Source organism: Haliotis rubra, unplaced genomic scaffold, assembly GCF_003918875.1.
Source record: "Haliotis rubra isolate DU_JTF1 unplaced genomic scaffold, ASM391887v1 Scf974, whole genome shotgun sequence".
NCBI classification, from domain to species: domain Eukaryota; kingdom Metazoa; phylum Mollusca; class Gastropoda; order Lepetellida; family Haliotidae; genus Haliotis; species Haliotis rubra.
In genome coordinates, this window is record NW_025767717.1 from 83,676 (window position 1) to 155,764 (window position 72,089).

Genomic DNA, 72,089 nt, shown 5'->3' on the forward strand with positions numbered 1-72,089 from the left:
AATTAGAAGCAAATGTAGTCACTATTCATTTGAAGGATATGAGATCACTCGCGGATTTTAATATCTACAATAATGACTTGAGTGATGACTACATCTCTCTTTTGAATGTGTCAGATAATGATAAAGTATTGTGTGGTGATGTTAGTAGTCATAGTGTAGTGCTGTTAAAGTAAAGCCATTGAGACACTCCTTGATGAAAACTTGATGAAATATTTTCCTTCCGAATAATGGTTCTATGTCCCGGTATGACTTTCAACCTTGGATTTGACCATTGTCAGTCCACACCTAGGTCCACACTGTGATTGGGTAGTGCATATTCAGGATCCTTGGGCAGTGATCATTATCCTGTGCTTACCAGCCTTTAACTTGACCCGATAGCTAAATTAAGTGAAATAGCTCAGCTGTGAACTTTTCTAAAGCTGACTGGTCTGCATTTACTGCTTTGTGCTAAGACACTATCACACCTGCTATAAATTCGATTGACATTGAGCAGTTTCATAACTACTTTGTTTCTAACATTATTAATGCAGTTAATAGATCCATTGGCAAAGGTTCAGGTAAACGTCCTCTTAAAGCGCCGATGGACGGTGAGTGAGTGAGTGAGCTAAAGTTTATAGTTACAGTGGCAGTACGTGACTAAAAATAGTTACAAATTCATTATAAATACATAAATTTTAAAACCCTGTCGACAATGGAAAGTCAAACCAGCTAGAATATCACAGTATCAAATATTAAAACTGGCATCTATTTCTAAAGTTGGATTTCAAATTAGGACAATACAATATAAAAACGGGCTGTGTATCGCTACTTGAATAAGATGACCAAACTAGGGACCAGAGGGACTTACAGTACTCTTTCTACCTGCATGGACCCTTGCTGGATTTACACCATACCTTTAGTTGCTGGCAATATTTGGGAATTCTAGCCAAAATTAAAATGACAACTATTACCCGTTTAAAACCTGTGGTAGATAGAATATACCTTCAATGATATGGACTTACTGTACATCAGAGGGAAAGTATTCACAGTACTTCAACCCCCTTCAAGGGTAGGGCCACGAACAATCTCAGGTATCGCTTTTTTACCAATTTATAAAATCTGCTATTAAATACAAAACATATCAATCAAAATTTGTGCAATGAATCAATTTCTTTAAAAAAGTCAATAGTTGAAAACGAACTTACATGAAAAATATCTTTCATTGAAATAGAAAAATCAGTACAGTCAAGCAGGACATGATTGACTATTATTCTTTCATCACAAGGGATACAAAATGGGGAATCTTCTTTTAATAGATATTCATGAGTGTATCTGCTATGACCAATACGGCATCGTCTCAAAATGGCCTCTTCACTCTTCAAATATGGACTGAAAACCCAAGTAGGTGTAACTGATAGTTGGTTTTATTTCATGTAATTTATTGATACCTACTTACGTGTCCCGCTTCCTCTGCATTAGATGTTGGTGGACAGATGCATGTCAATCAGCACATAATGCTAGAAAGAGGACAAACAAAACGGTTGAAAAATCATCTTTGCCATCTGTCTTAAAAGAGTTTCGGCGCGCTTCCGCTTTCCTCAAACGAACTGTTACTGAAGCTAAACGTTTGTCTTGGTCTAAGTATACACGTTCTATAAATAAAAATACACTTCTTTCTCATGTATGGAGGAAAGTGAAAAGGAATTGTGGTAGTTCATGTTCCAAACGTACTATTCCATCTATTTTAACAAAGCAACAACAAATACTGACAGGAGTAATGCCCTGGCACAGTCATTTCAAAAAGTATCCAGTACACATAAGTTTACTCCAGACTCCCTACACTTCATTTAGTTTTAAGGGATTAAGGAACGCCATTTCCTCCCCAGACCATTTATGGCCCATTGAACATCTTTGGGATCATCTTGGACGACAGTTGAGTCGTCGAAAGCAACAGCCACAGACAAGACAGCAACTGGAACAGGCACTTCATGAGGAGTGGAGACGGATTCCCGCTAACGTCATCCGACGCCTTACGTTCTCCGTGAGACCTCGTGTTATGGCCTGTATCAACGCCAATGGAGGTGTGTAAAGTTTCTTTTGTTTCTTTCTTATGCTAAAATTGAAACACCCTACATCAGCTTTGTTGGGCGATTGTGTTGAGTATTTTCTAGATCCTTAGAAAGATGATAATATTAAGGGGCCTTATGGGATGAATTCTCAGATAACTGTGTTCAATTATACTGTACGTGATGTTGCCATAGATGATATTACTGTTCTGTCTAAGAAGCCATCATAGTTGCTGGAACTTCCATCAGTATATCTTGATATACCGGAACAGGTAAATATATCTGCGCTAGCACCCCGTGTTAAAGCCATAGCGGAGGAACATATCCGAAGTTTACAGTGGATAAATGCAAAGATCTTTTAGATCTTGAATTTTCATGGATACCCATTCATGTTGAACTACTTGGCAATGAGAAAGATAATAACTTGTCATAAGCTCCATTAGAATTTGGTGAATCAGAACAGGATGAGGCAATATTGCCCTCTTCTGCAGAATTATGCACCGTCAGTAAGATCCATGCTCAAACGAAATGGCAACAAAAATGGACCTCGTCCTTAAAAGGACGCCATCTCTATGGCATAGAGTCCTTTGTGACCAAATCAAAACTTTCTTGAAACAATCGTAGGTAAGAGGTTCTTTTAACCAGACTTCGTCTTGGGGGTTGTGGTCTTTCTGCAAATTGCACAGTGTGTAATCAGCTAGATAATAAGACTCATTATTTACTGCACTGCCAAAAATATGTAAACCGATGGTGGAATCTCTTACAGCTCTCAACATTGACATCTCATTGGCAGGACTATTATGCTCAAGGACTATTGATCACCATGAAGTTCGGAATGCCATTCTTGATTATATTAAAGGGTGTGGCAGCTTTACTACTTTTTGAAAGTTTAGAATATTAGCAAACCTTTTTGATGGGCAAGGTGTAAATGGGCCTAGTTGCCCGGACATCTATCAAACTTTTAATAATCAATCATCATTCAATCACAATGATGACGTTTTGTAAAGAAATAGTATTGTTTTTGCCGCAGCTACATGAATCCAATATTCTCAAAATCACCTGTACATTTCATTTTTAAAGAGTGTAGTACTTATGTTAGGTTGGTTCTAATATTGCTTGTTGAATAAGCGTGAACGACCATGAAAAGCCTCCAAATAGAGAGCCCAAGTCTGTATCATTAATTTGAACATCTGTATGGATTTTTTTTTTCTTAAGCCGCGTTTTGCCGGTGATATCACATTTGTCAGACTCACTGAGGGTGAAGGCTCAACCCTACAGTAATAATGGATCAGTCCGATCAAACTCTGGTGGTAAACTCCCTAAACCCCTACAGCCTATAACCCTTACAGCTAAAAACAACAAAGTCTAGTGCACTGCTAATCTCCTGTCTGTTACCTGTTTCATACAATGAACCAGCCCAAACACTTAGAAATTAAGAGATTGGTTTTAATGAGTGGTATGGGTTATGGGCTGGTGGTATTTTTGGAGACAAACTTTCTGGTCACCACTCCCCTAATTAGATGCTCCCATGTTCTTTAGAATCAAGTAACTAGCGTAACACAGTGTTTGCTTTGAATAATAAGGACATAATCCTTTTAAATGATCTACTCGAATATAAACCTATTTGTACTGAGTGTGTATGATTTACCCTTTCTAATAAGTAAACCATACGTCTGTATAATTGCTCCTTTTTTAAAAGATTCTTGTCAATGACTTCTCAACTGACATTGCGGATGTTTGAACTAAGCAATGTATATGTATGTATGTTTCACAATGGTAGGAAACATGACAATTTATGGCAGGTTTGCAGAAAGTAGATTGTATCACATCACAAAGAGGAACAACACAGGTGCTTTTTCAGATTTTGTCAGAGACTCCAGTGAACATAATCATCCGCCACCAGACGAAACACGACTCGGTTTCATCAGCTCCCTTCGTAAACGAGCGCGAGAAGAACCTCCAATGTCTGTGCCATCACTCTACCAGAAGAGGGGAGTGGAGCTGGGTTTTTCAGGGCATTATCATTTGCGGAAGCCCTAGGTCTTCAGTTAACTGGCCGACGAAGGATAATGCCCAGAAAAACAGGGCTACCCCTTTTATTGCTAAAATGGATGGAACTTGTGTTAAATAAAGACAAAACAGTGTCGTAAATGTATTTGTAAGTTTACTTGAAACAACTCGCAACGGGCTGTTGACCCAACAGTGTCAGGTCATGGAACAAATTTATGACGTCAATATTGACAACAGCCGCCCTCGCTCGCACCCGCTATGGCGTCATTTGACAACAGAAGTCATAATGGCCCGTCTAATTGGGGGGGGGGACAACGTTTTGCCGACGTGTCATTTATATTATTTGAAACAAACAATGTCGGTTTACACAATGATTCATTAAAGGGGATATGTTAAATGTAAACTTCTTAACATATGTTAGATGGATAAACAAAGCATACTTAATTACACTCAAGAAAAATGCAATTGTTTACTGTGCATTCATCTACATAACAATGGAGTTATTTTTTAGTTATTCCCGGTGTGTGGTAGACACGAGATGGTATATTGTAAGTTAAATACCAGCCACGAAGATTTATCAGTAAAGAACATGTTACAACAAATGTTTATACGGCAGTAATAACTGAACCAATCATCACTAGACACACTTGGCAACATACAATAATTCATACATAACATCCTTTTGTATAGGAAACAAAGTTAGTCTTAGTTCTAGGCTAATTGTTTTGCGTTAAGACATCACAAGTGTAGGAGTATGTAATTATGTATATATTTGCAAGTGTATTTTAATTTGTATTTTAATCACTAAATCTAGCCCAAGCTTAACCACTCAATCTAACCTGCTTCACTTTCACAATAGCACGGTCACCCAAAGCTATCTTTTCAGCTTTGACCTATATTAAACAGCAGAATCATTCCAAAAACTTCATCGTTTTCACAGATTAATTATCTTGCCTTCAAGCACTTCAAAATGTTACTTCAAGTCACCCACTCATTCTGGACATTTTAGGACTTTACAACGACCTCTCTACTAGCCAATGTGACATCGTCATCTGCTGGTTGTCGGGTTACGTCGGCATAGCAGGTTACACAAAAGCCGATGCTGCAGCAAAAGCAGCTCTTGACAAGCCCTTATCTCCACTGCTGATCCCGTACAGTGATTTCAAACCCACTATCAAAAGCTATACTCGGGACCTCATGCAAAAACGATGGGACACTCAAGTAGGAAGAAATAAACTGTATGAATTGAAACCGACAATTGGTTATACCTACTTGGGTTGTCAGTCAAGACGTGATGAGGTAATTTTACGACGATGTCGTATTGGCCACAGTCGATTTACTCATGACTATCTGCTGAAAACGGATGGGGATGGACACCCCATGTGTGTCTCTTGCGATGAGGTTTTCACCATCAAGCATATTCTACTTGAATGCGTGGACTTATCGTCTGCAAGGGACTCACATTATGATGCAACAAACCTAAAAGATCTGTTCTCCCGCGTGAGCGCTTATCTGATAGTGAACTACCTGAGGGAAGTTGACCTGTATCATAAATTGTAACTGTGAAATGTGACTATCATAAATTGTAACTGTGAAATGTGACTAACAAATTGCCTGCCTTTAAATTTGATGCTATGACCTCTTCTGCTTTTAAATGCGATGTAATGAATATATGTTTTTGAAATAAAACTCATTCCGAGTATGTACTTACAATGTTTATTGATGCAAACTTGTTCTCGCCGCTGTAAATATAAACCAAATTAACTATTTGTAATATGTAGCATAACTAGGTCTTAGCAATACTTTACATGTATGAATGTATGTATGTATGATGAGATAAGTTATTGGAACAGATATTTTATGTTTAGTAGAGTGATAATATGCAGATGTAGAACGTTACATAGTATTGATTTTATATATGTTTATGTTCAGGTGTGGCAAACATATTTCCGGACGTTTGTGACGTCAAAGGGGCACAGTGCCATACACTCGGTGAGGGTTCTTTCGTATTATAGTGTCAATGATTATGTTATGTACTTCATTCGATTATTTTGAAATATAAACATTATATATATATATATACAAACATGTCTACTCTGTGACCTGATTAATCAGTAATGATTGTATTGCTTATATATGATCGTAGTACTTATTGCTAAGCCTCACATGTATTGGCCCATGAAGTATTGTAGCGTATTTTGATGCAATGTATTTATTTTTTACAGGACCTTCTTCAGTTATTATTGCCATTAAACTGACATCTACAGAAACTATTTGCCTTTGTGGTATATACCAAATCACTCCGGTTACATTGGCGTCGTTGGCAGGATGTAGATGTTCAGAAGTAACAGTGAAGCAACCAGTGACAAGGGACAATGATGGACATCAACTTTCCATAGATGGAAGGGAACCGTAATGACCAAGTAATGTAACACTACGGTACACAACCAGACAGTCTGTTACGCATGAGTTTCGGCCTTGATCTTCCTACTCGGCGTGTAGATATTTGAGACTCTTGTATTGTGCAAGTGATATTGACTCTGATTGAAGCACATTCCACATTCTGTGTATCCCAGTGTGTGTTTTGTGAATGATATATGAAGAGAAGAGGATAACTCTGCTGTGAACAAGCCAACCAAAATTTATTTTGGATTATGTTCTTGTATGCAATGCAATAATTCAGAATTGCCTGTGATGTATTTGCTTTCTGGTCTTTTTGCATAGTGTACTTCGTTTATAGTGTTGATCATACCGGCCGGTCATTAGTCACATCATGTTAGTTTTGTCAGTATATAGTCATTAGTTAGATTATTTATTAGTCTTGTCAGTTGATAGTGATAAATTAGGCACAGGCGGATCAGCCAATTAACGTGTCAGAACTTTGCTGAAGAGACGCGTCCTCAGGCACTCCAGTGGTCGTCGGTTTTAATCACTGTGCGTTCCGCTGATGTTTCTATATTTGTCAGCAAGTTAACTATGCTCGTGGTTTGCACTGAGTAGTAAAAGTCTGAGACCTGCATCACTTAGGGTTTCCCTCACACATCAAGCTGACATGCCGTGATATAACTGAAATAGTGTTCACAGCGGCAGTACACCCAGCTCACCCAGTCATTACTGGTTAAATTAGCTTGTGAATTAGTTATTTTGAGATTAGTTATTTTGTGATATTGTAAGTATTCTATTAGTACGTTTTATTTAGTTGATATTCCACATCTGTTTGTCGGAATAATACATTTGTCTGTGTGTGAAAGATGTATGCCCGATTAGCACCTACTTATCACTCAAATACCTTGAATAAACAATTAAAATATAATGTAGTTCCACAATAAAGCACTTACATCAGATTATATTCAATCCATAAATAGGTAAGTATTATTTGAGTTTGCTGGTCATATAATTCAGTTGGTCATACAGTGTGTGTGTTTTTTTTGTCTCTTCAGGGTTTAGTTCTTGGTCTCTCATCTTGGATATATTGTCCTTTTCGTCCTTTTGTGCGTGTGTTTATCTGCAGCGGTCGCAAAGCTTACACCTGCACATCATGACTAACCATTGCACACGTATTGTATACTTAGTACTTTGTTGAAGGTTATGTTTTAATTCTGGGTAGGGCATCACTATGCACATTTCGCTGCGCTGTGGTGATCCACTGCATTCACATTTCTTCTGTGCTAACTGTGCCATACTTTACAGTTAGTGTTTTTTCCCCTCCCCAACATTTCGCTCATTGCTCGCTGTTAGTACCACTAACAGGTATGTCAGAACATATGCCAGAGAGGAAGTTGCTCAGCTTTTGGCAACATTCAAGCAGCTTAAAGTAAAGCCTAAGGCTGATTCCCCAGAAAGTTTGTTAAAATGGATGGCTGATTATTCAGCCGGCTCTGTGAAAACAGAAGGTGTTTCACATGCCTCTGAAACTCAGTATCCTGGTCACCCATCAGCAGCTCAGGTGGTTACTGTATCTCACCCTCCAAGTTTACCTTGCTTTTCCGGAGATGAAACTAAAAGTAACGTGTCTTATGATCTGTGGAGATATGAAGTGGATTGCATATTGAAGGATAAAGCACATACAAGGACGACAATCGAACATTCGATTAGGAAGTTTTTTGAGAGGAGAGGCAGCTAGGGTTGCCATGCGACTAGGTTCCACCGCTTCTCTTCTGCCCTCTTGGATAAACTGAAGTGTGTTTTGGCACAAGTGATAGTCCTGTGAACGTACTGGTGGCCTTCTACACAGCACGACAGCGGGAAGATGAAGATGTTAACACTTGGTGTTGTCGTCTAGAAGATTTATTGAGTAAAGCAGTAGAAGCTAGCGAGGTTAGCCCTCTAGACACCAACAAGCTTCTCCATTCTATGCTTTGGACGGGACTTAAGCCATCAATCAAGGATGTCAGCGGACACAAGTTTGATCTATTCTCGGATTTTGATGTTTTGCGACGAGAACTTCGACAGACTGAGCGGGAGCACACTCAATGTAGAGGGGGATGGTAGAACTAAACGGAAACTGACTGCCACAACTATGTCTGCTGTTTCTAAAACACCCACTCAAACAGAGGTGAAGGAACTTCGAGGAATGATCAAGAGCATTACTTCTGAGGTCGCATCTCTGAAGAAACAACAGCAGCAGCCTCCTCTGCATCACTATCAACAGCCTAACAGAGAACAAGATAACGTTCAATCCAGGACTTAAAATCAAACTGACAAGGGCATCATTGGATATTATTCTTAACCTTCTTTCCAGAGACATTAGTATGATCATCCATCATACAGAGGAAGATCTAGCGGACGACCTATTGAGAGAGATGTGCAGTGTTTTCGTTGTGGACAGTTTGGGCATATAGCCTCAGGATGTAGAGTCAGGATGGATCACAGTCGCCAGCATTTAAACGGGAGACGGCCTATGCGAAGGGGTGGACCATAGGTCTCAACAGACGACAGATGGTTACTCTGAGATATGAAACAACAGCACTTGTAGGAAATGCCAATGAAGTTCATGTCTGTATTCAAGGAATCAAGACAAGGGTTATATTGGACACAGGAGCTACAGTCTCTACTGTGAGTCAGGCATTTTATGATCAGTATCTTTTAGGTATTCCTATCACCCCAATCACAAATGTGTTGGATATTGAGTGTGCTGATGGACAGCCCCTGCCATACTCTGGTTACATTCAGGTGGACTTAGAGGTTAATGGGATTGATGCTGAACGCCAGCCATGTCTTCTGCTTGTTGTTCCTACAAGCAACTATAATCACAAGGTACCGGTTTTACTTGGGACCAATATGTTATCGGTTTACTTAGGAACCTGTAGACAACAGCATGGGGAGAAGTTTCTGCAAGATGCCAACCTTCATACACCTTGGTATTTAGCTTTTAGGTGTATGGTACTGCAGGAACAGTATCTTGTTCGACGAGAATTGAAGCTCGGACTAGTCAAGTGTGCAGGAATGAAGAAGGTTGTCATCCCATGCAATTCAGAAGTCACTATCACTGGCTGCATTGACAAGGCACTTTCTTATCGCAATACATGTGCTATATTGCAAAGTACTAGCCGTTCAGCTATTCCTGAAGACCTTGACATCTCACCCAGCTTGATAACATACAGAGAGAAAGGATTTGTAGATGTCAATATTTCAAACATTACCACAAGATCAGTAGTCATTCAACCCTGTGCCCGTCTGTGTGAGATACAGCCTGTTGTTGTTGAAGAACAGCCTTCTATGGCAGATGTGTCACAGGACAAGGATTCACTCTTTAATAGGATGGATATAGAAACTTCACAGATCTCAGGCACTCAATGTGAAGAGGGATTAAGGGTTATCTCGGACTACTTGGACATATTCTCTCATGGTGATCTTGACCTTGGACACACTAGTGCAGTGAAACACAAAATAGATCTCATGGATGAACGGCCCTTTAAACAGCGACATAGGAGAATTCCACCATCTATGCATGCTGAAGTAAGAGATCATCTGCCGCAACTAGTGGAGTCATCCGTCGATCACGATCACCTTGGTCTTCCAATGTGGTATTAGTACGCAAGAGAAATGGGACTCTAAGGATGTGCTTTGATTTTAGTCAGTTAAATCAAAGGACTATTAAGGACTCCTACGCACTCCCCAGGATTGAGGACATGTTTGATACACTTAGAGGATCAAATTTCTACTCCACAATGGACATGAGGAGCGGATACCACCATGTTGAATTAGAAGAACATCACAAGGAGAGAACTGCTTTCTCCATGGGACCTTTTGTTTGTCCAACAGTCCCGCCACGTATCAACGCCATATGAATGACTGTTTTGAAGATATGCACTTAAAGATATGCCTTATCTACATGGATGATGTCATTGTCTTTGCTGATACCTTTGAAGAACATCTGGACAGACTAAAGAAGGTGTTTAAGAGGCTCAGAGACTGTGGATTCAAGCTCGCTCCAGATAAGTGCAGCTTCTTCAAAGACAAGATCAAGTTCTTAGGACATATTGTATCAGGACAAGGCATTGAACCAGATCTGGCTAAAGTTGAAAAGATAAAGACATGGCCCCAACCAAAGAACCCAGCAGAGGTTAGACAGTGTCTTGGATTTGCAAGGTATTACCGGAGATTTGTGAAGAACTTTGCTGCAGTCACCAAGCCCCTGTCAAGTCTTATGCCTCCACCAACACAGACAAAGAGAACACGGAAGAAAGTTGTCCAACAGCCGTGGATATGGGGATCTGAACAAGAGAAGGCATTCCATCACTTAAAACAGCTTCTGGTTTCGCCTCCTATTCTAGCCTACGCAGACTACAGCCTACCATTTGAGCTCCATACAGATGCTAGTACACATGGACTGGGCGCTGTTCTCTAACAAGAGCATGATGGAAAGAAGCGAGTTATTGCGTATGCCAGTGGAGAACTAAACAAAGCTGAGAAGAACTATTCAGCACATCGTCTTGAGTTCCTGGCTTTGAAGTGGGCAATTACTGAAAGAGTTTATACAGATAACAATCCGTTGACCTATATTAGGACATAGATGGTTAGCAGACTTGGCAGAATCAACAATGCGGATGCAGATAGTATGTCACGTCTACCAGAACTGGAGACAAGTGGAGGGCATGAGTATATGCCAGGCGAGTCAGTAAAGGATGTGTGCAATGTCATTCATACCCAACCTTATGTTGAGAGTTTATGTATGCAGGCTGACATTACTCTGGAAGAGAACCTAGACACTATTGGTGTCCCTTTATCCAGGATGTCAAAACGGGACTGGAGAAAGGCACAGTACCAGGACCCTATCTTGAAACAATGGACAAGATGTTTACAGTCAGGAGACAAGATTTCTGTGATTCCCCTACTCATTCGGCATTGCTCAAGATCTCCAGGAATCTTCATCTTGAACAGGGAATTATGTATAGAGAAGTGTTAATTAATGGACAAACTAGACTGCAGTTAGTTTTACCAGTTGATTATATCAAAGATGCATTAGGAGGCCTTCATGACAATATGGGTCATCCAGGACGAGAACGAACTTTGTCTCTCTTGAGAGACAGATTCTTCTGACCAGTTGATGAATGGATTACAAATTGCAGGAGATGCATCTGCTAGAAGACTCGAACCAACCACAGAGCTCCACTCATAAGAATTGAAACAACTCAGCCACTAGAGTTAGTATCTATGGATTTCTTGGACCTTGAACCATGCAAAGGCGGGAAACACTGTGTGTTAGTTGTCACGGATCACTTCACCAGATATGCACAGGCATATGTCACCAACAACATCACAGCCAAAGCCACAGCTAAAGCTTTCTGTGACAACTTCATTGTGCATTATGGGACTCATCAGCGCATACACTCTCACCAAGGTGCCAATTTTGATGGAAATCTTATAAAGGAATTGCGTTTATTAACCAGCATGAAGAAATCCAGAACACCATATCATCCCATGGGTAACGGCATGTGCGAGAGGTTTAATCGCACATCATGCGACATGTTAGGCACTTTGTCCCCTGACAAGAAAAGCGATTGGAAATCTCACATTGGGCCTCTTGTACATGCTTATAATTGCACACGGCATGATTCAACTGGACGTATTTCTTAATGTTTGGTAGAGAACCACGTCTCCCTCTCGATCTTGCCTTTGGGTTAGAACTTGGCATGACACAGACGTCACTCACTGAGTATACCAGATCACTCAGAAAACGATTGAAGGACTCATATGAACTAGCTTTGGCTTCAGCTAAAACATCTCGTGACAGGCAGAAGAAAGGTTATGACATAAGGTTAGGGGAGCCACACTGCAGACTGAAGATCGCGTGCTAGTAAAGATACTGATAGTGTTAATACTCTAGGTCAACACGTGCGAGGCAACCCCCTAGATGGGTGCGTTCAGGACAGTATGCACTTAGCCATATCACAGCAGAACCAGATTGGATGGCTAGGGTTCTGTACCTAGAGCATTTAACCAACGCTGGAACATTAGAAGAGAGTGCACCGGACATGACATAGGCTTTTCTAAACATTCTCACTCGCCAGAACACAGAATGACAGAGTCGTCATGTTCCTGGGGAGGGAAGAATGTATGATTATGTAATTATGTATGTATTTGCAAGTGCATTTTAATTTGTATTTTAATCACTAAGTCTAGCCCAAGCTTAACCACTCAATTTAACCTGCTTCACTTTCACAATAGCACGGCCACCCTTGCGCTTACGTTGTCTATTGTCTGTATTGTCTTGCCCCAGCCCCAGGCCCCTTATATTCAATAGCAGGGTGTTTTGTGGGTCAGCTTCCATTTTCACTTCAGTCTGTCTGGTCACTGGTCATAGCCCACACCAGCTTATAACAGGTTAGTTTATATTTGGATTGTAAATTTTATGTCTACATGTTTAGTGTGTATGTATTATTTCTTAGCTTCCTTTAAAGCATGTATCATGTTATGTGTGGTAAATGTAAACCAAATTAACTATTTGTAATATGTAGCATAACTAGGTCTTAGCAATACTTTACATATGTAACTTTATTGCTGGTAATCCTAAATAACATTTCCCACGAGGATGTTACCTAACTTAGAAATTATTGTGTAGGTAAACATAATGTGTACATCTACTTCTATAAACTAATGCATCAAACTTTGCATGTATGATTGGATGTAAGTATGATGAGATAAGTTATTGGAACAGATATTTTATGTTTAGTAGGGTGATAATATACAGATGTAGAACGTTACATAGTATTGATTTTATATATGTTTATGTTCAGGTGTGGCAAACATATTTCCGGACGTTTGTGACGTCAAAGGGGCACAGTGCCATACACTCGGTGAGGGTTCTTTCGTAATATAGTGTAAATGAGTGTTATTATATACATATATACAAACATGTCTACTCTGTGACCTGATTTATCAGTAATGAGTGTATTGATTATATATGATCGTAGTACTTATTGCTAAGCCTCACATGTATTGGCCCATGAAGTATTGTAGCGTATTTTGATGCAATGTATTTATTTTTTACAGGGTCTTCCTCAGTTATTATTGCCATTAAACTGACATCTACAGAAACTATTTGCCTTTGTGGTATATACCAAGTCACTCCGGTTACACAAGCAATATAATTTACGCCTTGCACAATTCACACAAGAATAACTGTCTTGCGAAAAACAAAGATAATTATCGTCATTTTTTTAAAGAGACGAGTGGGTAGCGTCTAATATTATTATGTTTATACTTTAATGCTCCTGTAACTACTATTAACTGGAATGTGTGTATGCTTATATAAGAAATATATAAATATATGCTTAATCACTTTCTATGTAGGCATAGGTACACACACACACACCCCACAGTCACACGTTAAACCTAAATACACGTGTGAAGGAAACTCCAGGGGTGGATACAGCTTTTTGAGAAAGAGGGTGGACATCTGCGTTAGGTAGCCTAGTAGTTACAGCGTTAGCTCGTCATGCCGTACACCCGGGTTCGATTATCCACATGGGTACACTGTCTCAGGCCCATTTCTTGTGTCCCCCCACCATGATATTGCTGGAATATTACTAAAAGCGGCGTAAAACCATACTCACTCACTCATTCTAGACGCTGCATATATGTAACAAAATACACGTGGTCTATTGCCTTTATTTGCAAGAAATGATTTGTACATGTAACATTATGTTTTACAGATTATGTAAACGGCACATCGTATTATCAATCTCCACTCCTCGGGATCATACAATGTAAATAAAGAGCATTAACGCTAGTGAATAACCAATCTCGATTAATTGTAGTATATTACATTACATCGATATTTGTCTGTTTTGTACTTCATTTTGCAGCAATGGATTGAGGACTTTGTGAACTAGACAAATGAAATATATTTAGAGTGCAAGAAACAATAAAAATGTTAAGTGTGCCACGGGACTGTAGTTCACCTAGATATTTAGGCAGTTTAAAATGTCCACAGAGAGAATGTCACAAGTTGCTATCAGCATTGCTATTAAAATGTTTCCAGCAGAAGTGCTCAGTAAAACAGTATAACCAATTATGACACTAAACAATATTACCAAATCTTGCAGAAAAAATTATTTTTAACATTTTTCAATGCAGAAGAGTTAAGTACCTTTCTCTCAAAGTTTCTCTTCCTAGGAGAATACTAATTTCAGTTTCAAAAATATTTTAAAAAACCATGATTTCACCATAAGAAGATATATGTAGGCCAAAGTTCAGCATTCTCAGTTTCAGAGGAAATTATGTCAACAACGTCAAACATGCAGTTTGAGAGCAGTACAGTACAATTGGTTTTCAATACAGCTGCAAGGTGGCTAAACATAAAAACAGGAATATATAAATCCCGAGCCCCACTACACGCTACCGAATATGTTTTTACACTTGAAACAATTGCTATTAAGTATCAGCAAAGGTCAAAATAATAAGTATCGCAAACTAATTATATTATATGCAATATATTATCTTTATACAAAGCCAGACGACGGAGGATGCTCGTTCCAAGCTCATTGGCCTTTTTAGGCCAGGTGAGGTAAAATGTCAATATGGATGAAGATGTATAAAAGTTATACATCAATCATTCAATCATTCATCAATCAAAACAATCATTCAGTCATTTTCATTGTTGATAGAATAATGTTATACCTAAAATGTTCCTAATCTCTTTTTTGAGTGTAGAACAGTATGTTCTGTTTGATATCTCCTCTACATTGATGATTATTACATTTTATTAGTTTAGTAATCAGAAACAAAATACTCAAATCCGACTTGAGCATCGCAATCGGCACTAGAGAACTATAAATGAAATACCCCCTGCAAGAAACCACAATCTATTCATCTCATCATCTTAGCGAAGCAAAAATAATAATGAGGATAACATTGTTACGTCACACAATGATATATCTGAATAAATAGTTTACAAGTCACAACTTACAACTTTACAAGTCACATCAAAATAAATGTACCCATTCCAGGTATAGGTTGCTTGGTGTTCATAGAAATCAATCGGGGTTGGGGCTTTATCTTCCCTTAAGTGAGCTCTCACCAATGTTCACATTAATTATGGGTTTTCTAGAGGACGTCTTAACCTTCAAACCCATCATCATAACCTTGATACATCATCTCCTGCTATTATATTGTACTGACCCGACGGAAGATGTCTAATCCTTTTCTACACACGTGTGTAAGTCATTCTTGTTATTTATATAGTTGTGTATATAGACGCAAGGAGATCTTCACATGATATAAATTCTATTAAGAACCGATGAGAAAAGGGTTATGATTTTGAACAATGTTTTAAACAATTTATGAAAACGCTCAACGATAACAGAAATCTGCATAATATATAACGCTGCAACGATCCTTGCTTATGCACAAATGTCATTCCGGTAGCGTATGCCATTCAAATGTAATGACACCCCATACCATTACACAGCTATCCGACATCGACGACATTAAGAAAAGTTCCCCTGACGTCTGGAGATCTTTGCTCGACCATCAGCTGTCTATTTGAGATCTGGACTCACTACACTGTAGTGTCCTAGTTTTGTCTTCTGGACCTCAGATACAGTCTGTACAAAGTTAGGGGTCCTGACGGTGACCGTGAAGCAACATTAGGCGTATTGCTGGACGTTGAGACCGGGGGTTGTACTCATACACCTAAGGTTCTGCCACATATTGGTTTCAACCAAGGATTTATCTGAGCAGTTACTGTGGCAGTTTGATATCCATACCGTAGATGCATCAACTGAATGTGGTCGTCTTTTTGACGTGACGTAACGATGGCAGAACACAGCTGAGAGGCTACTCCCAAAAGCCAGAAAATTAAAGTAGTTAAATCTACTTCCAATTATGACAAAAGGTTAAAAGTTGCTGCAAAAATACAAAGCAAGATACTTTAACAGGCACTTTACCTAGAAGATTACACCGGCCACCGAGAAATCTCCAACCAAGAAGTCAACATAATTCTATGTTCCTGCATCGGAAACTGCTACTTTTGGAGATACTTGTTTTGCTATCTTGAGCGGCTTCATTACTGTGGATTTGCCTATAAATTCCAAATTAAAATCCTCCTGTTCACCAAGGCATGCATGTTGACTCCTTATTTCTGGTCTCATGTAATCTCCGAAAACGCTTTTGAGCAGCTGAATTCAGGTGGAATAGTGCTCTACAAATACAATAATAATACCAGTAATAATATGTACCGTTTGCTGTTAAGATATATCTTTGTTGTCAGTGCAACTGAGCATCACATTCATCAAATACATAATTTAGACCAAGACATGAACTCCAGAAGCTTAAGCATATTAATTTGTTGTTTCAGCTTGTTGTGAACTAGCTGGATGGCGTGCTTCTGTGGCCTTTCCTGGTGACTCCGTCGGTCCAACTAGGGACAAGACAACTGGAAGAAGAAACACTGCATGCAGCATACCCAACAACATAACCGTGAGCATGATGTTGAAGAAGGATTTGAAGATGTAGGACTCGGATAAAACCAGGATTATGACGCCAAGGAAAGAGGAGATGGCGCCATTTAGTACGGGACCTGAAGCATGAACAATAGCATATTTGACTTTTTTCACGACGAGTGCTGCCTTTCTCCGAGCAAGAAGGCTGAGCAGACGTGGACGCTGAAGTCAACAGAGAAACCCACAGACATGATGAGATGGATCATAGTGACTGAGCTGAGACTAAGATCCCAGAAATACAGGAAGCCGAATATTCCGACTAGTATGGACACAATGTTGAAAACAACTAGTGTTATCATGAGTGGATGTGGCATGAAGATACACGTGACCACAGTCATCACGACAAGGGCTACCCCAACAGTCTGGAGAGTGCTGGGTAGAATAGCGACGTACTGCTCAAAGAAGATGAAGGCAGGGTAATAAGTGTAAACTGATAGGGGAGAGCCATCTGCCAGTTCTCGCATCCGAGTCATCACCCGAGCCTGCTTATTAGAATCCTTGATGTCATCAGAGAACAGGTAACAGCGACTAGCAATAATATGCTCACCAATACCGTTAAAAGCCACGTCGTTTTTGAATGCTGGCGTTTCATTTAGAAAGTATTGCGCTCCTGATACAAATGTTGTCCCACTCGTGTCATCAAAATAGGAAGAATTCATGTAATTCGTCAACCAACACACTGAAGACTGTGAATTTACTTCACTGTCTGATTGTGCGTCTGCAAGCAGTTTGTTAATTTGTGTTATTGTGTCTTTGTTCAAATAGTTGGTTGTGTCTTCAAATATGAAAGGAATTGGGAAAGTATTGGGAAAGTAGGTGTCTTTGATATCTGTGTATGAGTAGAAATGAGAGGATGGTGAAACCAGGTTCTTTAGATCAAGACCTTGCTTAAGGTTGACAAGACCATATATGGATACACCCAGGTATGATAAATACACAACTACGACTGTTATTTTACCAGCAACATGAAGGAGTATGACAGGGAGTATTTTTCTTGGACCAGTCTCGCATATACGTTCATCTTGCTCTCTTTCTTTAGGACGTGTTCCTCCACAACTGTACACGTAGAGACAATGTTTGTTCTCTTCTCTGTAGTCCAACCGACTTTTCACTCTAAGGCAGGTCAGGCAGTGTCGGCGAGCGTCTACACGGCTGCCGTGAAGACTCAGACAAGGTGCAAAGAAGAAGCACTGGTACAGGTAGCAGAAGATGACGGCCACCCCTAGGGAAACAGATGTTGGAACAATATATGAAATTACATAACCGAACACGAATCATCTTGTTAATAAAAAGTGGAATGCATGGATTCGTCTTTCATGTTAACATGTAATGTCATATGTGGCACGATGAGAATAAAGACAGCTCTCTTGCTATGAATGAAGATTTCCTCCCCATCGACTTAGAACGATTATATATTTATAAGGGGTAATTCGAATCAGTTTAAGATTACATTCGATTAAGGTGTGACCGTCTTTGGCAGCTTGACTCCTGAGAGTTTCTAGGACTTTAGTCCTGCCCCACAAGGAAGCACTCCCGATGGGATAAGTCGTGTTATTATTAACCTTCTAGCGCCTCACAGGCGGCTTGGGTTATCCGGGGCAATAATAATCAGATTATATGTGTTAGTGCTATGAGCATTCACCTAGTGAATGCACTTATCATTATTATTATTACATTCATGAGAATCCACACCTGTATATACACAGAAGTTCCTGACGCTGATGAAGACGGAGGATGTTCCAATTATGAAGGCAAGAAGGTCTGTCAGTGATGTTATGGTGATACCAATGCCAGCTGACGCAAACGTCATCCCAATCCTGTTTGCCACAGACATGTCGTGATGAGGGTAGGTGTCCGCCCAGCTTGACATCAACAGGAACATGTCGTCCACACCAATACCTGTTATAAAATATAGGCTTTAAAACGTCACTTAACAACACTTTCATGATAAAAGAGGTCTGTTATTATATTTAACTTTATGAACGTAAGAAGAGTTCTGCGTGTATTTGAAATATGCAGATACCTAGGACAAGAAATGGCATCGTCCCAACAATGTTGACAAACTTCATTCCACACAGGCTAACAAGTCCAAGGGAAGATGCTATCCCCATTCCAGCCGCTAGAACACCTGCCCAGGAAACCCACGTCCTCGATGACACCATGTCACCACCAACGATTATTGTTGCATAAGTGATCATCAGCGTGAACGTTATTGAGAAGTAAGTGATGTCCCCTCCGGTGTTGGCATCCAGTTCCTTGTTCAGAGACTGCGATGCAGCATAGCTCATGGTAACGTTTTCAGGTTTCAAGGTTGACATTACTTTGATGAACTCATCTTCCCAGGCAATCGCTGCAGCACGAAGGATGACCGAGTCCTGCCTCAGGTGGAAGGTTACTTCCAGGTACCCTGCTGAAACTAATTTACCGTCCTTTGCGTTGACATTTCCTAAGACTGAAGACAAATCTACATTGTTGAATACCGGATAAGTTACACCACCAGTAATAGAACCATTGAACGTATCACCAGATCTGTAGCAGCTTCCGTCTCTTCTAGCACATACATCAGAGTAGGAATACTGAATATTGTTGAGCGTAACAGTTATATTCTTGATATGATCAATATAGAATCGTATTGCTGACAGTGAGTCCTCATCAACAACATTTACATCTGAAAATATGACATCCCCGTATAGGTCGGACTTTGTCAATGAGCGAGGGAAGAAGTTGCTGCCTGAGTCGTCTTCAAATACCGCCTGAATCTTCTCTCTGTCCTTGGAGGCCTGACTACCCACTGGAGTATACAGAGTTTCTGTGTCCGACTCCGACGTCAGTTTAAACATCCCACAGCTCAGACCAGCAGTCACGATTAATGACAACGCGATGAGCTTGATAGGATGGGAACCAATCAGGATTCCAAGATTTCTGAATCGATCCGTGAACCATTTCGGGACCCGCACATAGCAAGCCATGTTTTCATTGGAACCACCCTCTTGTTCGCCTGTAATTGAAAGTAAAATATGCCTTTACCATAAATAAATAATAATAATAAATACTGAATAAAATCAGGGTGTATTTCAACGCTTTTGAATACCTTTTGGCGAACACCTGGTGTCATATCTGATTTTTAGTGATCCATTATATCTTTCACCGCTAGTCCATCTTTTACACCAAATAACGACTGTTTCTGCAGATACTCGAGAGTGGTTATTCTTTTGCAATGGAATTGTTATTTGAGTTATTTCAGGTTTTGAATCGTTCAAGTTGTATTTATAGAATAAAGTGAGTTAAGGGTTTATCTGTCAGCTATATATCGAAGAGAAAGTGAGATATGGTGTGTTTTTCTTCTTTTTAAAAAAAAAGTCAACAAGAATGTAACAGGGTCTTGACACATAAGAGATGATATTTTGGATTGTTTACGTACACTCATCAAGAACACTTCGTTATTTCAAATCCCAAACTATGCAAACCATGGACCATGTTTAGAGACAGCTTCACTTACCCATATCACCGCCCTGTCTTGAAGAGGTTGATAGATTATGTCCCCTTCAATGAAAGTATATTGAGGAATTCTGAAGAAAGATATGATAAAAAGCCAATCAACATTTAACAGCCCTATCACATGATACTTATCACTCGTGAACTGAATAGTTCACTTCAATGTGAAATTGCCATTATTATATTATGGCTTTTATGCCGTTTCTATTCATCATCTGCTAGTGTAACAATGCAGTAGGTAGTCATATATCAACTGCAGGGAAACATATATTTGTCAACCACATACATATTTTAATTTTGCCTTTCCATGTCAGATAACAGGATTATCATATCGAGCAAACCTGACAGTGTGTCCTTGTCACAGGAAAATAAAAACACTATTTTCTATTATAAAGAGCCAAGTGTTCTGTTCGTCATTCCTTTTCTTACTGATCTTGGTCAGAATAACAATTCCGGCATACAATGATATTTTATAGCGAAACGCCACGTGTACATACAAGAAGTCATATTGTGTCACACAATATTAGTTTTAATCTGATGGATCTCGTTGTAATTCATTCATAATGCGTCACATTTCACACCGCCAAATCAGTCAGGGTCATGTTATTGAACAAGCATATTGTAACACTAGTTAGGGAAATGTCTTTCGACAATTCCGACATGACCATCAAATGGTTTAGTCTGCCCTTGACGTTTTAAGGACAAGGAACTGTTAATATATACGCTATTGTCACTTCCTTATACCCTGTCAAATGCCCCTTTAGAATCAACAGCACAACAATCTTTACAGACAATTTAACCTGCCAGGATCAACATGAGCAACACAGGTGGTTATGTGGTTATGCACATCGTATCATACAAGGTGTATACCCAGGCGAAGTACACATAAACTGATAAGGAACTGATGGATTATATACCATCAATAAGAATAAGACAGCCAGATCTATCTCAGGAAGAGCCATTTGTGGATGGAATTAAGAGACAATCTAAACACTTATATTACACGACATAATATATACATATTAGTTTCCTCTCAAAACCGTAGAATCCATTTCATGACCCAAACTAAAGAAAATTCTGTTACACAGGAACATGTAACGTGAAACATACATTGACGCCGATATTTGTCTTTTGGGGGGTTAATTTATACAATTCAGTTGTAATGAATACTCTAGTAAGAAAACAACGCATATACATTCAAATAAAGTAATTGATCAAATTTCTATAAAACTTACCAGTATTACATCAGACTGAGAAGTAAGTATTACAATTTGAAGTACGATATCGGCTTTGACTTGCCTGTCAGTACGTCCAAGGATAAGTCGGCAATACCCATTGGCCAATACCTTGCCTGCATTGCAAATGTGATCAAACACTGGTGATTTATGGCCTTAAGTGTTGAGCAGCCCATGGAAGTTAAACACACTTCCATGTAGATGTCGACTCATTTGTGGGTGTCTTAGGGGAAATGCCTATATATTCCTTCAGACCTCTAGAATATTTTCATTCTCCGTTAACAATCGATTTTAGATCGACTTAAACCCTAGTAGCTAATGTATCGGCAAGCTGTGAAGTGTTCTTGCTATGCGACAGATAACACTGACGGGGAAAAACCCAAACATTATGCTTTGTCGCAAGAGAGATAATCCTTACATGGGTAGTTCGTTCAACTTCTCTTTTCAATCTAATTGATCATACACCAGTGTCAGACGGTAGAGGTTAAGTTAATATCCAACGTTTTGAAAAAGCTGTGGGAAATTCAAACCATTCAGTTCATGCTATCATATCCTGACAGTTACATAAAATATGTTTAGACAAAAATGGATATATATGGTTTTCTGTAATTTATCAATCGGCATTATATCTAAACTTAAAGTAACCTGTGTGAGATACCTTAAGTATTAAAAATGTTCACTGCAAATTTACAGACAGTATATCTAAAAAAGGCCTGCACAATATTACATAGACAAGTAGTGTAATGCTTAAATTTTAGCCATATTCATAGTAAATTGCTAAACACAAATATTTGTCTTTAGCAAACCAAATAACTACTTATTGCTCTTCTTTGAGGGTTGGTAGAATATATTTGAACATTATGTGGTTGCATGGCCGCAGCTAACTTATTAACAGTCTTCAGTTTGTTCGAATGAATTGATAAAAACACGTTCTTTATGCAGCGATATAGTCATGTTCAGCTGCTTTCGAACACATGTTTCGGTAACATGTGACACCGGCTTGATCACCTTTTCATGCAAATCTTGAATCATCACTATTTGATACTGATTCATTAAAACATGCGCATGATTTAGTTAGCGCATTCTGACAAACACATGGTACCTGTAATAAATTCATGCATGGGTAAAAAAATTACACAAGATAAATTATGTAACTACTGTGTCGTTTTTGTAACAGATGCGTCAAATTCGGAAATGTCCGCATTATGTCTGCCATTGAACACCCCACTGAGGCATTGAATGGTGCAACATTATCAAGTGTTTGAAACGTTCCTGAAAAACGCATGCTAGGTTGTATGTCTGTTGATGCATCCTCAGTTAGAAATTACCATTTGTCAGAAACCTTGACTTATGACCTATCTCTCCTCTCCTGGCGTTTATAATTAATCCCGACAATGCAACCTACAAGACATCCAGTCACACAAACAATATTGCCAAATCTAGTTTGTTTATAATATAAACCACTTGATCACCTCAGTGTTATTTTGTCCAAAGACATGATGTGCTCTTCCCATATTAACCGTACATGTATATGGAATTCTGTAGGGCTGCAACGAGTCACCCATACCTCAATTCGATAAAATTTTCGATATTGGACACTCGATTCGATCATTTTCGATTCGATTCTTCATACAAGTAAAAACATCAGATTTCAGTTAACTCTCCGAGTTCCAGTGAGTCGGCCTTTTTGCGTGAAATCCATCGTCAACTTGGCGATGTCTACTAACGACAATGCTCATTAGACAATTAGCCCGGCATCAACCAATCACGTTTCGCCTTATTTCAGGGCTCGAAACTGCTCGAGATGGATTACAAATTACCTTCTCGCTGTGTGGAAACAATTGAATTAGATATTCAAATATCGAATCGAAATTGTGATTATAGTTATCGAAACTAAGATGTCAGATTCGATTTTCGATGAATTGAATCGAATCGTTACAGCCCTAGAAATCTGCATCAAAAATTATATTTTCAAGCCAAGTCAAGTTATACATACTATTCCAATTCCCCGTTTAATTTGTTATCACATTTGTGAACTGAGGAACAGTTTTCATTTCGCCAATGCTCGCCATAGGTTTTTACATAAATTTCTTAATAGTTTTTCATTGTTTGAATATAAAACTGTTTATAACTTATAAATATTTGAGGTATGTACAGCTGGTGTTATTTCAATTTTAAATTGGTGTAAAGGAACAAGCAAAAATGACATACATCTTCTGGCTCAAATTTACATAAAAAACTAAACCACGTGAGAAAAGCACTTTAGGAAAATTTGTTGAGTATGTTTTATTGCCACAGTTATCAAGCACATTTGCGGTTTATAAATTTTACAGGTATATCATGTTCATGCATTTCAACAAGTTATAACCAATTCAGTAATGCCTTGTAAATGGTGTTTATATGGAGGGGTAAACAACTTAAAAGAACAATAACATTAGGTGTTTGGGGAATTAACGTTCAAGAAATGAAACTTATAGGAAATTCAATATTATCATGTATATGCATATCCCATACTTTAGCTCCATATAACAAAATCGGCAATATCCGAAAACAACACACGAGGCTGCAAAGTCAATACTTGCTAGATTAGTAATTACCTCCATTAATGATTATATTTTCGCTATATTTTCTGTTTTCATACGACCTGTTCGCAAATGCGCGTCTAAAGTCTGGGATAATCCGCACCTTGAAAAGATACAAATAGAAGCAGCGAAAAGGGTTATTGTATTAATGGTATAACGCATTTCCAGTTAGATTATGTTATGACACAGGATGGGAGACACTCTCAAGCAGAAGAAAAGCTGGAAAACTTTCTACTTTATTTATAAGTATTAACTCGTTATTTCCAGCTCACTTGAATGACATGTTGGAATCTTGTTAACTACTCATGCTATTATTGCTATGAAAGCGTAGTACTTTGTATGCACGGGATTTTTTCATTTCAATAATACATTTGTCCGCTGTCTTTATTAATGTTTAACGTAATGTGAACTCATTCAACAGGAGAGCAACATAATGGCATCCCCAAATAAAACTTGCAATAGTTATTTACCAAGTAGGATTTACGTATAATTTGAATTGTGTATGGAATGCATTAATCCTCAGCTTTCTAAACACATAATCTTTAAGAATACCGAGTGCTTTATGCAGATTGTCTAATACATTTTCAAAATCCTGGAATAGAACTGTTGTTAATATTTTTAACCATTTAGATGTCCCGTGGTGGACCTGTCTAATATGTGTAAAATGGAATTTTATAATGTTTCACAGTGTATACGATCTTTAGATTGTCAGAATTGAAATAAAGAACTTTGGAACGGCCGAGGGGAACCTAACGGGAATAAACTCCGCACTGATAGAAAGTTTAAAAATTATTAACAGCGGAGCAATATGTTATTGAAATTCTGCCTTGATCCTATCGCAGTATACTTAGTAAGTTACGATGCGGTACCCTACCCTTGGAAATAGAGGTCAGTAGATTTACTCTCGCCCTAAAACAACTTTACATGATAGAATTTGTAAATGTTGTGATGGCAGTGCGATTGAGGACGAAGTTCATTTTATGGTCAGCTGTCCACTGTATTCGGATTTACGATATGACTTGTGGGAAAATGTATTAAATATGAACCCTTTTTTCTCCCTTGTGGCCTTATGACCAGGCCGCATTTATACTTTGTAATGTGAAATTAATATAACCACTTAGCTGCACTGGTTACTAAAATGTTTAGACCGCCTCCGTGGTGTAGTGGTTAGAGCGTCCGCCCGGAGAGCGGAAGGTCGCGGATTTGATCCCCGACCGCGTCATACCAAAAGACGTTAAAATATGGTACTTGTTGGTCCCTGCCTGGCGCTCGGCATTAGTGGGTACAACATGGACTGGTCGGCTCGGAGTCTGAGTGGGGTATTCATGCTTCACTGCGGCATGATATCTCAGTGGGCTAGCACTATAAAACCAGCTTAAGTCTGGGCTAGTACAAGCAGCCGCACATACACATACACACGCATGCACGTCGTCATATGAGTGAAATATTCTCAAGCACGATGTAAAGCCCAATTTCACGTCCCCTCACCTCACTAAAATGTTTAATAGGCGTAAACGCACTTTGTAGTACTTTAATCAAATATACCACACTACTCCGTTGCTTATAAAGCTGTGATATTTTATTCACTACTATTTGTTTTAGGTATAATGTAGTGTCTTGTGTTTCATAGGCCATATAATTTATAAATCGTCTATGTATGTCTAATATATAACATGTGACACTCAAATAAAATATTTTCTTCTTCTTCTGTACCTTAAAACGAAAAGCCCGCGAATTAAAAATGTATTCGCCAATTTTTTCGGCACATAGCCACAAATAACGGCCATTGATTACGGCAGGCACATCACGTCGAGTGGTACTCAGTCTTATACTTTCTTCGTAATATATTTTTTAAATTTATAATTTGAGCAATATTTTTGTTCTTTGGTGAAGAGAAAACACTTAAGTTTCCCATTTTTGGTTAAATTACTTTTAAACGAAAACAATCTCAATGTTACAACACCGATGAACAGGAACGATCATGGCAACGGCTGTCAACAATGTCAATGTCGGAAGGCTTATCAAGGAAAATCATTGAAACTCTATAAATATGATATGTTTTCACAAATATATTAACAGTTACGTAATCGGACCATGTAATTTATTTCAGCGAAAATAGTTGGATAGATTAAAAGGATGGCGTAATTTTTTCTCTCAAAATCGTTGTTTATTTTAGACATTAAAACAGCTAAACAGCACATCTTTTGTTCTCCATGAAGGAGCAAAAGTGAAATAATTCTGTTGCATCAAAACGCAGAGCTTTCAAAGTTTTAATTCTATCTACTAGTTTTTCACATTGTTCGAAGTGTCCATGTTAAAAAATGGTCAAGTGAACCAATGCATTATTGTATTCTGAAAATTTCGTGACATGACACGTTGGAATTAACGCAATCGTGTCAGTGGAATAAATATGTGACATCGAAAATTCGATTTGTTTACGAGGAATGTTTTCGATTATTTCTTAAGACATGCGTTTTAATTTGTCGTCGCTCTGATATTTGCCGATACAAATATACGAATTATAAGTCAGCTAAATATGAGATATCGGAGATAAGAATATTGAAATCGCTTTGCGCTAATTTAACGTTTTCTACAGGTTCCTGATATGAAACGCATTCCACCTTCAATCAATGAATTCAGGAAAATTTACATTATTTATGCTTGCTTAGGCCTTACCCTATATTTTTGGATAATAATGTTTATTTTTCTATCAAGTATTAATGTGCGAAATATTTTTTCATTTGTTCCTTATTTCATGACACACCAATTGTTTGACATTACCCACCCTCTTTACAGCGATTTATGCTGAAATTAATTCATCAGGCTAAAGTGAGTGAATGAGTTTTACGTTGGCAGTATTTCAGCCATATTGTGACATGATCAAGTTTCAAACAATACATTTCAAAGTAAAACCTGTCAACAAAGGGCAGTAAAGTAAAGTAACTAGATTTATGAGTCACCAACTGCTAGAATGCCTATGAAACAATTTAACTAAAATACGTTTAACGAACTATGATAAAAAAGACTTCACTTGATGACATTTGCCACCAATGATGAATATACCAAGTAACCATTGACTTTTCACCATCAAAAGTTGTTTTTATGGACAACCTGCATTCATTTCCTCAAATAGAATTACATAAAATTCCAGGGTGGTAATTGTCCTCACCATCATATTAAAATAACTGGGCGGCAATTTTCACGGGTGGAAATTGTCCTGCCCCCTAAAAATACACAGGTGTAGAGACAGCAGTAATGTTGTTATTGTATGTGTCCAGTTACAACCGATACTATCAGTTCCCATTACTACTTAAACAACCATCCCTTGACTCAAGTGAAGGTCATGGTCGGCAAATTCCTGTCTAGTCTCAAGAGAAACAACCGGAAAAAGATATGAGATAGCTACTAGAGACCCCACTCCTGTAAAATGCTGTGTCAACTACAGAACAGAACAGAACTGTATTTCGCTTAGGATGATATGCTCGACATGTGAAGTACAAACGAAAATAGCAGAAAACAATTTTCACATGATGGCGGAGGAGGGTTTGCTGGAGGACATAACACATTTCATAATGATACTACAATATGTACTTGATTTTCTCATGAGACCAAGTTAAGTGCACTGGAAGAGAGAAACTATTTCCATATTGGGTCGGGTAGAGTAAGCCTTTGGTAGGTAATTCATATACTCAGCATTAAAGAATGGGCTGATAAAAATATAATGATATTCATCACCAGTAGCTAGTTTGAGGATATGGTAAGTGTAACCTGTCGATGAATTTGAAATATATAACTTCCCATGTTGAAGATTAATATCGTTAAGTTTTTGTGCAATAGTGCTTATTAGCCTGGGAGGAGAAATGTTTTCTATATTTGCCATAAGTAGGACAGTCGGAATGATTTATGATTTGTTGTGTACAAGACAAGCCTTTATAAATGGTGGAGGTAAGGACCGTGTCTTAGTACATAATAATAAAAATAAAGGAATATGACAGCTTAGTAGCCTTTCCAGAGATATAGGCCAGTAGAAAATCCCTGGTTTTTTAGTTAACCTAGACATTTACGATAACAAGCCAGTTTGTTGGCAAAAATGATTATCATGATCCTGTGTGTCTGTAATAAAAACCCAACCAAACTCAACCTTGGGGAAATATGTTAAATTTCTCATTAAAAAATTGTTACTTGAGCTCCGTGTGTATGTTTGACCTGTATGTAGTTGTCAGGCTTGCCCAGTATTTTATCATTCTTGTTTTCGCTGGGATAGATAAAGCTACTGTACCGGATTCGCGAAAAAGCATGAACAGATGGATGCTTTTCTGCAGCAGGAGCAGTTTTCTTAGAAATGATTACTGAATATTTTGTTGCTTTTAGGTTTTCAAATCCTCAAATGTCGCTGCCATAAAGTAAATTAGGTTTTACTATTTCATCGAAAAGATACAGTTAACATTTACGAGAAAGGTTAGACAGTCGGCTTTTCCGTAAAAACAAAATACATAGCTTATTGGCTTGGTCACATTGATTTTGAATGTTAATATTAAGGTTCCGTTCATAGTTTATGGCTAGGGGGATGATGACGATTTAAAGGGTTGGGGGTTGGGGTGGGGTGCACCCATTTTGTTCTGGGGAGGTAGGGGGCTCAGGGTCAGCAATTTTGTACATAAGAATATTAATACAATATGTTTAAAATTATGGGAAGGAGTGGGGGGAGTAAATGATTTTGTACATGACATGAGGGGGTGGGGTGTCATTTACTTTGTATATAGATTTTAGGGGGGTTATTCACATAGTACAATATGCTTCTATACTGGAAAAATAAGTTAGGGATATTGTTATTTTTATGATTGATATTTTATCAGTGTGACAATAAATAAATAGATAATTGTTCATAATTTCAAAAATGTGCATATATCCCTAACTATTTTTGTCCAGTATATATAAAAATCTTCATAACCACCCTAGCCATAATAAATTATGGACGGTCCCTAAATTTTCTGCGTTCTGAAGCCCAAAAGTATTGATATTTATTATCATGTTGTCAGGAAGTCTCGTTCAAGTAAACCTTGATGATTTTGTCTTTAACACTGCCATCGAATATATGGATTTTTGCTTTTACTGTATTAATGTTTAGTTTACAGGATTTGCAATAATCACCGAAAATATTTAGTGAATGCTGTAGGTTCCGTGGCACATGTTGCCATAAAAACAGAAGCATCAGCATACAATAAAACAAACATGACAACTGCAACATCGAACAAAAGGTTAAGAGGTATAGGAATATACACGTATAAGAACATTTTTGCAGCCATAGTCGGCCAATAAGAATTCAATATCATTGAGGTAGACCGAAAATATAACCGGCGACAGAATTTCCCCTTGACTAACTCCCATGTTATGTTATAGTTGTATTGGAGATTTGTTTGCATGGATGTATATAACCACGATTTGTCCAGAGCTTACAGTTCTTGAAGGTAGCCATTGCCGATACTACTTTTTCTGCTACAATTGGCGTCTCACATTTATGCGGATGACACAAAATGATGTTCCACCAAATCTGGTGGTTATGTAACCCCATTTCTATACTCGCACAAAATCATGCGCGAACCAGTGCGTGAGGCTGATAACCTTCCTAATGTATTTGATAGTCTGCTCACCAATGTAGGGCCGCCACTCGGTCAAATCCACACTATTCTGGGTAAACTGACCCTCCAGAATCTGTCATCAAATTTGTTTTGTCCACTAAACTGTCCACTTACTTACACTTACACTTACCTACCCCTTCATCTTCCCCATTTACAATAATTAGGCTATTATTTCTACACAGCTCATGATTATTTACATTTCCAACGTCCTCTGAGAATCATGCTGTGTCAATATTACATGTATTCATTATTTAATAGTAATGTATTTCTTCAAGAACATCTGTGAGCTTAGAGAGTGTGTTTGACATCTGAAGGATGTTAAAGTCAGCAAGACATAGAATTTCAAGATCCATGGAAAGTTGATTTAAGGCTGATTCCAAATGGGTAAACATATTGTTATGGTAGCAGGGGATTACTAAGCTTGGATATACAGCACCATCAAGGTCGTCTTTTTCAGTAATATTTCACATCAAACTTTCAAATGATGTAAGCATGAACTTCACATATCTGTTGAATGCATTTCTTATAATGATTATTCCATCTGATCTTGTTCTTGTCTTTCTATTCCCGATGGATGAGAGGGAAACATCAGTTGGCTAAGCCTCCAATGACACCTCTACAAGTAAGTGCTGCCTCTTGTGGGGTTGTTTTTTTTCAGGTTGAGTGGGAGCTAAGTGAAGGGGGGAGTTCCTGTGGGTCCTGAGAGGGGAGAAATCATCTCGTTTTTCGTAAGTAGTAGATGGGGTGTCATAGTAGGTTTAATTACAAGAAAATAATGACTCGTTTTAGGTAATAAAAAAAATGCGCCTCTTGCTACCTCTGTTGCGCTGCGAGTAGTACGCATGCCTGCATTCCCAATTCTTCACAAATGGTGTCTATTGTTAAGACCAGAAATATAGATATATATTTAAGATCCCTCCAGAAATTGTAGTGAATCTTGTCAGTGAAGCGCAGCTGCCTGTGTCACTATCATTTGATCCAGAACAATATCTTCTCGATTACCAGGTAACAGCTTCATTTTCACAGCTGAAGCTAATGCCATATTAACAGCTCTTAATTATATTAATAAAAAAAGTAAAAATAACAATACATACTATTTTCAGACTCTCTTTCATGTCTTCAGGCTATTGAAAAATTGTCTTCTCAACATCCAACTCCGTGACAACAGCGAACTCACATGGGATGTGTGTCATTGTTTACATTTCGCCCATGTATAGACGACACTCCTGTCTCGAAACTGCTTAAATAAAGTTTTACGATAAAATGTTGAGAAAAAAGTCTAGCCACCCGTTCTCTGATTCTGAATCAGATAAGAACAGCGTAAGTTAGTCAACTGTCGGTTTAACCAAAGTGGTTCGATTAAAATGTTTCATTATTCAGCTTGTTCCATTTTTGAGAGGATCTGAAACTTGTCCATGCTTCGAAGCCCTCTATCCAAAAAAAGGGTTACTGATAGTAGCATAATTTAGTATAATCTCTGAAATATGACCATTGTAGAGGAAGCATTATTGGTAATAAATGATATCCATTATGTATGGGGCAAATCCTAGCACTTTTAGAATAAGCTTTGTAAACTATTTAAGTAAAGCATCTAAAACCTTCTCAAAATCAATCAACATTACGATTCCTTCTTCATTTGTGTTTTTTTTCTAACACACAATAAGCTGATTTATCGCTAATACATCGATCTGCAATGAATCTATTTTGTTTCTCTGGAATGCGTACAATTTAATCTATTTGTTACAAAATAAGATAAGAACGGGATGGGGTGACACTTTGTAAATTTATTTACTATCTTGTCTCAACGACAACAACAACAACAATAACAGCCCTCCCTTTTGCATTGTTCATTGTCAAAACATCAGCTGATTGTTGTCAAAGAATATATCTAGATGTCCATTTACTCGTCATTCCCAAAAGACCATTGAAGAATTCTATTGAAAATACGTCTGTATTAAAATTATCATTTGTTTTCAATGACCTCATGAATGTTTTATTTTAAATTTCAACTGACTATGGATTGATGAGCCAGTAAACTTTCTATTTTCTAAGTGACAAAAACACATTTTTCCTTCTTCGTGTCGTGTAATTCTATTTGTATCCTCCCTTGTTTATTCTTCTCGTATTTTCTCACACGCCTCTTTGTGTGCTAAACGTTTTGCCGAACGCGATTCATCTATATTTTGTATATTGTAACTTATTGATCATGCCAAATTTTGTCATTTACTACCAACGAAAGGTCAAATGTTAAAGTTTTTAAGATTTTAGCATTAGAAGGGCCATTGTAAATATCTTGTGAATAAATATGAAAACTTCTAATCTTGCTTATTGTCTGGGGATTTCCCCCCAATTATGTAAATCTTTTAGATTTACCATTTGACTCTCGCCATGCGTCAACTAAATTGTAACTGTCAACATTTTCTGTCAATAACTGCAACTTTAAAATTGTTGATATATTGGTAGATAGTTATACAACAGGAGGGTTCATTATCAAATTTCAGTCGCCAGTAATACCAAAGATTCATTGTCGAATGCACCGCGTGTTTGGAAATATGCATTGTGTAAAGGCAATCTGATTCTATCAATAGTGGTGGCAACACCACAATAAGTACCTTTTTCATTCTTAAAAATAGATATTTCCTCTTCCTTATTACTCTTGAACAATGGCACTACATTTGAATGTAGTCAAATGCATATGAATGTCGTCAAATAATTGAAGCTTTTCGTTTTCGTAATGTATTTATTATATCTTCTCTTGTGTTTATAGCGGCTATGAACATCTAAGTATTAGAAATAGTTTTTATTTCATTTCCGCTACCAAAGCTGTACATAAAATTGTAAAAGAATGTATTTGATTTTAGTAGAACGTTTAAGTTTGTGTGTACAAATTCTAGATTAGTTTTTATCAATCCTGATCTTTTTCGCATGTTTAGTTAAAAATATGTCAACTACGCAGACAGCAGAATCATATTCACAATTTAAAACTGATTCCTAACGTGCACTCCTTGGCATCTTGAAATATATACATGGAACCTAATTAAGCACCCTAATATTTCATCATAGTGGTGTAGCTATCGATGATGATATGTCAATAATGTCATTGTTTGATCATTGCAGTTTTAAGGTAATGAAAAACAAGGTGTCAGTTTGAATTGGTTTCCAAATCGCAGCCAACGTGCATGTGAGGCATGCTGCCCACTCATATTATAAAAAGCAGTATCTCTGCTTCATGGGTGTAAAACTTGTGAATATGCCATCCGTTTCATCAATACATGTTAACATGGCAAGGAGACTGTCACTGGATCTGACATGGCATGTAATTCAAGGCCATCGGGCGTCAGCTAAGTTATTGCCAGCCTGTCATACAAATTAACATTCTGCCTACATACTACGTCATCCAAGTTTATGTTTAGTCGTAATTCCAATATGACTCCAACGCCCTCGATGACAGTGCCAAAGAAACCAATTCTCTTAGTATACTAAGATGTGATTTGTGGCCACATCATGACTCTCTCTCACTCATCCAACACAGCAAAAGTTTGTTCAACTCATGCCTTGCACAAATGTAAACAAAATCAAAGGTTAAGCTTATGTATGAATTACTTTGTATTTGTACTCTGGGACACGCGGTCTCTCTCTCTCTCTCTCTCTCTCTCTCTCTCTCTCTCTCACATAACAAGGCGAATGTAAAAAACTCCAACAAAACGAATGTGTAATGTAGGCTTGCAGCACCATTTGCACATTAATGATTCACAGCTCCCGAAAGAAGGGTACCCCCTGACAGGATTCTGATTACACGGCTTTGACCTTGGCCTGTTGGTAGCAGCCTTTTATGGTACTTTTGCAATAGTAATGTTCTAGAAACATTGGCAATGTTTTCATGCTTTTATAAATATTCCTAATTTGTTAAATTTCAATTTCATGAATTAAAATTTTCACCTATTAAACTTTTGTCAGAGTTATGATAATTTACACAACCAATCATGTGAATGAAAAATGCATAATTGTATTGTCCAAGAAACATTTAAATCACTGACATAAACAGTATCATACATTACATTCATCTATGCAATTGATGTCAGTAATTACGTAAATGTAATTGATATAAATAGTGCAGATAAATTTCATGTATATATCACATGAAACTATCGAATTTGAACAGCCACCGGCCCAAATTTCCTGTAAGTTTCAGCTTTCTTGAAACACCTTTGATCAGACAAAACATATCCGACATGAAACATTATTCACACAGTTGAAATATCTACAGAATGGAAAGTATGAGTCATTAATACACATGATTTTGATGATTTGGATGTATCAGTACAGTCAATCTGATCAGACAGTTCTGATATTTGACAGGAAACATTATTCACACAGTTGAAATATCTACTGAAAGGAAAGTATTAGTCATTAGTACACATGATTTGGATGTATCAGTACAGTCAATCTGATCAGACAGTTCTGATATTTGACAGGAAATATTATTTACACTATGCTATGTATGCCATAGATATGGTAAGCTTTTACTACCGCAGTGTACAATCCGAAAGTATGAGGTCATCAGAATACTTTTCTGAACTGAACAACAGCATTAGTCATCATCACTGGAGTCAATGTCTGTATTTCTGTTATCTGCATCGGCATCTGACACCTTTCGATTTTGACAGTTAAAGTATCCAAACAAATCTGTGCAGCCAACACCATTCTTTTGGCATGAACACTTAGAAGAACTGCATGAGCTCTTGCTGCATTTGCAATTGATACTGTTGAGAATGTCATCATGAGCCATAGGCATCGTGTTCCACTTGATCCCTTAACCTTTCTCGCTTTGTTTCCAACCATTGTCAAGTGGAGAGGGTGCTGAAATATGCTGTAGAAGACAGCTTCTGAAGACCTTTGCCTGGTAATTTGCCCTGGTGATGTGCAGCTTCAAACTGTCACTGTTTGGTGGCATTGCGTTATCTGTGACATTGCCAAACCGTAGAAAATTATATCTGACATCATTCACGCTGACACATTCTTTCAAGCCGTATAAGTCACATACAAACTGCTCCAGTTGCTGATGTAGGGTGCTTGAGACATTCCACTCTTGACCGAGTTCAGTGAACACTGATATGTAGTGTGAATTAGTCAACAGGAGCTTTAGAGCTTTTGCCTTTCCCTTTCCACGAAAGGCACTGACACTGTCACATCCTGTGAATGTATGGAGACCAATCAAGGCCTCTCCTGTGTCCCCCAAAACCTCATTCATGGCTGTCATGTCAACATATCTCGAATTTCCAGGAGATAGCAGCTGCATAATAAGGCGAGATGAGATCATTCATGAAACCCACACTGCTAGAATGAACACATCTGTAACAACTGATCGAATGATAATTTAAGGGTTTTCTGTACTTGATGTTCATGCATGCAATGCATGCAAGAACATACGCGTGTCTGCTTCCTCTTGGTCACAGAGAAGCTCAGGAATATCTTCTACATTGAGAGAGTCTCCTTCTGTTCGAGATATTTTGCAGCAGAAATCCCCTTGAGTGGCATAAATCTCAATTCCAGATAGGTCACAATCAATTTCTTTCCATTCATTAACAAGGAATAACAGCAGACCTTCTTTGATATCACCATTGGCAAGGTATTTCTTGAACTGTTTTGGCATCTTCTGGTCTTTCCTGTTAATGCGAACCTTGGTTTCACCTAGGTTTGCTCTTTTCGATCTCTCAAATTGTTTGATGGAATTTGCTTGGTATCGGTCAGCAACAAAGTCCACTCTTTTGGCTTTGTGTTTGAGTCCCATAGAAACTCGTTTCTTCAAAATGATGCATGCAAAGTCTCCAAAGGTCTCTGGGATTTGACGTTGTTGCTGAATAAGCGCCATTCCGTCAACAATAAGTACAGTGTTAGATGGGATGTTTTCTTTTGGCAGAGGACCAGAAGGCATGAGCTTCTCTACCTGATTCACGAGTGTTGCCTTGTTGGTCTTCACCAGAGAACCATCAGGATTTGCAAGAGATGGGGGTACTGACGACAGCTGATACCTCATTACTTGCTGGAGGTCTAGACCTTTCTCTTGTGCAATTATTACCATTCTTGTAAGTAGTTGGCGTCTCTCTTTCATCAATGAAGATTCATTTCCCTTTGATTTCTCTCTCCTACTAAGATCTGAAAAGGTTTTGCTGGTTGGAAGTGTAAGCTTGTCAAAGACATCCTTTGTCCCTTCAACCAATCGCTGACTCACAAAATCTTTAAAACATTCTTCACCCCGTGTGTAAGCTGTTGACAAATCTGATGTTACTGTCTCTGGTGCAACCTTTCCTGAGCATATGTTCACCAGCTCTTTCTCCTCTTCAATGTTGAAAGGATTGGCAAAGCATGTGACAGTGGTCATAACATCTTGAACAGATTGTTCATCAGTTTTTATTCTTGATGAGCTTAGTTCCTTGCTAACAGATGCACTGTCAGGGTCAGAGATTGACATGGAATAGCAAGCATTAGCAATGCCAGCTCGAGCAGGGTGACTAAGAATCCATCTTCTGACGGCTCCTTTGTTCAAGGTAATACCTGTAAGGCCTCCCCTTGTCTTCGAGTCACGGTTGAAGGTTTGTTCAATAATTTGATCACAAGCTGTCATGGAAAAGGCAGGGCTATTGGGTCTCTGTACAGCAAATTCACCATCAGCCAATCCGTCATGAACAAAGGGATGTGTGTTTTGAAGTGCTTTCATCTCCATGTAGTAACAGGGAAGGTACCTTGAGTAATTGATCCTGCCATATGCAAAGAACCAAGGAATCATGGCGCGAACAGATGACAAGTGAAGTTCTCAATTACCCTCTCTGGTTCCTCTCAGGAAGAGCAAAAGAAGATCAACCATATCCAGGTAGGATGACCAGAAAGCATACATGACTTGAATATGCTGCTGGAACGTCTTTAGAAGCTGAGCTGAACTCTCTGAATTAAGAGTTTCCGAAAACTGGGATGGAAAACTGTTATAGATATCTTTCATTGCTTTCACTGCTTTGTCATACTCTGGCGCCTCAAGCTGATCAACATACTCTTGAATTCTCAGACGATGAAGAGCTTCACTGATTACTTTATGACAACGCAAACTGCGGTTATAATAATGCCCACTCATCATTAACTCCTTTAATGGATCCCTCAGCAATGAGTCCAGACTCAATAGCGATATCTGTTAATCCGTAATTTTCAAAACGCTTTCCAATTGCACCAAGAAATGCCATTGTTGTATGAAACTCCCCTAAGCGAAGAACCAGCCGATTTCTGAATTCTGATCAACCTTGCCACCTGATTTCCTGAGCTTTGGCGTAGATGGCTTGATCCATGACAACAGCAACACATTGAAGATTCAATTTATCAGCTATGGAAAGACTTCTTTCAAGAATAGCATTCACAGTAGACTTATCAGTTGGACTTGCGTCGATGACTGGCAGATGCCCTATTTTGCTGGGTGCTTTGGCATCTGACTGGAGAAGTTGATTGCAACCAGTCCATCCTGGAAGTGGATCATCAGTCTGAAAGATAAAAAACAGTTAGTTTGGTTGTGTAGTGAGTTTGAGTTTAATTTTGAAAGCACATTTGCAAGTGATTGTTGCCAAATTATATCCAATACCTCAACATAAAAGTATACCGTAATCAACATCCCCCAATTAGAAATTACTGTATTACATTTAACTGCATATCAATACATTTCTGTTTAATCAGAGATATATTGTTACCCTTGAACATAAAACACTGTTTGCTCCATATTGTCAATACCATAAGCTCTTGAAACAAACCTGGATGAACTTTGCGAAGTGGAGTGATTGGTCAATTGACTTGAAAGGTTCTTGTACTTCTGGCCTGCCTTCCAGTTCTTGGTTTTGTCCTGCATAAGGATGAATTCTATTATTTCCTAAGAACTACTTTTTGCCTCATACAGACAGAGATAACTAGATATGTTAATTACTTGTAAATACTGATTTTCCTCTTATACTTAAAATTGAATCTGGCACATTGAAAGGTACTCATGAAATCCATGATTCTGAATTAGTACAGTTAGTATAGTATCATTATGATCAGATATCTTTATATATCTTTATGATATATGTTTGGCAAAAACAGTGGTTGTTATTAGCTAATAGTAATAACTGTTAGCTCAATGTACCTTTAAATTGAACTGGGCCTGTTCGCTTAGAACCATAGTATTGGCTTATCTCCTCCAAGTGTGAATCGATGGTTCTTTTTCTATCCCTCTGGACTGATGATGTCTCCATTGAAACAGCTGTGACATCAGTTTCAGAACGCTGAATAATGACTCCTTTTGTGTTGTGAGCTGTCCCTTTTCCTTTGAAATAAACAATAATATTCATTAAGACCTCATGTTCAAAGTATATGTACTTTTTTTTTGCTTTATCCATAATTTCTGTGACAATTTAAAATAACAACATTAATTACTTGCATATGTTAATTTACGATTGAATATCATAAACTGTCATTAATATTATAATACACATATACAGGTTTTCTGCTGTAAGTGCCCATGCTCAAAGAGGTACATTTACATGAAAATGAGAGAACAAAGAGAAAGGTAATGAGTTGAATATCAGAGGAGAGACAGAGAACAGTTGCAAGGTATCAGGCAAGGATATTTGAATATGAAATGGAGTTTAAATAAAATATAAAAAATAATGACATGGAAAATTAAGAATCTGAAAAGTTAATTACATCATTGGTAAGAGAATGTAATATGATTACAGATATCATTACTAACTATTAAGGAGACACACAACACCAAATCATTAGAAGGAAGCATAAAAATGATATCAAAGTATTATTCTACTCATGCATGTACTTTGGGAATGGAAATGTATAATTATACCTGAATCAGCTTGGTGATATCCTGTTCAAATGAAAAATAGGTACAAATGTCATTCAAATAATCAAACATAATCAAACCAAAAACAAAATAGCATATAAAAAAACATAACAAATTAATATTATCGATGAACAATCAAAACATATGAATATCAAATCAGTGTTCAATTAGAAGATAAATAGTTTGGTTTGTTCTATTTCCGGGATTCGTTGGAATTCCACATAAGCAAATTTAGTTTAAAACCGACGGTGTACACATGATATATATAAAACATATATTTTAGTATAGTATATCATGATATTATCATTCAGTGTTAGATCAGATGTAATAATGTTGAAAGCTGGGTTTCTTTAGAAAAATTTGATAATGAAGTACTTTCATGATGTAAATTGTGACAAGTTTACAACAGAGATAGTGAAAAATAATCAATGTAGGTAGACTGACTGACTGACTGAGTTTGGTTTTACGCCGCTTTTAGCAATATTCCAGCAACATCACGGCGGGGGACACCAGAAATGGGCTTCACACATTGTACCCATGTGGGGATTCGAACCCGGGTCTTCGGCGTGACGAGCCAACGCTTTAACCACTAGGCTACCCCACCGCCCCCAATGTAGGTAGAAATGGATTCAACACTGAGTACTTCTTTAATATAAATAATAATCGAACTTTCACATAATGAAGTGTAACTCAATAAAATAAAATTAGAAATATAAACAAAATTTTCAAAATGTTATTAAAAGGATACAAACTTGAAATTAAATCCAAAATGTAGATGTTGAGAATAATTTTATCCATCAAAATAAATTTACCTGATAGCGTCTCTTCCCCAAAATCGTTGTTGTCACAAACAAGAGTTGTGAACACATTAGAGTGAAATCCTCGAGGAACCTCAGTACCACGTTGTAGCTTGTGTTGCCAGAGCTGTGTCATGTTCCAGCGTGACCGAGTGCGAAACACAATGTCCAAAAGAGTTAAGCAAATGATGTAGTTTTGCAGATCCTGTTAAATGACGAATTGTCATCCCTAAAGCAAGATGTTTAGGCATTAGTTTTCTCCCTTTACTGGAAAGTGAAATGATATCCTGCGCAATCGAAAGAACCTTCTGCATATCATCGTCTTTCACGTGTACTCTTTCTTTGCTGAAAGTGTCACTAAGTCCACAACACCAGGCAATAAAATTATGCAAAATTGGTGAAATAACATCAACACAATCACTGACTGACAAGTTTTCTGCATTAGGAGGCCAAACTGTCATTCCTTGGGTTTCACCAATGGCAGATCTCACTATAAGTGCAGCTCTGTATAACTGAGCAAATGAATCCCGATCATCGACTTTATCACCAGTATGAATTTCCTCTAGTTCTGTTTCCATCTCTGATAAACAATCAGTCTCTGACTCTGAATCAAGAGTACTAGTGTTGATGAGGAAAGCTAGGTCATCTTCATTTTGGTGAAACACAATTTCATATGATGTTGAAGTTGGTTGAAAGAATTGTAGCTGAGGATATCTTTTCATAAGACGATTTTTGAGTTGGAAATTTCTGTAGTTATCAATATAAACTGCATCTCTGTCCATTACAGTTTTGATGTATAACTTAGTTAATGTACTGATCTTCATCACTTCCCCACCTGAGATGATTCTACGTTGAATCACATCTCTACAGAAAATATCAAATGAGTTGTTATCACAGTCAACCTTAGCCACCTTGTAAAAAAACATTTTGTGTATTGTTTATAACAAGAAGGGTGGTACCTCACTTCTATAGAGACTGTATCAGAATTTTCAACCTGTAACAATAGTCTCTCATCATTTTGACGCCTTGCTGCTTCAAGAAGTTTTTCAGCATTTGTCTCACATGTAATAAGTCTCTCAATTTGCCTTTTATGGTCCCTGTCTTTTGTATACTTTACTTTTCTGCAAATGAGACACTGTTGGGGCAATACATGAATCGATCTTCTTTTACTAGAAGGATGGGATTCGTAATCAGATCTCAAGATTGGTTTACGTTTTTAGCAGGAGCATCTATCCTACTTTTACGCCAACAACCCTAGTCTTTCCGTTTCAAAGCCCTCTCAATGCGAGTCTTGTCCGTAAACTTTTGGTAACATTTTAGATGGAACTTGGCTGTGCTTTTAGACACTGTGGGGACTTTCTCAGCTATAGATCTTTCAATACCATCTAGTTCTTTCCATATTTCAACACCGTCACTCACTTTTGACCATGTTATATCCGTAAATGGACGTAAATCGCTGATTTCATTGTCAATAACGTGACACAAACATTCCACAGCCATGGCCGCGGCCATGTTGTAGTACCGCACAAATAGCTGTTCCTGAATTCTGATTGGTCAATAATACGTTGCCACCATGTTTATTCACTGCATTGGAATTTTCTATTCTGAGGCTTCTAATTAATTAATGTGCACGTGATTTAACAAGAAAAGTTTTTTTAATAGGCTTTATAAATAATAAAATTAAAACCCTAACTGATATGTTGAAGGACTTTGACACAATTTTGGGGTTCGGCCCACGGCCTAAGAATATCCGACAGCATTCAACACTGTTTAACCCATCAAACATTTCACTATAGAAAGGACGTGGCATGGTATGATAAATGCCCCCTGTAAATTGAAATAAAACCGTAAATTGTAATACTTGCAGTAAATTGTAATAACCCTTGACGTAAATTGTAATAAAAACGCAAATTGTAATAAAATTTGACGTAAATTGTAATTATTTTAGCTGCGGTAAAATGTAATAAATATGTACGTAAATTGTAATAACAGTTTTAATCATTCGTAAATACGCGTGTGTTCGTTTTTCTTTGCATTCCATACATCATATAAGCTTGTTAGAACGATAACTCCAGAAAGAAATGATTGATTTTATTCAAATTTGGTACCAAGGTGTATTGGCGAGATTCACTGACACCAGTTGTATTTAGTGACCTTGAGGTCATTTTAAACGTCACAACGAAGATGTTACGATTTTGCACATGCCAAGCTTGGAAGCCGAGAAAGAATTATTATATTTTGTTCCAATTTTATTGTATTGGCGGGATTCCCCCTACACCGATTGATTGAGGAGCTTGTGCTAATTTTAAGTTTATTGTTTTGCACATGTCTAACATTTTAGAGCGAAAACACAAGAAAGAATTTAAATATTTTGCTTAAAAGTAGTACCAAGGGTTGTAGGGAGTATCGTCTAACGCCAGTCTAATTCAATAATTATCCAATAGCTTTCAATAATTTCATGTTAATTTTATTGCATTTTGAAGATCTTCATGGCATATCCAAAAATAACAGGATATTTTGTGCTACGCTTTGAAAAGTATGTTTATTCTTTTTCACGTTTGAATTATTTTCAATGTTGATGCAAGGACATATGTGAAGTTAATTTGCTGTTTTGATCATATGTGATTTATTATGATTTATGTTTCGATCATACATTTGTATATTGCGTTGTCACAGTTTAACCTGGTTCGCATTATTTTCTTCATCACATTACTATTTTTTTGAGAGGGAATTTTATGTTATATTTGCTAAGGATATCATGAATCGCTGGCACCTGGTTATTCCTTGACACATAGCAGTCAATCTGTCTACTCATTTGTTGTATTTGATTGATGCATTTAAAGTATAATGTAGAAATACTGTCGAATTGTATCATTTGCTTCAAGGAATCGATCATATGTGCTCGTTATCAAAGTAAAGTAAAACCTTCTATTAGGTATACAATGTAAGTCTACACCTTAATTGTTATGGGTATACTAAAGAAACCATTAGTTTCACAGCGCAAAATGCAAGAAACAAATTAACGGGTGACATTAACTTCAAAAAAGGATAATAACAATGATTATAACCTACGAGGGCAAACATATCGGGGGGTCATTTGTTTTCATACGAGTGAGTGAGTTAAAATTTAAATTCACATCCGCAGTATTTCAGCCATATCGTGACTGTTTTCATACTACATGCACCGGGTACATGACATTATGAACAATGTTATGACGTCACGCTGCTACTAAGAAGCCGCCTTCTAAATACGTGACGTGGAGCCTGCCTTTGTTGGAAAGTAGATTACGGCGTTTTTTCATCATTTAAAGACTTCGGTAATAACTAGAAAATTATATTCGTGCCCCTATCATACTATGTTAACGGCCTAAATATCTGATCTGGTTCAGAAAATACCTAAATATAGGCTGTTGTGTCGTAAGCAAGATATGACAAGGGCACTCATATCTATCTTCTATAAAGTAGGCTATATTCCAATCATGAAAAACGTCAAATAATGTCTTATAAAAGTTAACAACGTCCCAATAGTGTCCATGGAAACGAACATCACATTTTTCTTCGAAATGAAATGAAACAAAAATACACAATCTCACTGCTTGTTTGATAAATGACAAATGTTCATTCAATCATATCAAAAGGTTTTCAGGCTTGAAGGACGAAGCTCATTCAAAAACCCATAGCCTTTTAGTGGCTGATAAAAGGTTCGAAAATGTGTGTCATAAACACATGATAGTTTTTATTGTTATGTGTTAGATATACCCGATAGAACACTCACCCAACCCCCTCCACCCTCCTCTTCATGTTTTTAAGTTTGTTTGTTTGAACATGTTTTATTCATATTCAGTCCCGCTCCACTCCCCCGCCAACTTCATGAAAACATACACGTAATGGTCAATGAACCAGGCATATTTTACAGTAAAATTGAAATGCTTACGACGCACAATGAATTTATGGACTTGACTAAAATATTTTCATTTATAGTTTGTGGCAGACTAAGGCTGACGTACAGAATGCTGTTAATATCTAACCTAACTTTTAAAATTTCAAAGTCTTGTATCAAATCAACCGGCAGCTGACATACTTTGGACATTTTAGAAACAAATGATTGGCACCTTCCACAAGAGCCCCACATATACAAGCTTTACTTTCAGATAAATTGACACGAAAAAGATCAGCATTTATAGAGCTACATGAATGTCTTAACTTAGTGTGTAGAATATTGATCTTCCTTTCACCAAATAGGAAATATTTAAGAATTATATCAATTTTTTAAAGATAATTTAATATAAATGATGGAAATGAATTTGTATATTTTATTTTGGAGGAGAGATTATTCCATAAACAAGAACAATAATAGATATATGACTTTTGGAGAACTGTGGTTCAAAACTTTAGAATAGCCAAATTAGACTAGTTACGCAAATTGTATTGAGAAATAGTTTCAGTAGATGGGTGTAAGTTTATAAGATAATCAGGAGCTTGCATGTTAACAATTTTGTAAAATGTACAAAGTTTCCTATGTTTACGACTTACTTTTAGAGGTAACCAACCAGTTTCACTGTACCAACTAGCTCTTGAAGTGAATTTTGGCAGACCGGTTACAATTGTTGCTGCTTCAAGCTAAACCATTTGAAGTCTATCACAAATATCTGTGGGACAATTATCCCAGACATCGGAAGCATCTTCTAAGATTTGTCTAGCATACTTTTCGTACATGCTTGATGGAATAATCCCAGGTAGGGCGTACTGTAACGCCCGTAATGAGGAAACTGTTTTTGAGGCCTTTTCTATTACAGCAGTTACATGATGAGACCACCTTGTATTGGCCGATAAGTTAACATCAAGATGTTTCTGTTGATGTTCACATTCCAAATATTCATTGTTGAAGATCAAGTCAGGAACTTATGGACAATTTCCATGGTTGAAAAGCATATTTTTTGTCTTATTAGGGTTAAAATTAACTAACCACTTTTCTGCCCATTTATTCAATTGGGCTAAATCATAGACGAAGGTAACTTCTATCGAGTTTACGTCTTTTCCTGCAACACCGATTGGTGTTTCATCGGCAAACATTATTGTGATATCTTTTTTAACATTTTCAGGTAAATCATTGATATATACAAGGAACAAAAAGGCACCAAGGGCAGATCCTTGAGTAACTCCTACAGTTACATTTAGTTCTTTTGATAATGTTCCATTAGCAGTCACACACTGTCGTCTATCAGATAGATAGTTAGTTAACCAACGAAGTACGTTTCCACGAACACCATAATTTTCTAATTTGTGCAATAAACCTTATGACAAACCCTGCCAAAAGATTTGAAATGTCACAAAATACCATACAGTAAAGGATGCGATTATCTAGGGCTGAGCATATATTATGATACATTTCTATGAGTTGAGATGTAGTAGATTGATTAGCTGTAAAATCTGACTGGAATGTATTTATAATGCTATGTTCATGGAAATGGTTATGCAGATGTTTTACCATTACCCTTTCAAGAATTTTCCTGAGGATAGATAATAAGCTAATAGGTCTGTGATAGGAGGGATTAATCTCCTTTTTTAAAAAATAAGAGTAACATTACCCGTTTTCCACAATGTAGGAAATATACAGTCACTCATTGATATATTATACAACACACAAATAGGTTCAGTTTAGATGTACAAATTTGTTTTACCATTCTCATGTTAATGCCATCAGGTCCATTAGATTTGTTTGCAGGTATGGTCTTAATCATATCAGATACCTCATAAGCTTATATGATGTATGAAATGCAACGAAAAACGATGCAAAGGTGAAAATAAATATAACCCTTGATGGTTTTTGGCAACATTAAATGCCCCAGAGGAAAATTAACCGCTGCTGTCCTATTTCATAGACAAAAACTGTGATACTAAGATACTTGTACTGATCAACAAGTTCAATTTCCTTATTATCAGTCAGAACTGAAGGTAAAGATTGCTTCACACGAATTTAGGTGACACCCCAACCCACCTGTCTCGGCGGAGAGGGGGCACAGGCAAGCTGGTAAGACAAATCTATAGACATTACGTACGCCAACCAGTCAGTACCACAAACACAGGTATACCTTACCCCTCAGAGGCAGTATCACTAACTTCCCAACCCCCATCACGGCTCTCAGTCTCCGTACACCCACGTCACCCCGGGCCCAGGCATGTCGGCCATCATGGCGAAACTTGACAAGATGGACATGAATTTGGCTAAACTGGATAAAATTGAGATTGATATCGCCTCTATTAAATCCAGTGTAGCTTCAATGAAGCTGAAAGTGAAAGAAGTGAAGAGGTGAGGTGAGTTGATAAACTTGAAGATAGCATTACCTTTGTTAGTGCGAGCTATGACACTTGGGCAAGTGAAAAACATCAAATTGATGAGGATATTAAGCAACTGAAAGATCAGATATTATCTCATGCTGAAACCCAGGTATGTGCGCAGATGGAGAACTTGAGGCTGAAAGAATCCCTCATTGATTCTAAGTGCAGAAGTATGAGAGATAATCTCATCTTCACAAATATCCCAGAGACAGAATCTGACTCAACCTGTGAGCAGTGTGAGAAGATGCTGAGACAGTTCATCATGGACAAGTTACGTATGACGATATTAAGCAACGATATTAAGTTTAAACTTCCACCGACTTCGGCCATACAGGAACCCTCAACATCATGTTAAACCACGCCCTATGATAGCCAAGTTTATTTATACTGTGGAAAGAGATGCTGTCAAGAGGGCCGGGAGGATGTGCTTATGCCTCTCCTGAAACAAGCCAGGAGAGAGAACAACCGTACAGAGCACCCACCACCAGATGTAGTACTACAACTAAACCCAGACCATAAGGACACGGCGGTGGACTGGCACACTGTAGATGTACATGATGTTGTGTATGTCGATGAGGAAGATGGCTCTGTTAATAGGGAAAGTACTGTTCTTCTCAGCAATGCCATATCTGAGTCTACCCAGATCAGCGCTACTGTGGATAAGATAGTCACTGTAAAATGCAAATATCACTGGTATTAGAAAGACTGTCCATGATCCATCCCTAAATGCTGTGTTTGATAGTACTGGTACTAGTAACTTTATCCATGATCCAGCCCTAAATGTTGTGCATGGTAGTACTTGTATTAATATCTTTATCCATGATCCAACCCTAAATGCTGAGCATGGTACAACTGGTATTAATATCTTTATCCATGATCCAACCCTAAATGCTGTGCATGGTAGAACTGGTATTAATATCTCTATCCATGATCCAATCCTAAATGCTGAGCATGGTAGAACTGGTATTAATATCTTTATCCATGATCCACCCCTAAATGATGTGCATGGTAGTACTTGTATTAATATCTCTATCCATGATCCAACCCTAAATGTTGTGCATGGTAGTACTTGTATTAATATCTTTATCCATGATCCAACCCTAAATGCTGAGCATGGTAGAACTGGTATTAATATCTTTATCCATGATCCAACCCTAAATGCTGTGCATGGTAGAACTGGTATTAATATCTCTATCCATGATCCAACCCTAAATGCTGAGCATGGTAGAACTGGTATTAATATCTTTATCCATGATCCAACCCTAAATGCTGTGCATGGTAGTACTTGTATTAATATCTCTATCCATGATCCAACCCTAAATGCTGAGCATGGTAGAACTGGTATTAATATCTTTATCCATGATCCAACCCTAAATGCTGTGCATGGTAGTACTTGTATTAATATCTCTATCCATGATCCAACCCTAAATGCTGTGCATGGTAGTACTGGTATTAATATCTTTATCCATGATCCAACCCTAAATGTTGTGCATGGTAGTACTTGTATTAATATCTTTATCCATGATCCAACCCTAAATGCTGTGCATGGTAGAACTGGTATTGATATCTTTATCCATGATCCAACCCTAAATGCTGTGCATGGTAGTACTTGTATTAATATCTCTATCCATGATCCAACCCTAAATGCTGTGCATGGTAGAACTGGTATTAATATCTTTATCCATGATCCAACCCTAAATGTTGTGCATGGTAGTACTTGTATTAATATCTTTATCCATGATCCAACCCTAAATGCTGTGCATGGTAGTACTTGTATTAATATCTCTATCCATGATCCAACCCTAAATGCTGTGCATGGTAGTACTGGTATTAATATCTTTATCCATGATCCAACCCTAAATGCTGTGCATGGTAGTATTTATATTAATATCTCTATCCATGATCCAACCCTAAATGCTGTGCATGGTAGTACTTATATTAATATCTTTATCCATGATCCAACCCTAAATGCTGTGCATTTCGGGTATACTTCATGAACGAACAGTGAACACTTGTGACTACCATTATGGTGTCGATCGATGTCTACAGAACGAGAATCGGCTCACTCACCCACCCGAGAGGCACAAGACAAGTGACGTTGCAAACAGAGAGTGAGTACTCCCCATTCGTTTCTGGGACTGATGTACCGTATAGACTTCTCATCAATGCCTTTATCTGCTCTATACATCTCTCCGCGTCATTCGCCTTGATCAATCATGTCGAAAATCTGAATTTGGATCATTAATTGCCTAAGGAAACTGTTTTCTTCTGTGCATTATGTGACGTCACATCATTTGAAGTGACCCACTTTTGTCTATGAACCAGCCCCGCATTGCACGTGAGATGTGTTTTGTCGGAGGTAACGTGCAACCAGCAAGTGTTGTGAGACAGATCTTATTTTTATCTAATGATGTCGAGTTAAACCCGGGACACCTTAATCTTGAAGAAGTTCATGATTCCATTATGGCTAAATTAGAAGACAACAAGTCCGAGCTGAGTGAACAAATCACATCGTTGAAAGAAGACGTGAAGTCGACTTCTTCTATGTGTGATAAACTTGATAAAACAGTTAACTTTATCAAATCGGATATAGAGAACCTGAAACAAACTAGCGACACTATGTATACGGATTTTGACGCCATTTCGGAAAAGGTTGATTACATTGACGAACGTATGACCCAAGTTGACGACGATTTAGATAAACTTGAGGCATTTAGTCGACGTGACAACATCCTCCTACATGGTATTCCGGAAGTTGACGGTGAGAAGTCGATGGCATGTAAACAAACGTGTTGTGTACATTTGACAAACATACTAGCCACATAAAGAAACTGTGCATTGTCAAAATATTATCCCAGTTGATAAGTACGATAACAACGTCAAAGGTACATATAAACTTTAATGGAGGGATCATGAGACCATAACAAGTTGGGAGAATTTCAATTGAAAAAGTCAATCACAATGACGTCACGAGTCCACAAGCGGGACAGGGGTCAAACGACCATGTCACAAGCTCAATAACGGGTATGTCCACCATCAGCATTGAGAACAGCAGTGCATCGACGACGAATAGAGCCTATCAAACGTGCAAGGAAGGTTTGTGGGATCTTGTCACGCCAGATTCTCTCAAGTTCTGTTGCAAGGTCAAGGACGTTATCTGGCGGATGAGGAAGACGACGTAGACGTCGATCCATCTCGTCCCAAACATGCTCTATCGGGGAGAGATCCGGTGAATTTGCAGGCCAGGGCAGTAAGTCAACGTTGTGGTGTTGCAAGAAATCCATAGCAACCCTTGCTGTATGAGGGCGGGCATTGTCCAGTCATCACTGCAGTCTGAAACCTGTGGCGAAGATGGGTCACCCTCATCCATATGTCCTGTCTTGGCGTTGATACACGTGGACGTCCAGAACGTGGCCGATCGCAGACGTCATTTGTGTTCTGGTAGCGTCTCACCAGTGCAAAAATGGTGTTCCGGTGGCAGTGGAAAAGTGCAGCCACTTGTCGTTGAGACATTCCCCCACGGACCATCCCAATGGCCTCATGACGTTGTGCAGACGTGAGCCTTGGCATGCTATGCGTTTCAATAGCCGTTTAATTTTTTGAACGATCGCAAGGGCAGGGGTTGAGCTTTCCAAAGTGACAGTATTGTGTGGCATTCATTTGCTCTCTTTCTCTTTTCCCGGAATGCACGTGCAACAACGCATTGCACGTCTCAAGGACGAACCCACTGACGTCACGGAACGTGGCACGTGCATGCATGTTGGATACATGTCACTAATCTCTGAGTTTAAATCCTTATGTGTCTACACAGGTTTGATAAATTTAGATTTTAAATTTTTGTATGCACAGTTTCTTTATGTGCCTAGTATACTTTTTGTAGTCATCAGGGCTTGAGCGTGAACGACTATATCATCTGTTCACAGGTTTCCCAGTATATTGAGATGTTTAACATTGGAGATCGCATTGACTCAGACCATTTCCCAGTGGAGTTGATTTGTAAATTTCCACATGTAGACAATGAAAATGAACTGACCGATGGTTGTTATGATAAATAAAAAAATGTTTCGAATGATTCTCTATGTAAATACTTTGTCGATAATTATCTGATAAAATGTCCTGTTGTCAACATTTACTTACAATGCTTGATATTGACATTGATTATGCTATTGATGAATTTGTACGTATGATTTTAAAAAAAAAAGGTTAATGCTAAACATGTTAACAGTAATAGAACGCCCCAACTGAATGCGGAATGCAAATCAGCGAGGCGTGATGCCCGTAAGTCTCCCAGAGCATTTCGGTGTAAACGCACAGATTCGAATAGAACGCAATATTGCGAAATGAGAAATAAGTTTAAGAATTGCTGTAGGAGATTTAAATGCAAATTTTGTAAACAAAAGCAAAACAGACTCAACAGTTCGATCAAATGTCCTTCTAAATTCTGGAAAGAAATACGCTTCTTACAAAACCGACCGCACCATCAAAAGTATTTTCGACATGCTTAGTTCACCATCAGACTGTTACATGGATGTGGATAAATTTATTCTAGAATCACCAATATCAGAAAATGAAATATCCAATGCAATATCACATTTAAAAAAACGGGAAATCGGTGGGACCAGATCATATCATCATAGATATGATAAAATGTTCGGAATTCGTTATCATGCCATTTCTTAAAAATGTTTCAATAGACTATTTGATAATGGTACGTTTCCAACTAGCTGGTCTTCTTCAATTATTGGTCCTCTACATAAGAAGGGGAAATTTGATGACCCTGATAACTATAGAGCCATTTCACTTATGAGTATTCTGGGCAAAATATTCACAACTGTATTAAATAATAGAATAACAAATTGGCAAATATTCATCCCAGAAACAACTATTCATCGAAAAAACTATTCTACTTCATATCACATTTTTACATTACATGCAATAATTCAAAAATGTCTTTCAGGTCGAAAACACAAATTGTATGTAGCGTTCGTCGATTTTAAAACAGCATTCGATTCTGTTGATCGTTCTAAATTATGGTATTGTCTGCTAAAGACCGGACTACGAGGGAAAATGTATTCTGTTTTAAAGTCTATGTATTCTAATATAAAATCATGAGTGCGGTGTGGTGATGATTTTACAGATTATTTTGATTGTCCGGTCGGATTAAGACAAGGGTGTATTTTGAGCCCAATGTTATTTTCATTTTTCATTAATGAATAGTATTACGATATTGCTAATAATGGAAAACATGGTATTCAGAAGTTCCCGGATATGTTTGAAATACTAATGTTACTTTTGCTGATGATGTCATTTTAGTTTCAGACACTATTGTAGGATTATAAAATCAACTTAATATTTTGGGACGTTACACAATAGAATGGAAGTGATTGGTTAATTATGACAAAACAAATATTGTCATTTTCAGAAGGGGTGGTTCGTTATCCGTAAATGAAAAGTGGGTACTAAATGGGATACATCTTAAGATTAATAGTCATTATAAATATCTTGGTCTTTTGTTTACTCATACAATGAACTTTTCTAAAAGCATAGAAGATTTAGTATCAAGAGCAAAGAAAGCCCTATTCAACGTTATGTCTGTTTCATATAAAGTTGGAATTACCTCACCTAAAATATTTTTTAAATTCTTTGATTCGCAGATACAACCAATAATGTTATATGGATCTGATATTTGGGATTATCAAAGATATGATTGTTTAGAAAAACTTCACCTTTTAGCATGTAAAAGATATTTATCCGTTTGATTATCTACACCAAACTGTATGATTTACGGCGAATATGGAAGACGCCCATTATATATAAATTCTCAGATTAGATGCTTGAAATATTGATAAAACTTATTGGTATGCATGAAAATAGAATTCAAAAGTTGGCTTATAATATGTTTTTACATTTAGACAACATCGGTAAAATTACATGGGCATCCCGTGTATGAAACATTTTGTTCTCTCATGGTTTTGGTTTTATTTGGATGAACCAAACTATTGGAAATGTCAGTCTCTTTTTATATAATTTTAAATACCAAACTATTGATATGTTTTATCAGAATTGGCATTCTACCCCTCACGACAGCTCAAGGTATGATTGCTACAGGACATTTAAAAGTTTACTTCAGCCTGAAAAATATTTGTCTGTTTTATATTCTAAAGATTTAAGAAATATGTTTACCAAATTTAGACTTGGTTTGTGAGATTTAATAATAAACGAAGGCAGGAAAATGTCCATAGATAAGAACAGGAGAATTTGTCCGTTATGTAAATCCGCATTTGAGAATGAAATCCACTTTATGCTAGTCTGTCCATCCTACTCCTTTCAAATACATTCCACACCCGTTTTTGCCAAAATCACCTGCTCTAGCTTTTTCATCCTTAATGTCTTCTCAAAATGATTATGATATTCTTAAACTGTCATTATTTATCAAAAATAGTATGAGACTATGAAATGTACTGTTAAACAATTCAAAAAACGCAAGAACGAAATTTTACATGTAATATGTATTGTATATTGTATATTATTTACAAATGTATATTTGTATGTGGGCCGGAGGCCTTAAATACAATAAACTCTTCTCAAAATGATAATGATATTCTTAATCTGTCATTATTTATGAAAAATAGTATGAGACTAAGAAATGTACTGTTAAACAATTTAAAACGCAAGAACGAAATTTTAAATTGGCCTGTCATCTTGTTCTCTCCATGATATGTATTGTATATTGTATATTATTTACAAATGTATATTTGTATGTGGGCCGGAGGCCTTAAATACAATAAACTCTTTTGACTTTTGACTAACACTATCTATGACTCAAGTTCGGAAGTTGTGTATGAAAAAACGATCCCTGGTGGAAATCCAAACACAGAGACGGTACAGAGTTCATAAACAAATGCTAGTAATGTTGATGAGTTGATGCACCTGATGCACCATCAGATCTATGATCCTGATAATACATCTACTGCCACAAACCGACTTATTCCCCCACAGCCAAGCTCAAGCATAACTCCTGATTCAACAAACAATATGTCGAATGGTCATTATACTCCTAACACTGCAAATAAACTTAGTTTTATCAGCCTCAATGTGTGTGGACAATTTAACTCTCTATTTGATAAAGCTGATATAGTCTGTTTGCAAGAAACAAAAACCTTTTAACTTGAGCTTGATATTGAAGGTTATAGGTTACACTTATATCATAGTTGCCAAAGGGAATCTGGTGGTATTGGACTAGCAGTCAGAAATTTATACTCCGACTACATCTCTCTTGTTGACTATAACTGTGAATATGTTAAAAGGTTCCGTATATCTAAAATATTATTTAACTTTGACAATGACATGTTCCTAGGAGTAATATATCTATCCCCTGAAAGCTCTGAAAGCTCTAAATATGCTTAAGAGAGTGACTATATTTTACTTATGGGTGATTTTAATGCAAGGACGAGAACACTGACATATTAAGATAAACACATCATTGAAGAACTTGATATAGATATTGAAGAATTGAAAAATATATATGAACCTGAAACTGTACTTCACTCCTTATCTTTACCAACTACAAGAAGTAATCAAGACCAAGGAAAAGTTAACAGCTCAGGATTTAAGTTAGTAGAACTATGTAAGAGTGAGTAAATGAGTTAATATTTAACGTCACATCGGCAAAATCTCAGCCATATCGTGACGAAACTATGTAAGAATACCAATATGTTCATATGTAATGGGAGGCTAGATAAAGACAAGGGAGTTGGTAAAGTTACTTGTAAAGACTATAGTTTAGTTGATTATGTACTGTCTTCGTGTATGTGCCTCCCATCTTTTAATGAATTTGATATTTCCGAATTTTCCCATCTGTACTCAGATAACTTTTGCCCAATTAGGTTCTCACTTAGTTTTAATAGTGCTGCTACCACCACCACTACTACTACCATAACACGTACAGGAAGTAAGCGCAACAAAACTTCAATTATCCCTCTAAAAATCCCGACGTTAAACCAAAGCATTATGAAAAGGATAAAGCAACTGTATTTGTAAATAATATCAGCACAGAGGCTGTCTCAAGGCTGGCCTATTTACTGATATCAACAAAGGGTCATGGCGACCCCGCCCGTGCTATTAATGATTTTGCTTACGGGATCGCGCGTCTGCTCACTGAGGCAGTATGTGCAATGTTCGGCGAAAGGCGTCCAGCCCGGCGCGGCCGAACAAACAGTCAAAATAGTAAACGCTGGTTTGGGACAGAGTGTAGAAATAAACGTAACAAAATCTACAAATCAAAACGCCGATACTTTAAACATAAATTTCAAAGGAATATAAGAGGTGTCTTAATAAACATATTGATAAGTACAAAACTGAATTTAGCACAATGAAAAGAGAAAAAGCTAAACATTCACCTAAGGAATTCTGGAAAATTCTCAATACAAGTAATGTAAACCAAAATTCGGAAACACCCAATATCACTGATTTTTTTTTAAACATTTTAAGATCATAAACGGTGAACATGGTGATCTGGAAATAAACGAAGAAACTGAGGTTCTAGATTATGATGACAATGTGTTGAATAGAGACATAACTCTGGACGAAATAGCACAGTCCATTAAGGGTCTGAAACGTAAGAAAGCTTCAGAGTCCGACAGAACTGAGAATGACTATCTTATTGATTCGTTTGATGTCCTTGGAAATTTATTTATCGATTATTTCAATTTGATATTATCTTCAGGAATATTACCTGATGCATGACATTCTGGTTCTATACGTCCCATCTACAAAGACAAAGGTACCAGATCCGATCCTAACGCTTACAGACCCATCACAATAGTTAGCGGTCCTACTTGCTGAACCTCTGTGGCCTACCCTATGTATTTCATGACCCACTTAGTGTTTCAAGCCAATGGCTTACTGCTCGAGTAGAGCAGACACTAAAAGATCAGTTCTATGAAAACTGGAGATCTGACGTCGAAAGAAGCCCTATACATACTTAAAAGACATTCCTTCTTTGATAACTATCTCTTTCTGCCTATACAAATATATTATCCTCTCCTGAAATACATAACTTTTAACCATAATCTGCCTGTCGAGGTTGGCCGTTGGCTTGGCATAGAGAGAAAATTTAGGACATGTAAACTGTCTATGTTGCCAGCTATAGCCGATGAATTCCACTAGCTGTTTAAATGTGAAGGTTTTTATGAATACAGATCCAAATTTATCCCAAATAAATACATACAGTAGTAGTATACACGATGGTGATACTGCCGCACTACCGCCTGTGGCATTATTTATGGTCAAATAAAGCCCGACCGATGGTTGAAAAATAGAGAAAATGGCCTCGACCATCGTTTGATGTTCCCCATACTTATTTATTTTATCCGAGGTAATAACGTATCGTTTGGTGCTGTAAGTAATTCTTCCCGCAAATATCCTCTGTGTGGTCCATCCTTAAGGTAATACAAGAAAGGTTCTTTGTATCTGACGATCGATACTGTACGTTTTGATAGACCATACGGGGTCAGTGGCACGTTGTCGACCATCCCCCTTGATGGCTCGTTTGTCGGGCTGGTATAAATACCTCACGCTGACACAGGCTGAAAGTTTCTGCTCTTTACCCCAGCACAGCGCTGACGATTCGGCAGTCACTGATTCCATTTTAACGGCATCGGATTGTTCTTTTTTATTGATTAATCTAGTCACTTCATTATTGATCGTGGACACAACATGACACCCATTCCATCGATTGTTTTTCGGGTGTGACCATCTCTTGCACGTACTGGTATCTGAAAAAGCGTTTGTCTAAGCTGCGATGGCTTAGCTGCGATGTGCTCCCACCGTACCCCGTCAGACATTGACCTTGTGTATAGCTAGCAGCTGTGACACTGAGCCCATGAACTCGGCAGGCAACGTCACTGGGCTCCGTTTCTAGATACGCTCCAGGGCCTTTGCGACTTGATTCAAATCTTTCGCTGTTAATGGCTGGGCCTCTTTATATCGACTGGTGACATCCACGAAGGTCAGGGCATACTGTCGTGCAGGAGAAACAAGAGGTCGCCATCAAATAGCTTGCTTCGGTTAAAGGCCGGGCTCGCTATTAATTTTCTGTATTTCTTGCTCGTGAGATCGAACTAACTTCACATTCACTGGTTTTCTTAACTTTTCCATCGTTTTACCAAACACGGAGATGTTCATTAGGTTGTATTATTTTTGTTCGAAATCACTGGTGGCTTTTTTTCCATAAATCCGTGTTCATCCTGACATAAGTCTCCATCCAGGAACTGTTTTTTTAGTTTCATGCCTAGCGATAAGTACAGGTTACGATAGTGGGTGGCATATTTTTTTCTTATCCATCAAATTGGGTACGAGTTTCTCTACCGTAGCCATCTTATTTTCTCCCAACAACTCTCGCTGATAGTTGGACATCCAGTCTGTATTCACAACCAATCGTTCGGGAGCCAGTGGATAACTGTTGTGAGGATCGTCAAGTTCCATTACATGGGATAGTCAAAGTTTTCGGGGATAGCCATAATGTTCTTTGTTTAAATATTTTTGATATTTTCGTTTTCAATCCACTCGAACCCGCCCATGGGCAAAAACTGACTCATGGCCCAGGCGTACAGGTTGTTGGCGTCGACATAAAGAATGTGTTACAACAGCTGGCTGGGATCGTGACCTTCCATGTATTTGTTGTTGGCCTTTGCATACCTTTTAGCGGCCATCAAAATTCCGCATCGCAGACCTTTGATGATGGACAGGTGCATATCATAATCCATCAATAATTCCAATTTGAGTCTTGTTTTCTTCAAGAGAGCATCCCACGGAAGGCCGGGGCTCGTGTAGTACCTTCTTGGTTGAGTTTATATTGTTTAAAACACATCTTTCTAAAAATGTAGGAGCACGTCTGTTTTTAAATACAGATTGTGGTAATCGCCCAGATTTTTGCAAACCAGTCTCTCCCACACGCTCTCAGCATTGTTGTGAGAGTGTGTATTTTGCAATTTGTAATTTGTATTATCACATTGATTAAGTGATAATTATTATGGGTCACAATGTTTAAAGATTTGAGTGTGGGTTTTGGCTTGCATCTTGCATCATATATGTTTAATGGTATTTTTAGCGGTACACCTTTTTGATAGCACGTCAGAGTTGCCGACCTTGGCTGGCTTTAGTTTGTTTTGACTTCCGGTCGTATGTTCGAGAAAACGCCTAATGTTCTGAGATCTGAGAGAAAAATGAGGGATCCTAGCTTTGCTAGAAAGCTCAAGAACTGTGTAAGAGCTATATAAAGGATGGTTGTTGAGTAGTGCTACACGGGGCTTTTCACATGACTGAATTTATACACATCTGTCTGCCATCGTCGAGTTTCTCAACATTTCAAGACTGACTGTGCTTGCCTGCTGTCATTGTACACAACCTTCAATCAGTATATCTGCTCTCACTGTAAATGTCAAGACTCTGGTGAGTTAATACTTTGTATTTGTGACCCAATATTTTAGATTTGTGACTCAATTGCATTGTACTAGATATCTGTATTGTCGTTCATTGTAGCTTGCTCATTGTTTGTTCAATATATTATTGAATATTTTAGACTTGTCTGTGTTCTATTTTGCTGGTTCAAAGGGGACTCTTAAACCTTTTGTCACGGCAAATTATTAACCGTAATTGTTATCGGTTATTTTTGATTCGGTTAAGTGACTGTAAAACGATTCGATGCGAGGTAATTTTGTTTCAGGAAATCTTTACCAATCGTCCATATGCTCGTATGTTGTATGGGTACACACCCTTCCTCAGCAACAGAGGTCGAGTCGCCGCGTCGGTGTATACATTCGTTATGGCAAAGTCATCCGAGTCGTTCACATTCACCAAAATCTCGAGTGAAATCAGCAGAAATTGAAAGCTGTCTATGAATTTCAGTCCACCCAGCGAGATGTATTTTTGCATGTTGTTGGGGATGCAGGTGATGTTGCCGTCGATCTTTGAGATGGCCTGCATGATCAAGTGGGCATCGTAACCTTCAAGATTGTGAAACACCACGGGATTTTTAATGTTTTGAGGCTTATTCTGAGCTTCAAGTTGCACTCGTTGTGGGTGGCCCATCTGTAACGACCCGTGACGTGACATTGATCTCTCACCGAATTGCCTTTCAGGGGTTGGTCGCCCATGTGACAACTCTTAGCCTTCTTGTGATTTCTCCAGTCCTCCGGGGTCATATGCATGGGGACAGCGCCAGGAGGAAGCACAAACAGACAAAGCTTTTTTGACCCGCGACAGGTTTATTACGTGAGTTTACAAAAGACGCGCCGGAAGAATGACGCGGATAACCTGGATGGAATATGACGTAAGGTACTGTAAACGTATTATATTTCGCGCAGGTTTTATTTTCGCGCTTTTCGCGCAAAACATTTTAGCGCGAAAATTTATACACCGCGAATAAACCTGTCATTCATTCAGTCTAGCCACGCTCGCCCCTGAGTTGTTACCATAACACATCACGTTTGAAGACAGAAATCAACGGGAATCTTAAAATGACGACTGACCATACTTAACTGTCGCTGTAATGGATTTCCCAAAACATAATTAAATAATGAGCCAAATCCCATTGCCGAATTAGCGAAAACAGCAATGTGTGTTGTACGCCATGGAAATTGGTCACATGACATGGTTTGATACAAACATCTCTTCCGAGTAAACGGATGTATTCCTAACAACTACTAGTGGGACCACTTTTTCTTCTCTTAACTCTTTAAGTTGACAATGAGGAACTGGACAAAAAGCGAATGTTTAACGGAATGAACACTGGAATGGCTAACTGCCTGAGTAGAATTTAAATGTCCATGAAAAGTGTCTGGAATGGAAAGGGGGGGGGAAACACAGAATTAAAAGTCCATATATTAATAATCAAATCTTGTTAGTGGTCTCCTTGAACGTGAGGTGCGTCCGGCTGGACTTACAACACAGTCTCTGTTTGGGTGCTCGGACGTGGGTATTTCAGAATTAATACCTCCACAGGGTGTTTGGTCCTCAGGGGGATGAATCATGGGAGGTGGCTCATCTTCCATACTGGGAGGAGGTGTGTAACCAGGGGGCCAGGATATTTCCGTGGGGACATCCGGCAAGCAAGCAGGGGGCAGTCGCTGAGAGGTGTAGTGTCGTCGTTATGGTCAGAGTCACAGTAGTGGGGCTGGTACTGAGGTATTTGACTCGGTGGCTTATAACGGTCCGTTAGCTTGACACGGTAGGATGTGCTGTGAAGTTGGGAGCCAACAAACTTCTTGATGTTGCTTACAAGCGCCATCAACAGATACAACAAGATATCTCTTACGACCATGAGACTTAGTACCGTCAGAGTGCAGGTAAACCAGATCACCGACAGTGATGTTAGGTGTAGGCATCGTTTTCATCAGCGGGTTCTTGGATCTTTCACTATGGGAATGGCTATGGGGATGGTTCAACTGTCTGCTTTCATGTTGTTTGATGATGAATTCCAATCAGATATGGGAAGTTGAGACTGAGTGAACTGGTCCCTTTGTGTGAGCATCTCCCTAGCTGACAAACCTTGAGAGCGAATGCGCGAGTGCAACCGTGCTACTGCTGTGGCCAGAGACAGGGGGGTAGTGGCACCACCAACAGGGTCTTGAGACAACAATTCTTTTTCTACCTCCTGGATCGCTCTCTCCGCCACAGGGTTTTTGTTACGATTCTTGGTTCTTCCTACCTCCAAACAAAGATTGTGTTTTTTGAGTAGGGGGTCGTTCGTTAGAGTCACAAACCCAGGAGCAGGATCCACTCTCACTACACTAGGTGGGCCAGCAAGAGGTTTCAACTGAATGCACAGCTGGATGAGAGCATTTCGCAGGGATTCATGGCGCCCGTCTTGTATGAGGCAAGCAGCGGTGTAAGAGGTTACATATTCACGCACAACAAGAACAAGTTGCCTCTCCCTTTTCATTACATCAGCTGCAAAAAGAAGACCGATAGATTCTGGAGGATGACCTGTAGACTGTTGCTCCAACGTGTGAGGAATCCTTGCGAGAGAAGAGCACACATGACATGAGGTGGTGGTGAGCTCGACAGCTTTGTCCAAGTCTAGGGCAAAGAAGTATCTGTGCATGACAAGTGTAAGCTGGTGGCATGACGGATGGTCGAGTTTGAGGTGTAGGGCTGTCACAAGGCCGTCAAGTACATCACGAGGCACTACGATGCCCTCACGAGTGGGAGCCAAGGGCTCATTCTGTTGCACAATTAATAACCCATCCCGAGCAATAGTTACCACGTTTAAGTAGCGCTTAATTTCCTTGACATCAGTCCGCTTCATGGACGGTCGTGTTCCTTGTGCTAGGTGAGAGTGTGTACACGTCGGAGATCGTGATTCTCTGACTGAATGGCATGCCATGCCACTCTGTTTGTGTAGGGCAGTTTAGAGTCCCCATTGACAATATCCTGGCAGATACTTTCAACACGGAGGGCTTCCTCAGACTTTCTAATGAACGTACACACTTGGCAAAGTTCATCCTTGCATTCGGCAGCATTTCTACTGGCGAAGTCTGAAGGGATGTTGGCACTACCAGATAGATCGCGGACGGAGGCTTGATAACGGCTTACTGTTGAGAGAAAAGTCGGTACATGTGGGCTGGCTGAAAACTCACGACACAATTTCTCATATGCTTGGACGTAGGGTTTGCTGTCGGTGAGTATACAAGCCTTGTGTTTGGACTGGATGAGGTATGGTGAGAAGTGTTTAGTTGCTACACCTTTGGCAAGAGCTTCGATCTCACAAGGTAGCCAAGTTATCTGTCGGCCGTGGAGCTTGGCACTGAAGAAACTAGCGACTCTTGGCTTATCCTGTCTTGTCACATATAGTGTGGCACCGATCCCATTACACTTCACTGAACCGTCAGTAACAATCCATAACTGATCAGCTGGCCGAGGTAGAGTTATTGTTCTCGTGGAGTTGAGAGCAGCTTTAGCAGCTGTAAAGGTGTCCAAGAGGATATCCGTCCATGCAACTTTGTCTTGCGACTGTTTGCCTGCCTGGGCATTATCCAAAAGTGCTATGTACGATGCACAGTTAGGAAGGACACGTGCCAGGACCTTGTATGCCCCAATAAAGGATCTCAACCCTGTAACACGCGCTGGTGGGAGACAGGAAGCAAGTGCAGATACACGATGAGAGCAAGCCATGAGGGTACCTTCCTTCCATCTCCATCCGAAGATGCTGACAGAAGATGGTGCGATGAAGGTCTTCTTGGCGGACAAGCGGAGGTTTTTTCGGTAAAGTGCGTCTAGAACACGACGCCAATTAGACAGGAGTTCAGGGATAGAGTTGGCACCACAATAAAGGTCATCAGCCAGTTTAACCAAAATGCCCTCTTGTTGAAGGTCGCCGAGAACCGGCACATGAGTTCCTCCAGGGCCGTTTCCGACCCAGGCATGCCCATGGCACAGTGGGTATAAACATGTACTCCTTTGAATGGAGTTATGACACCACAGAACTTCATAGAGTTCTTGGCGAGAGGTATCTGATGGAAGGTAAGCATAAGGTCAGTTGTAATGATATATTTCCATGAAGGGATGTGTCTAAGAGTGGAGTCTACATCAGGCATGAGAGAGGGCTGGCATGAGAGAGGGCTGGGGTTCGCTATACCTGCCGACGTCCGAGAATGCTGTAACTAGCCGAAATCCGTTGCCTTAAAAGGCCCTGAAGCGTTGATATATCCGCAGATAGTAGGGTTGAACACCTCATCATATTCTTGTAAAAGTTCATGGAATTTGTCTCTCATGTCATCCGAGAACTGGTGATCTGGATCAAGGTGAACAGAGTCAGAAAATGGGCCCGAAGGAGGGGTTTCTTGCTTGTGATGGCTAGTGGGCTGAAGTTGAGACGAATTGATCTCAGACGATGGAGAAATGGAGAACTTGGCAGACGTGGTCATGGTGTTTCAGCATCTGTGGCTGGTTGGTCAGGTTGGGTATTCGGATTCTGCCGGCGACACTGGTAATCAAATCCGCGGCAGGCCAGACAGATCTGCATGTACTATTATCTAAGCGTTTTTGAATGGCAAGTTCTTTGTCTGGAGAGGAAAAGTCTGGAGGAAGTGTGAGTTCCACAAAGTCACCAGGCCAAACTGTAGTAGAAGAACTCTGGCTACGTAAGATGTGAGTACGTCGTACGCTATGATGGGCGGCATCCCATATGTGAAGGATGATCCGTCTCCGAGGATGATCTGTTGGGTGGCAGGTCGAGCATAAACATCATTTTGTTCCATAAAGGGAATACCGGCGATAATGTCCACATCAAGATCCTCAACCACAAGCCCTTCAAACACAAACTCCCTGCTATCATGGACTGTAATGAACCTGGTTTCTCGGACGACTTTGAGAGGAGATGAACCGGCAGCCTGGCGCGCTGACTGTGTACTTTTCTTGATGTCAACGCCAAGCATCTTCGCAGCGGAGAGCCGGATCATGTTGCCAGTGGCATCACTGTCCAATGTGAAATAAGCCACGCGATGACCATAGGAGGCAGTCATGTGTGGAGACTGTCGGACCTGTACACGTCGAGTGCTGATAGGTTCCTCGGGAGAGACAGAAGGGATATCCTGTCCTGGGGAAGCATAGGTAGATGGCAAAATGTCAAATTGCATGGTTGAGTCACGAATGTCAATCTTATCGTCATCGATGATATGTGCGATTTGACGTGCCTTAGCAATGTAACGTCTGTCGGGCGTGTAGGTACGTACACTGGCTCAGAAAATGGTTCTTGTTAGGTCGTCCTGCCTGTTGGCACAAGGGGCACACTTTACAGAGAGGAGTATTCTTCTTAGGAAATGTTGTGTGACGGGTAGGGAGGGTCTGTTCATGATTATATCTAGAAGTGGCAGCTCTCATAACTTTAACCTCTTCAGAAGTACGGACCTCATCCAACAGTGAAGAGAGTGCCTGAGATATTTCCGGTTTGATGGAGGCTAAAGTTCTTGATCGTAATTCGGTACCATACCTTTGTTTCACCAATTTTGGCAAATCTTGGTGGAGCAAGCGCAACCACGTCAAAACAACAAAGTTCTCGAGTGTGGGGGTCATATCTTCGTCTTGGTCTATGTTGGCACCAAGGTGACTGATACCCCATTTTGGCGAAGAAGGTTCAACAAAGGCAATTAAGCGCTGGTATAAGTCCTCAGGCTTCTCATCAGGTTGAAAAATCGAGGAAGTGCCCTCCAGTGGACTGAAATCCATAATGGAGTCTAATAGTTTGCCATATCCATCAACAGAGGTGTAGTTGAGGTGTGTTTCTTGATATGACAGGACAATAGTTGGCTATCTGTCCGAGCATGAGCTCTAGTATGGTAACCTTCTGTTGTGCAGTGAGTCCTCCCTTAACGTCCCTACCATCATCCACGAAGCCACGTAATGCTGCTGCACGTGTTTTCTTAGCCCACTCAATACCAGTGAGGAATGGAGCAAAGTTTGGGTCAAGGGAAAGTGTGTATAAATAATGTTCTGTTTCCAGTTTTCGAAAGAGTTCACTGTCTCTGACTTTGTCAAGCACCACTGCTTTGGTGCACGATGTGTGTTAGCCATTGTGTCGAGCGGTTAATTGAGACGTACACGCTTGATATAAGGCGAGTGACTGTTCACTTATATTTTGAGGTTCCTCTGAAGACGTGGATAAGATCAGCGCTGCCACCACGCCAGGAGGAAGCACAAACAGTCAAAGCTTTCTTGACCAGCGACAGGTTTATTACGTAAGTTTACAAAAGATGCGCCGGAAGAACGACGCGGATAACCCGGATCGAATATGACGTAAGGTTTTCTTAACAACCACTGGCGCAGGGTGCAACAAAGTGTCCCTGATTTCTTCCTCTTCATTTTGTAAGTACGTGAGAATTGTTTGGGCTGCGTCGTGGCCTCTGTAGATCACAGGCTCTTTTGTTACTCCGTCAAATTGGACGACCACGTATCTGTTCCTGCAAGCTTCATGTTCCTGCATTTTGTTCGTGCATGAAACTTTATTTGGTTGTGTCGGGCGTGACGTGCTCGACCTGTTTCATCAGGGCTTTGAAGTCGGCGTAGATAGCGTAGGGCACGGGCATTTGATGTTTATAATTGATAAATTTGAGAATGTTTTTATGTTTACGGGACATGTTGATCCTGATCGTGGTCTGCCCCACGCCTCGGCAGTACTCTCTGTGTGCTTCCAACAGGTCAGCTCTACTGTAACCATGCAGACACCACTCGCAGAAATGTTTTTTCTCCACCGTGTTTTGACTGGTCGTGCAACAGCCTGCTCAGACTTTCAGTCTTCGTGTAGTGAAACTGACCCATTTTTTCGACCAGGAATGTGTTGATCCTGGGAATGTGTTCGGGAGCGTTGCTTATTCTATACAATCGTTCGTTACCAAATTGTTTTGTTTTTCGATTTTAGAGATTTGGGAGATTGGCGTGGTTTCGTCTATGCCATCCCAGTTAAGCACGTTGTCTTTGGTATAACTCGAAGGCCTGTTTGCAAATTTAGAATCAGCTGGAAACTTGTGTGCTGTCGTCACCATTCTTAAACAGTTCCCGCATTTAGTTTGATGCTGAGGATGGCCTTTTCCTTCTTGTAATAGGGTGGCAAGTTGATGTAAGATCAATGTCCAGCAATGTCAGCAATTCTGCCTTTCTCATACGAAAATAACCAACCAATCCACGTTCTCTTGCAATCGTTTTGAGTGCTCTGACAGTGGTCATGGTTGCTATATCCACATGCGAAGTCAAATGTCTAACTGATTCGCTCTATATACCTGCGAAGTCAAATGTCACACAGTGGTATGCGGATCAAGTCGTCGCTTTTCAGAATTATTTTAAAAAAAATTATTTAAAGGTCACATGCAACCAAAAAATCAAACATAATTAAAACACAATTATCACTTATTCATGACATATATTATACATTGCTGGTTATTAAAAAACATAAAAAAAATTTATAAGCGTACAATCGCAAATCAAAAGTGCAATATCGTGTACTTGGGTTTACTTCCCAAGAAACGAAGCAGCTGGGATACCGAACCCAGTCAGAGCGGGTGCGTGTTTCATTTGCAGATGCCCTCACGGCTCATTGTGTGTGTATATATAGAGATGTTGGGTTTTGTAAATACATGCTCATTTTTTGTGTATAACATTTTGCAATCAACAGACATAACATGTCATGTGTTCAAGTACCACACCTGCCTGTCTGTGTAATTACATAATGTGACAGAGACCGAACTCGGGCCATAAATCAATGCATTTTGTTTATGGTGTATAGCCTGATGGTGTTAAGTTCAAATTGCATGTGGTCAGTGATCGCAGTTGTGTATTGAATATTGTCATTAGCAGACAGGCAGGCAGACACACAGGTGTCAATAAAACAAGACATTGAGTTTTGTCTGTGACAACGACATATCTATATCACAGTTAGAAATTCTGTTAACGCTAAATAATGACATTGCTTTTAAGTATCGAACTGAGAAAGTGACTCGGTAAGAAGAACGTGTGGTGAAATAGACAAATGAAATTATATAAACAGTTTATTTACTGTCATAACATATAAAAAGCTCGCGCCTGTGAGATATCACCAAAACATTAGGAAAATAGCTCACACCAAAGCCTTCACCGAGTATTCACCGGACAGCCCGCTTCCAAGTTGCGCGAACCTATTTCACTGCGCACGTGCTATGAGCGCAGCCCAGCTGTTGAAACCAGTTTTCCCCCGAAAAGTCGGGGGAAAATTAGTGAATCGTTTGAACTCCGATTTCGCGCGTTTTTTTTCATCGCGTTATTTTTCATTTTTATAAGTTGAATTTGCATTTTTGATGATTTGTGTCGGTAAGTCCATACCGAAAGGTATCAGAATCTGCAAAGTTGTGTTTTACGTTGCATGTGACCTTTAACATTTTTATTCTGAGTAGTCAGTTACGTTCGTTGAGATAATCTTTCTTATTGTCATAAATAAATCGGCCTCGAAACACGTCTTCTCCGTTGGCTTTGCACAAACAATAATGGCATTTCACTCCAATACCACATACCGAACATGTGTTTACGAACCATGATATCTGATAGATATCATGTGTATTCTGCAGTACTCGGTCGTGCATTTCCTGCCGCAGGTCTCGGCTTTTCCAAGAAGCACATATTTGCAACGATACAGTGAGTGAGTCGCATTGCTATGCACATGGATGTGAATTATGCTTCTTGCATGGCGAGAAGTAACGTCGCGGCCAGACTCATGATCAACTCGCGGTCTTTCTGACCCTGGGAGGGCGTGTAATACTGCGAGATTGCAATCGTTTCCCCGTGACAACATAATACTCGTGCATGGTCTTGTCCACGTCTCGAAATGTTCACATGGCGTGACCTTCTCGCTGGAGCTGGTCGTTGGTAAAATGGATTCTCTGCTTTCGTTTTCTCGTGTAGTCGGCTTGTACGGCCTGCAGTTGCACCAGTGCTATGTTGTGCCGTTGTATTTCCACTGCATTCGTAAATAAGAAAACAGGTAATTGCTGCCTGAAAATACGAGGACGTTCACTATAAGCCCGCCGACCATCAAGGCAATCGTGGCCATTATATTTCATAAATAGCCACAGGGGGTAATCCCTGTCTGTGCTCAACCGGAAGGTGGTCGTCATCAACTACCATTTTCTTGATAGACAGTTGGTCCCGGTAAAGAGTGAATTCCAAACTTTGTAAGATTTTGATATTTCCAAGTAGTAAATGTTTATGAAATCGACTTGTCTTATAAGCTGAATGATCGTGGATTATCACTCCTACACCATTTGGTCATGACACATTATATTTTGGTTACATTTGAAGCATTTTTTTTACAAGTCTTTTGGCGCGAATCAGAAAAGTCGAGAAGTCGACAACTTTCGACGTCCTTACAACATAATCAATTAAATTAATTTCCCGTATTGTGCATTTTTAGGCTAAATGAGTTTATGTAGCTGCTGTGTCAAGATTTTAGCTTCTGTCAAAACATACAAACTGAGATATTTACGAAAACAATAACTGTACGCATCGATGGTATTTGCTCCATCACTGTACGGGTTGTTGGTTTCTTCTCACATAAAACTGTCTTGGTAGTTGCAGCTATTGAATTCTAATTCGTTCCCTTTTCCTCTATTGTAGGTCACTATTACAACGAAAGGATATACTGAGATGATCTGTTTGTTTGCTTTCAATCATGTGCGGAAGTTTCGATTGTTATTATTGCGCAGAGAAATCAGAATTTTGAAATATTATTAAACATTTGTGTAAGCACCATCCACATAATGTCATCAAGGTTTGCCAAAGGATGTCTGATATTGACAGTAAATACATAATAGACTTCAAACCAAAACATTTGAAAATATAATTCCCTTAGAAATCCAAAAATGTGGCAAGTCGTGTACACCACATTTACATATACATTTACATTGACCTTGAGGGTTGAAGATATAGGGCCCCCGTCAAAAAAGAAGCAGAAGGTTGATGAAAATAACACTGGCCAGGAAGTTGCGTGTAGCAGCACCAGAGGTCGCTGTGAAACAGTTGTTTATAAAGAGGAGGATGCCACTACCGAGGTCACTGAACTTCTTCCAGGTGTCATTTCAGCATTGAAAGAATCGGGGCACCTTCCCAGGTTGTAGATTGGTAACGTCATGACACAAAGTTGTCACAACGTTAGTTTTCTCCATTTTATAACGTTATGTCACAAAGTAATAACAAATTTACCTTGAGGAAACGTTATGCTTTGGGCTCCTCACAACGTTATAACCGTTTTTATAAGTTTGTGTCACAGAGTTTTCTGTACAACCTGTACAACCTGTCTTCACTATTCAGCTACAGCTTCAGAACACACCAAAACCAAAACAACATGCAAATTGACGAATAAACATTGAAGTGAATTTCTGCTTTGTTTCTTACGTACTGTTCATTACTGGGAAATTATTCAACTATTAGCGTTAAATAGAAATAGTATGTAGCATCAAATAATTTTAACTTTGTGGAGACGTAAAAATGACGTGTCACAACGTTGTGGCCTGACGTTGTGATATGTCATTTTACGTCCACAGAATAACGTTGTAACAACAAAAGCACTGCGTTGTGACAACGTGAAATTGTTAGTTGGGTTGACACCTGGATGAAGTTCAACCGTTTGTTACACAATGGAAAACTCCCTTTGGATAACATTACTTTCCTTTTGTTTGAAGACGTTATACAGTGGAATTCACTACAAACAACAACTCCAAGTAGATACAGAGATGAGATTAAACAAAAGTTACTTCACCGAAAATTATGAGTGGGATTAAAACAGGTCACTTGGAAAAATCAGATTAAGGTGACTTAAAGCCAGAGGATTCGAAGATTAACTTTGCTGTACCATCACGACACATTTTGGATAAGGTTGAAAACACATTTAGGTGCACAGATGCCCCAGGTATCTTTAATGACGTTCTTGCTAAGATTTCAGAATATTTCAGTGACACTGTTTTAAAAGTTTGCGAAGTTATAAAAAGAGAAACATGGGACCAAATGTCATTCAATACACAGCTGCATGCTTCCAACCAAGGTCCTACCTCAGTTGATAAATATTAATAACAGGCAACCAACTACCCGTACAGTACCTTTTCAACAACCCGTACAGTTGATTTGTTTACATGTACATGAGCAACTACCATCAGCACGTACAGGTATTGTTTTCGCTAATATCTTAGTTTGTATGTTTCAACAGAGGCTAAAATCTTGACACAGCAGCTACATAAACTCATTTAGCCTAAAAAATGCACAATACGGGAAATTAATTTAATTGACTATGTTGTAAAGACGTCGAAAGTTGTCGATTTCTCGACTTTTCTGAATCGCGCCGAAAGACGTGTAAAGAAAGCTTCAAATGTAAACAAAATATAATGTGTCATGACCAAATGATATAGGGGTTATAATCCACGACCATTCAGCTTATAAGACAAGTCGATTTCATAAACATTTACTACTTGGAATTGTCAAAATCTTACAAAGTTTGGGACTCACGCTCTACCGGGATCGACTGTCTGTCGAGGAAATGGTAGTTGATGACGACCACCTTCCGGTTGAGCATAGACAGGGATTACCCTCCGTGATAACGCTCTCACTTTAATATGTTTTCCGGAATGATGCCTTGCTTGATGAGCATATCTCTGGTGGCCAACAGAAGTCCCAAATCTAGGACGATTATGCCCATGTCGCACGCATTTAAATCGAGTTTGGGAGTTTGTTGTTTGGTGATCATTTTGCTCAATCGTGCGTAGCCGATGGCGAAGCCACTGACCACGGCGGAGTGTTAAGCATTGTTCACAATAGTTTTTTCCATGGATAATAGACATGATTTATTATAGCAAAACGTGTGGGTTTACCTCTAATTGGTTTGTCAATAGTTCGCTACCACCGCCTTCCTTACCCACACTGTCTTTTGTTTTGCTGCCTTGATCGGTTATTGTTTGGTTAATGATGCCAAGCTAAACCGCCATTTTTACCAGCGGCTACTTTTTTAGGGTGTTTTTGTTTCTTCGTCACAGTATCGATCACTTTTGGGGTCTCCTACTCCGCAGGTGTCGGGGTCGAATACATCATTTCGAGGTTCGCATCCGTCATACTGTATATCGTTAGGCGGACACTTATGTTTAAATTGACAATACTTTGTGGTAGTGATGGCCGCTGTGAAGGAACCAAGAACAGACCGTATGGGTGATACAGCTCGCAACTGATGGTGTTCAAGGCATGGCCGATGAATGGATCCGCGTCGAGATCTTCGCACAGGTACTGTCGACGTTTCGGTGAAACTGGGAGCAGAGACGAAGATATAATGGTGTAGAATTGCCTCATAGTCGACTCTATGGTTTTCGTCATTTCGGCGCTTAGCCTGGTTTCGTATCTTGCATACAGTTTATCGTCTTTTCCATCGGACATTTTATATATTTTATCGGTGGTGATATGATCCCCCCAGTATTGTTTCTCCTTTTCACCCACGACTAGGGCCGAGAGTCTTTCTAGCTTATCCACACCCATGATGAGGGGAGGTGTACCTCCTCCTTCAGTACTATTTTTTATCTTCGGATAGCATTTGCTCAGGCAGATCGTCACTCTCCATCTCGTAATACATCAATCGGGTTTTAAATCTAATATAAGTACATAAGGCATAACCCCAACGGAACAATAGGAATGTCAGGTAAAACAGAACGAGAATTTGAAATATCATGGGTTGATATATATAGATGAAGTGACACGTTCAATTTGTTGTGAAAAACAGCAAAAGTCCCTCGGTAGCCACAACCCACATAGGCAGAAAGTATGGAATTTGATGTTGTGCATTTCTGCTTGATCTCCCTAGCATACATTCAACGATGTCGCAGTGTGCAATTTAAGAATCGAAGCAGAGAGGCGTATGCGAGAGGTTGAGTTATATATAGCTTCAATGCACGTTATGATTACACAATGCACGTTAGTTTGCACTGTGAGTATTGTGGTGGGATGGTAGAGCGATGGACTCGAGGTACAGAGTTTTGGTGTTCGAATCCCGCTGGGGAGAATGTTTTATCGCTCTTGTTTGGTGGGAATCACGTGGTTTTCTCGTAAACATTCCTCGGACGAATCCCTGTTATTTGCAGTGAAATAAGGCGACCTGTCGCGTCTGTTCTCTGAGGTATTTCAGTACCGAGTCAGGACCACAACGCTGTGTTTCATGTGACGACCTGAGAAGGCTAAATATGATAACATGTCTGTTACGACGTAAATTGTAATAAAAACGTAATTGTAATACTTGCAGCAAATTGTAATTACCCTTGACGCAAATTGTAATAAAAACGTAAATTGTAATAAATATTGACGTAAATTGTAAAAGGCAAATTGTAATAAAAATTGACGTAAATTATAATAATTTTAGTTGCGGTAAAATGTAATAAATATTTACGTAAATTGTAATAACTGTTTTAATCAGTCGTAAATACTCGAGTATTCATAGTTATGGCCACAAGAGGAAGATGATGTTGGAGATATAAACCCTATTTTTATTGTTCGTATTATTTTTCTTATTGATATGTTCAACGCAGATGTTCCACACACAAATCAACTTCTTAGTCTGAAACTTCACGCAGATAGTCACAGATCAGCACATGAATACATGACAACTGGTTTCCCACCTGGCGTCTGGAGGTGTTTCGATGGTGACATGATCACACCATTGGAGAGGATATTTTGACTATAACATGGGGTTCAGTGACGTTGGCTATGGTCAGAGGCTTTCGCTCAACATCGGGACCAACATAGAGTTCTCACAACCCTATGTATGCACTACACACTCATGTACATGAAAACTAACCCACGTATCCACTCAGATGGTGGTGACACAAACACAGGAAAACATATATTTGCGACGAAAAGTCATTAAAGATGTCAGTCCAGCCAGTTGTAAATGGGTAATCCATAATGATGTGCTTGTTAATGTTATTTCTGAGCGCCTCAAGAGGCGGGAATTGAGATGGAAATTGGGTGAAAATTAATGCGACAGTCATCATCTGTTAAGATGAATTTCAGCGCTATATAAATGCATTGCATCATGTCAAACCTTATTAACAGTTTACCTTTAGAATGAATAAGAATACGGTTTACAACGTGGTTCTCATGCTACACAACGGGTTGTCAGTACTATTACGCTTTTACATTTTGGTAACATGCTTATGACTCTTATTTGACAGTTACTGTCTCCCCTTTAAGTGGTATTATGTCAGGATTACTCAAAGTGTATAATCGTTTAGTCAATATCGTGGACATATTTGACAATTGTCTCACTTCTTGCAAAAGGTTTCCGGCAATAAGGCTAGGATCACTGCTTGTTTTGTGAGCTTCTAACCAAACAATATATCGAGAGAAACCGTCGGCTGCGCCTTTGATGCATATCCATATGGTGTGAGTTTATCATAGCTGTGCCTATGCCAAAGAATGTTTGGTCAATAGTTGAAGTACTATCGGTTGAGGTTTCACTTTTTGTTGATCGTTGATCCTCCTGTGTAACAACTAGTCCATTCCGTATAAATTTCAGATGCATCATTTCGTACCCCAAACATTTCCCAGAAAGCTGTTGTTGCTCCGTTAAAAATAAACACAATGTGAACAA

The 72,089-nt window shown here is 38.8% G+C and overlaps 2 protein-coding genes and 1 long non-coding RNA gene across 4 annotated transcripts; 1 reads left to right on the forward strand and 2 right to left on the reverse strand.

Moving 5' to 3' along the window:
- Positions 1-6,007: 6,007 nt before the first annotated feature.
- Positions 6,008-6,325, forward strand: LOC124265367. The gene is made up of 2 exons (XR_006895440.1): positions 6,008-6,047; positions 6,281-6,325. It is a non-coding gene; the product is annotated as an uncharacterized LOC124265367 (long non-coding RNA).
- A 10,515-nt stretch (positions 6,326-16,840) lies between these two features.
- LOC124265363 (patched domain-containing protein 3-like) lies at positions 16,841-19,971 on the reverse strand. Its single transcript, XM_046700136.1, is given in 4 exon segments — positions 16,841-17,113; positions 17,116-18,224; positions 18,695-18,901; positions 19,026-19,971. Coding segments are annotated over 4 exon segments (2,535 nt in total).
- A 13,968-nt stretch (positions 19,972-33,939) lies between these two features.
- LOC124265368 lies at positions 33,940-41,069 on the reverse strand. 2 transcript variants are annotated; one of them, XM_046700139.1, is made up of 5 exons: positions 39,632-41,069; positions 38,823-38,843; positions 38,109-38,288; positions 37,741-37,829; positions 33,940-37,476 (listed from the first exon to the last, which is right to left on the reverse strand). In XM_046700139.1, the coding sequence occupies exon 5, from the start codon at positions 36,738-36,740 to the stop codon at positions 35,355-35,357; it is 1,386 nt and encodes a 461-aa protein (XP_046556095.1). In that variant the 5' UTR covers positions 36,741-37,476; positions 37,741-37,829; positions 38,109-38,288; positions 38,823-38,843; positions 39,632-41,069; the 3' UTR covers positions 33,940-35,354. Both variants share the same exon structure in this region, with proteins under 2 accessions (XP_046556095.1, XP_046556096.1).
- Between the last annotated feature and the right edge of the window lie 31,020 nt (positions 41,070-72,089).

Bases quoted from the DNA above. Each gene is read 5' to 3' on its own strand.
- LOC124265368 (XM_046700139.1), bottom strand. From the start codon at position 36,740: ATGATTCCTTGGTTCTTTGCATATGGCAGGATCAATTACTCAAGGTAC.